Source organism: Perca flavescens, chromosome 8 (genome assembly GCF_004354835.1).
Source record: "Perca flavescens isolate YP-PL-M2 chromosome 8, PFLA_1.0, whole genome shotgun sequence".
Taxonomy (NCBI): Eukaryota; Metazoa; Chordata; class Actinopteri; order Perciformes; family Percidae; genus Perca; species Perca flavescens.
The window spans coordinates 3,598,447-3,670,535 of NC_041338.1; the positions used below are offsets into that span (position 1 = coordinate 3,598,447).

Genomic DNA, 72,089 nt, shown 5'->3' on the forward strand with positions numbered 1-72,089 from the left:
GATTTGGCAAATTTTTCATGGGCGCAACCCACATACTCAGTGCTGCTGCTCATCCCACAAATGCATGTTTCTTACAAATAGGGCACCATTTGAAAAGGAACTAAACGCATTGTTACCACAGAGAAATAATCTACCAAACACAAATATCCTTACTTTTTGTGCTAAGTTTATATACTAGTAGCATAGAAAACATGCACATTGTGGCAGAGTTTCATTTGTGGTTTTGTTGAGTATTTATTAAAACTATTAAACAATTGCGTAAGGGAAATAAGATAAATTGGTAAGGTGGTCAGAGTTGTATTAATATGTTTAGTGTTTTGTTTAAATTTCATATAAATAATTATTTGAGTTCATGTGATAAGCACATTCAGTGAGTAGAGTTATTCAGCGTGCATTGTTTCCTTTAGAAAAAATGGGAGTGTAAATATTGGAAACCTAAGTTAACCTTGTGTTGTTAACACGGACAAGGACAAAACAAAGGTTATGTACTTCCGTTTACTTTGTTGAGAATTGCTCTCTAAACCCTGTCTCTTGTAAAGTAAGTAAGTAAAGTTTATTTCTAGCGCACATTTAAACACAGATTAAGCTGACCAAAATGCTGTACAAACGAGCACTAAGGTGCTGTATTAACCCTTGTTTTGTCCTTCGGGTCAACGGGACCCGAAGGACAAACACAAGGGTTAATCAGACAACCAGTTTGTTTTAAAGTACTAGGTTTGTCACTATTCTCCAAATCCATGATTTGGTTTAACTTACAGATTTAAGGTCACGATTTGATTCAATCAGCAGTGACAGCAATGCCACATCAAAAGCAACTAGATGGCAGCAGGTGCTTTATAACAACAATGTGAGTTTTTCAGAGTTTACAAGGTGCACTTGAATGCACCATGAGTTTAACGAGGTGCATCTGAACACACCATGAAGTCCCTTCAGAGCCCACATGCTTTACCGTTTGTTGTTTGTTAACATAACTCAGGGCTTGGCAAAATGTCACACCGGTTACTTCAGGACACGGGTGGATTTTTTTCCCAAAAAACATTAGGCACCTTACACAGAATCAGCTACTTAGCTTCACTTTAGGTTTTACTGGCAAGGATGGCTTCATTGTAAACAACCTCGCAAAGTGAGAGAATGTTCAGGCACACACCCACGGCATCAGGATTATGTCATATCTTGCAAGTGTGATAAACATGCTCACGAGCAAATTATATCATTTCCCACACGCAGACAGGGCTGGACTGGCCATCTGGCATACCAGGCATTCCCCCTGTGGGCCGACGCACTTTTGGGCCAAATTGCTGATATAAATAGGCCTTTTTTTATTTTTTGGCCAGGCCGGCCCATAAAGAACTCACAGTGGCCCATTGGTTAATTTTCTTTATTGGCACTGGCCTGACCCAATCAAATCCAGGAACCTCCTCCCCACTCCGGGCTGCAAATTTACGAATCCCACTATGGGCACGCCTCCCGGCCCTGAGACATGAGCTGTAATAGTTATGCTGGAAGTTTAGCATCCACGTTAAAATGGAAAAACGACCAACAAAGTGCAAGGGAGGTGCAGAGAAATTACAGGAGAAAAACATTAAGAATCTACAGGCGGATTCCTCAAAATGTGCCAACATTTCTGACATGTTTGGAGCTGTAGTAGGCTAGCTGCTTCAACATCAGCATTACCTGAAGCCGAGGAGGAGAGGTGGTTGGCTATACAGAGAAGCAGACAGAGAGTGAACATGACAGGGCCATGTGAGTGAGGAAACGATGGAAGAGAGAGTAGATGATGATGTTGTAAGGAGTAAGCAAATTAACAGGGACTCTCAGGAAGGAAGGGAGGCTCTGTGTGTGTGTGTGTGTGTGTGTGTGTGTGTGTGTGTGTGTGTGTGTGTGTGTGTGTGTGTCACGTCATAATGATAACAAGCAATTTGGCTGTAACATTAAAGATAGTGGCTGTCAGGTAACCTAACTGCTAAGCTTACATTGAAAATGCTAGCGGTTAGCCTGTTGGGTAGCTGAAAAGTCTGTGTGATCTATAAAATCAGTGGTGATACAAGCATTAGTGTTCCTTGAATGGCTTAATTAGAAAGGAGAGAGAGATGGGATGGAGTAATTAATTAGATTACTCGTTACGGAAAAAAGTAACGCCGTTAGTAATGCCGTTATTACATATTACATTATCATTATTTATAACGCCGTAATTCCCATCACTGATCACAAACGCCGGCGATTCCAAACCAAAACGGGGGTCAGAAGTGTTTTCAAATGTCTCCGGTTTAGGAACTCTGAAACACAAGAGCAGTGTGAATGCAAGGTGTAAACCTAGTAAAAAATAGATTTGTTTTAAAACTGAAAGGTAGCAATGTAAATGTAGCCTTAGAAAGGATTTCACTTAGTAGTCTGAATGGCGTTCTGCTTATTGGCTCACTAGCAGACACAAGAGGATGTAGATATAATCATCGTTCACTAGGGCTGGGCAATATATCGATATTATATTGATATTGTGATATGAGACTAGATATTGTCTTAGATCAGGGATCTTCAACAGGGGGTTCGGGGCCTCTAGGGGGTCCTCAGAGTCAGTGCAGGGGGCCTCCAAATTATTGTTAATTTTTTAAATGTTTTTCAAAAATCGTGTTGTCTTGAAATCACTCATTATTCTGCATTCTTCTCAGAGTTCTGTGTGTGAGTGAGCAGAGCGGGACACAGCAACACAATAAATCTGTATGTGTGTAGGGGAGGGGCGCTGTGACTAGCCTATCACAGAACGCAGACACAGTCAGCTACCCAATGAGGATTTTTATTCAATCCGAGCACAGATATTGACTCGTATTACTCGTATAATACTCGTACTCGGCAAAAGTGCTTTATCCGTACCGCATACTCATTTCAGCTGAGTATCCGGCTCAACTCTAATTTTTACCTTTACCCACTTAGTCATTATATCTACATTACTGAATATTATTTATCTTAAATCTTATTGTGAAGATATTTTGTTAAAGCACCAATTGTCAACCCTATAATATCTCCACAATATCGACATTGAGGTATTAGGGCAAGAATATTGCCATATCAGATTTTCTCCATATCGCCCAGCCCTGTCAATCACACAGTGCCCTGTATGCTCCGGGGGAGTAAATGCATCCGTGATGGCCAGAGAGTTGTGGAGGAGGCTATGAAGCTACAGAGAGACTTCCCAGATGTCATGGCTGGTTTTGACCTGGTGAGAAGCAACAGTTGTTGCTCAAGTTTGTCACTGACTGATTTTTAGTTTCACTTACAATGTGGATGGTTAAAATGCAAGCCTAATTAAGTCGGATACAACCGTTTTGAATCAGTGAAAGCAAACATGACTGAAACATGTCTAATGTAATGGCAAGACTTCTCTATTTGTTGAAACAAAAATATCTACGTGTACAGGTTTTCTCCTCGATTTGATATTTCTGGAACTGGATGATGTGCTGCAGGCTCTCCGGGGGGGCTCTCCTATCACTGTTGGGACAAAGACCGGGCACTGCCACCATGCCCAGGGAGCGTTCCACATCTACACCCTCATGACCAAGCAATAAGGATGATAAAAAAAAGTGTAGTTACTGCACCTCCAATTCAATTTAAATGAAAATATCTCAAACTTTTAAATTGAATATATCAATTAAACAAAAGCTGCTTAGATTTAGCTTAAAACATAATATTAAAATTGAATTATGTCATTCATTTTCTACTAAACCCAGTATAACCAAAGACCAAAATGGAACTCTATTGTATGCTACTGTATACTATTCTGTCCCTCTATGTTCAATTGTATTGTATTAATTCACTGGTGCATTTCTTTATTTTCCCACTAGGGGTCAGTATCTCCTTTAGTGTTTTTTTATTTGGAGTTCTTCTTCTTCTATTATATATTGCGTGCGTGAGACGGTGCTCGGTGGTGATGTGTGGAGGCAGCAGGCAAAAAGTTTGTTACACGCGGTGAGAAAATGTCCAAAGGAGTTGACATTCTACATTCCTCTCAGACCCCTTATATCTTTGGGAAGCTTTGATATGCCATAATCTGTAAGTAATTAGTGGTCAATTTTGTTTTCTAAAGTTCTGATTACTTAAGAGGTTATTTTAACTCTTACAAGCAAAATGTTGTTTGTGTTCTAAGTCAAGCTCATGTCGCTAGCTTCTGTTTAGTATGTGGTTGCACAATATCGTATAAGTCAATGTTAGCACTGTTTTTCTCACAATCCAGGTCGTCAGGTTGTACATACAGGTTGTAAAAGTAAAACGAGAAGTTTTTGTTTTCCAGTGTAGCTTTGACTAAGGCTTGCTGAGTTCACGTTCTACTAAATCTAACTAAAGAGGAAAGAGCTGTTGTACTTTTACAGCTTAGTGAAGAGAGAAACAAATTTGCAACTTTCTTCTACAGTAGCAGTAAATAATGTTGGGATTACAGATATGTTGAACAGTATTTTGAACTGCCCGTAACTCTGTGTACTGAAACTGTAATCAGTTGCAGTATATTCTGCGACCACATACTGGCAAAACTGATACAACCTGAATTATTTAAAAATGTAGTTTGTGATTCTTATATCTTGAATTTCTGACCACTTCCAGCATTTAAATTCACAGCTATGAGTCTTGGTTTGTTAAATAATGTATTTTTAATACAATTTGTTTGTATGTTTCACAGTTTTACAAAATCAGAAAAATGAGGTCTTCAGTAAAGGCACTAAGAAGAAAAAACTGTGTCTTGTCATTCCGGGAACCACCTCTTTTTACTGTATGTTTAGCTCGCTGCATAGGCTGAGTAGCCACACACTCAACCGAGGGCAGATGATATACCATTCAAGGTACATGCATCTAAAATGTATGCATTTAAGTATTGCCAAGCTTTAGCACTCCCTTGGTGCTTTAAGGATTTGTTATTATAAATTATACGTCCATTTTTTCCAAGCAAGTTTAACTACGATTACCAAGGTGACTTACCTTGGCCAGATTGTACTCTTTAGTGGCTAAAGTTGCTGCTTTTCTCCTCTCCGTCTCAGTGCTCTGAAGCTGCAGAGCTTTGTTGTCCATGTCTACTGTGCTTTGGTCATAGCGTTGCTCTAAAGAAAGAGTAGAGAAGATGAAGCAGGGTTATGTTTGTGAACTGATTATCTGTATTCTGTACGGGATCAGACAAACCTACCCTCAATCTTTCGTTGATGCCTTTCTGCTGCCAGCTCACTCTGCTGCTGGATGAGCCACTCTCTGAGCTGCTCCCTCTGCCTCCGTCGCCTGCTCTCACTGTCGGGGTCCTCGCCCAGCAGGCCAGGGGGCATCATCTGTGCATCACCCAGGTCTGTTTTTCTACAGTGGTCTGGGTCAGTCAGGTCATACTCCGGCTGGCACCGAGACTGCTGGTACTGATGCCGGTAGTCAACGATGGCCTTCTCCATCGCACGCTTCTCCTTCGCTTCTCTGGATGGAGAACACATCCCACACACATCCCAATGAATTTCATTAGAAATGATGACTGCCTAAAAATATTATAATAGAAACCATAGTGGCAAAAATATATATGTGGATGTTTATGATTGGATACTGTTTTCTATCAGTGAGTGGTAGGACCATAGGTAGGACATTATAGACCTTTTCAATGGAATTCCATTGCTAGGCAACCAGTGTTGGGAGGAACGCGTTACAAAAGTAATGCAATTACAGTAATGTATTCCTTTTTGCTGTTATGCAGTAATATAACGCCTTACTAATTAAATTTTGGTAATATTATACCCGTTACAATCTCAGTAACGCAAGTTACAACGCAATTTAACGCAACATTTAGTGGTGAAAAAAAGTGTTATTTCCTGTTGCTGTATTTGATGGTTGAGATGACTGCAGAGACAGATACATTTGCGAGATGGACATTATTTTCAAGAGTTATTACGCTGCATTGAAGTGAGCTGTTCAGTCTCTGTTCCCGTGGTCAGAGCCAGAACCAGAGACGTTACGGACAACATCTGTGTCCCAACAGGTGACGGTACATCAGCGCGGACAGCAGTGTGTCCGAGCTGCTGACAGATAGAAACATGTCGGGAATTAATGTATTGGATCTGCCCAGAGCCACTCTGGATCTGCCATAACCAATCGCTAACGTTTGGTCATGACGTATGTCATGCGCAACAAGAGGGTAGACTGACAACAACTATCTGCTTATAGTTAGCATTAGCATCGCTAGCATTAGCCTTAGCCAACTCATAACAGAGCGAGCTGGAAAATCAAACTGTTCCCAAACTCTTTGGGGAGGAGGGCCACAACATCATGGCCACCAACACAACTCAGCAAAGATTGTTCTTGCTCGGGCTTTAACTTCTGGATATTCTGCAGCGTTGCTACCACAATGGACCGAATGGCTTCGCTTGCATCTTCTTAGCGCATGTCCTCAACGTCATCGTTCTCAGCCACTCTCACTGTTCGCTGATTGGACCACCAAATATTTTGCCAGAGAAAACCCAAGACTATACCACAAACCCAGATGGAGTACTGAAGGAAAATGAAAATTGAGCGGAAGTACGTAGGAGAGCAGAGCCATGCTGAATCTTCCATGCATCTCCACAGTCAAGTGAAGATTTCCACTTTAGTGACCTTGTGCATCTTTGTGACACCTGACCTTTCCAATATAGTCATTATCAGGCCAAATTTTTATTTTCAAATTATTTTCTATTTTGTAGATTGTTTAGTTTATTATAGGATCCCCATTAAATATGCCCTTAAACACAGCTAGTATTCCTGGGGTCCACATTTTTACCAGATGTTTGTTGTTACCAGATTTTACCAGGCAGGGTGGGGGAAAAGTAAGTCAACTTTATGCACAAAATATTTCTAATCTAATGTGGTCAAAAAAAATGAATTGCAATTAAGTTTACCACATTCTACTCTCAATGCGTTGAACTCCTTTGAATGGTCCCAGAATAAAAAAGTCTTATATCACATATTTCCTAGGAACAGCCCAAACTTCTAACCAGTGTTGTAATGTTACAAAGTACAAATACTTTTTACTGTACTTAAGTAGAATGTTCACATATCTACATTTTACTTCGTTATTTGTGTTTCTGGAAACTTTCCCTTTTACTCCACTACATATCCTAAATAACCTGTATACTTTTATTCCACTATTTCCCCTAAGTGTCTTCCTTACTAATATATATTAATATAATTAAGTACATTTAATATCAAAATTACTTTTGATACTTAAATACAGTAAATAGCAAATACTTTAAGACTTTTACTCAAGTAATATTCTAAAAACAAACTTCTACCAAAGTCATTTTCTGGTAAGATACTTGTACCTTTACTCAAGTAGTGCTTTCAAGTACTTTATACAAGACTGCTTCTAACAAAAAGGCCTCTCGTTCTTCCACCAGGTCCTCAGCGACACATGGTCATTTTTGCCAGAATGCAAAGGTGGTCAACTGCAGCATGGATCTTATGAAACTATGTTGTTGATATACCATTCAAGGGTTGTCATTTTAAGTATATCTTCTCCAAACTTACAATGAACACATACAACTGAGCTATAGTTGTATAGATATAGTTGTGTAGATATAGTTGTATAGTTGTATAACTGAGCTTCTCAAGAATGACCAGACTTGTACGGTACACACATCTGGCAGCATTCACTTTACCCATTCAGTCGTCAAAGCCAGCTTCTTCACAATACCAAACACACTTCTTACTCAGTGGAGGGCACATTGTGATGTTGAGCACCTGGGCAGCTTTAAAAGATGGTCTACTATAACTAGCGTTTCTTTCGTCAACAAAAATTATGACGAAATACAGTCATCAACGTACCTTTATCACGTGACGAAATCGAGACAAGACGCAATGCTGGTCATGTGACGATGACTATAATTAAATGTATAATGCAATATTGTTGACGAATAAAAATTAGACTATATATATATATATATATATAATATAAACTATGCTAAAAAGGTCCCTTCATTTTTGTTGACGAAAACTAGACGAAATGTTATAACGTTATTTTGTCTCATTATTCTTGCAGCATTTGTTTCCTGTGTATCGCGACGTTACTTCCTCAAGCCCCACTCGCAGCATTATTTAGAAGATGCACCTGCGGTGAATTAACTAGTCACTGTGTCCGTGTTCTGACACCACTCGCTATTGGCCATATTCAGACACTTCCGACCTGACGCTCTTTCCACTTTCTTGACGTCTTTTTGCGACAGGGTTAACCCGTGTTGACTTTGGGTGAAATTGACCAATTTTCAATTTGTTTTATATCAGAAAATATGGGACGTAGAAATAAGCGTTGAAAATGTGTAGAAGAAAAATTTAACAATTTAAAACGTTGGAAAAAGCAAAAACAAACTGAAAAAAAGGTGTCAAAAATGTCAAAACAAATGTTGACGGGAAGACAACACAAGGGTTACATAAAATTGCCTTACTAAAAAGAGACTAAAATACAATTTTCATTGACTAAAAGTAGACAAAAAGTCAGTTTTCGTCGACTAAAACTAGATGAAAATAGTCATGGCTAATTCTGACTAAAATGCTAAGACTTTTAGTCGACTGAAACTTGACTAGACTAGAAAGAGTATGAACGTGACTAAAACTATTAAAAACAAAAATTACAGCTTGACACAAAGACTAGACTAAAATTTAAATTAAAAAACAGGCCACCTATCACGCGGTGCAGGGAATAGTGGACCCAAATGCAGAGATCAGGCAGGCAGGCAGGAGGTTTGAGCTCGGGGGTTTATTTTTTCAAAAAACAAGGACAATGCCAACAAAGAGAGTCCCAACAGTAAAGGGCAAAAACTTCTTTCCGAAAATACAAAACACAAGGACAGGGAAACCAAAAACCAAAAGTAGATTAAAAACCAGGAAACAGAGATAAAAGGAAATCCAGGGAGTACAGACCTTGACGTGACTGACACAGGGAGCAACATGGCATCATGACTTTGCGTAAATATACACGCCACTTTCATAAAATGGCGTATTATTGTACGCATTTTCAGCTATCCACATGTATACAGCTGATGTAAACATACCCACCACGTGGCCTCGCCACGTTACATGTTATCGCGAGAACGTGACGTACTATCGCGAGAACAACGTCACACGCCTGTTAATAAATAATACAAAAAATGGTTGGGTTTAGGAAAAGATCACAGGGAAAGGCTTTAGTAACAAAACAGTGACAAAAACACGGAAAATAACGATAAAAACACGCTTAGGAAAAAAATAAATGGTTGGGTTTAGGAAAGAAACATTGGGTAACGCTTATAAAAAAAAAAAAAAACGGCTGAAAAATCGCCACACGCGGGACGTGAACCCTGCTCTCCCAGATGAAAGTCCTGTGTTTTCCATTACCTGTGTTACCCATCCACCAGCCCAACCTACCTCCTTACTCAATCTCCTGTTCCTTTATACTACAATTGACTCGCAACGTAGGTCAATGGTGGCCGATTTGCGTTAATATACACGCAAAAACGCGATTATGCGTCTTGATAACACGCAAAAACGGAATACAAATTGGCGTGTCATACATACGCCAATTCATGAGATCAGTCTGCAGGGAGACAATACACACCGACACACTGACTGAAACTCCCAGATAGCAACAAACCAGCAGGAACAAAACGATCTGACAAGAAAACGTAAAGAAAAGGGAAAGGAAAATGAGAAAACGAAGAACAGGTGACTCTAGGGCTGGGGAACAGGTGAAACACATTAGGAGTGGGCAGAGTAATCAAGAAGGTGGGAAAACACAGGAAGTAAAACTAGACAAGAGAAGAGGGGAAAAACAGACTATCAAAATAAAACAGGAAACAGAAATATAAACAACCACAACAGAAATATACACAACAGGTAACAGAAATATACACAATCCACAGAATCAATATACAAAACAGGAAACACACAGAAATATGCAAACAGGCAACAGAAATATAAACAACCCCAACAGAAATATCCATAACCACAACAGAAATATCCATAACCACACACCACCAAAAACAACACTAGCTAACTTCACTTAAAAAAACAGAAAAAAACTAAATTCAAACATCAACCAGTTTTATATATACGCTTTATTTTCTAAATGAGGAAAAAAAAAACGATGATCAATATTTGACATTATTTCAAACATAGGCCTTTGTCTCAGTACAAGAAAACAGAACTCTATTGTCCTGGAACAGAGTTTTACAGTATGAATACCGTAAAAATAACGATATACTGCTGGTGTCCCTGCTGCCAGCTCTTTACCAAAGTGATGGTCATCTCTACTGGATCCACAAGAACTAAGGCGTAAAAACACAAGCCTATCTCACAGGACAATTTTAAGAGGTAATCTGATAGCAATATTGGGATTTAGTTATGGATTTGACAGGCCATGGGAGTTGCCACCTTTGTTTTGGACTCTTTTAACACACTCAGCCACACCTCCAATGATTGCATAGTATTTCCATGTGGAATCTCGCCTACCCAGAACGCCCATAATTACATTTCCAACAACATTAGGCCGGTTACACACTGGACGCGTCACGCGAGCGTGTCAGCCGCGTGGCGTGTCCGTTTATATTTCAGCTCCCATGTTAACAGGTTAGAGCTTACACACTGCCTGCGTGAGACGCGTGCCTGCTAGAAATAGAACCAACGCCTATTTTTTACGCGAGACGCGAGTGTGTTGGAAGCGTTTCCAGGCAAAATATAATAGGAAAATATAATATGTTATAAGTAATAGGTTTTGATATAAATGCAGATAGGCCTACATGAATGTAATTTTTTTTAATTGATTTTCTAATATTGCACCTGTCAATACAAAACGAAATATTCTGTAGCCTATTTTGCCGTCAATACTGCCGACGTTGTCTTTGCTGTAATCAAATCAGTATATATTTATGTTTAACATGGTATTTCATTTTATCAATGGGAAACATACATGTGTCCAGACAAGGCTAGCAGCAGCAGCGCCGCGTCAGACATGTTTCTGGTGTGGAAAGACAGACAAAATCCACGCAGCTGACACGCAACAGAAACGCCACGCTCACGCCATGCCTGCAGTGTGTAACCGGCCTTAGACGTCTGAACAAGTGGTACTGTAGCTTTCTAATAATCAGAACTACAAACGTACTAACAACAATACAATAGTTTCAAACTGATTGGGGAAACCAGTCAAACCATAAATGAGTATTTATAGAAGGAGGCTTGGTACTCAAGTTTTGCACAAACCCATAATCCAGTTGTCAGACCTCTGTACTATCGAATATCACTCATCCATGAACCACTTTGTTTTCTGAATCATGCTATTTATACCACCGTTGTCCTTTACTTCTTTACTTTTCTATCCCCTTATGATTTGTTTGCCTTTCTCTACATGGAGGCTATTTCTGTCACAGATGATAATGCACAGAAAAGTAGAAATAGATTACTAAGAAGAACTTTTATATCTTCCAAACCTGAAATGTACCGCAACAGCACCAAATCTATTGCATAAAAATTCTCCAGATGTAGTATTTTATAATAGTTGGTCAATTGTTATAGAACTAAAACCTAAAAGCTACATCTAACTAATAGCATTAATGCTTTTATGACCACTGCTGCCATCAAAGAAATTTAGCTAAGCCAAAACTTTATTTAAATTACATAACAAGGCACATTGTTAACCTCCCATATTATGCTATGCCCCAGGTTTGAATCTGATGAAAACCTAAACATTTGCATTAACGTTTCTGCCTGATAGAATATATTTGTTTTGAGTGTGTTTGAGTGGAAGATTGAAGGGAGGAAAAAGGATCAACATGCATTTATAAATTGCGTAATTTTGGGTATCTCCTTTATAAGCAGTATTTATAAGATGCTGTGTGTCAGTGATCCCAGCAATGCTCTTTTCCACACAATACCTGGAATATAGATATACCTACTGGGATACAGCTTGCATATCTTTCACAGTTCCCTGGTGCAATTAGCAATTAGAACTCTTCAGTTCAAGCAATTTTTACAAATTATTGTTTTAAAAAGAAAAAAAAAATTGAATTGGCAGAATAATAAATTGTACAAATAATTACTTTGTCCATTCATAAACTGTTGAGCAAATGCCCATTTTACACATTCAGGTGATATTATTCACTGACCAATGAACAGAGAAGTGCGCTTCTTGTTGGCCGCACACTTTAAAAGGCTTTGATTATGTTTTGGATTTCCCATCTTTGGCCAGAGCATTCCTGTATTAGAAGCACGCCATTCTTAATCTCCAGACACCTTTTTGTATCTTTGTTCTTCAGTTCTTTGCCCTGGAGAAGAAAAATAAGTGTCAAGAATACAAACGAACAGCCTGTCATTATACAATATTTAGACAATCAGTCAATAGTTTGAGCTATGAGTCACCCTGAACTCATCCACCCTATATTTTATATAAAAGGGTGAGACACACTGACTTTAATTTTTCACTATTATACTGGAATAAAAAAAATCCTTTTGCAACATCTCTTCCCTGACTTTTATATACTTTGCTATATGTTTTAATAATAGTTTAACAATGTGTAATACCTGAGTGAAGTCCCAGTAAATCCCCATTCCTTTCTGCTTAGCCTCTTTGCAGTTATAAAGCCCAGGCTCCGTTTCGTTTTTCCCCGGGTCAGTTAAACACCGGTTATCATGGTACTTGTGGGACTTGATGGCACCGATATAGAGCTCACCGTTTGACCGATAATAACAGATCTAAAAAAAAATAAAAAATTAAAAGTCAAGCAGAAAGCAGATTGGTCAGTTACTGTAAATAAGCCAACAGCAGTAAACAGACAATATTTACACCAAAAGTTTTAACAAATTCCAGTATGTTTTACGTATGGTGGACATCAGACGAACACAGCAACTGTTCGTTCACTATAGAGAACGCTCATAAGGTGTGGCTCTTTCAAAGCAGCGTCTGTTTCACTGGCTGTGCGAAGCTATCACCCAAGCCTATAGCGCAGAGGGAGTGGAACCCCCTCAGGACATTCGGGCACACTCCACGAGTGCTATCAGCGTCCGCGGCCCTCCTCAGAGGCATGACGTGGCCGACATTTGCGGAGCGGCTTCCTGGGTCCGGGTCCTCCATGACTCACTCGGTTTTATCCACACTCAATCATCCAGCACTTGAGTGGCTATGAGTTTTTGCAGTTATTAATTGTGATATTCATTTTTTGTCATTATAAGACATTTTCACAATACACATGACATGGGCCTTACAATCAGTAATAGGCCTATTCATGATGATGACAGGGCTTTTCATCAAAATATGTTGTTTGATTCATTAAACCTTGTTTAATGTAAATAGGAAGAGGAATTAGTCTATGTTCTACTTGTCAACCTTGTGTCGCAGGTGGCTGCGCCCTTAACCCAATAGCAACAGCTCTTAGAGGGTGAAGCCTATACAAAATAGAACGATAGTTACGTATTGTAATTCCAGATTCTCCAGAAAAATGCTGATGTTAGCAGCAGATCTCTGGTCTCGCAGCTGTAATATACTGTACAGTAACTGCGGACGTAAGAGAGGCCTGTGCAGGGCACAAGGGTGCGAAAGAAATCTTCACAACTGCGCATACGTGAGGGATGAACCCAATAGCAACAACTCTTACAAGGCTATGCCTATACTCATAGAATCTGGAGTTACAATACGTAACTATGGTTACTTGCTTTACTTACTTGAGGTTGATAGTAGTAGCAACTGTAGGCAATGGGTATGTGACCTGGCACTGGTCCTTGGTCTAAGCACCTGTCAGCATCAAGATTCCTTATCTATAAATGGGGGAGTTTTTCATTTTATCAAACCCAATGAAAATGCATCCAATACTATGACATGTATCATTAAAATACACAATATAATGTGGCAGTGCATATGTGGTGTGCACACCATGCAGTACTGCCTCTACCACACATACAAAGATACATTAGATACAACTAAACTTACTCCTCCATAGGCAACTAGGTTAGTCAAGGGATCCAACTTGGGATAGACATTTTCCAGGTACCATTTGAAAGGTTTACAGTTCAAACTTTCCCTGAGTTTTTTCCTTTCAGAGACATCCCCAATGTCAATTCCGTGATTCTGCAGAGAATAAGGTATGATTTGTTTGTCACATTCATATTCATATTCATAAGAAAAGCTTTTTATTATGGACCCTTGGATGTTCATTCTACATCATGTGTGTATGAGGCATGCAGTATTCCATAGAAAGGGCATCATCATTTTTGTTGTATTTGACTACATTTGAAGTACCTCAAATGGCAAGTTCCAAGCCAAGTTGACGTTGTGTTTGTATTCATCCATCCAGACTTCTGCTACCCTCAGTGCGTTTCTCCTCATGACTTTGCTCAGGTCAGGCGTGTAGGGCTTGTGGGCCCTTGCAATGTGGCCAATCTTGGAGCATGGAACTACTTCAATACTGCCTCCACATGTCCACACCTATATGAGCAAAAAAGCTTAGCTTTACTTTATGAAATGGAATAATTGCTCAGTTACCAATGGGAATTGTGCAAGTACAAAGCATGAATAAAAACAAAAGTTAAGAGTTATTAAGAGCTACTTAGAAGTTCACAAACTGTGGATAGTACCACCGCTTCTTATATTCCCTTAACAGTTTGTAGGGCTTCATCTCTGGGAGACCCCTGCAGCTGACCCATAAAGTTAATAATTATAACAATAGAACATTTGCCACACAACCAGTGACAACCAAGGAAGTTACCACACCTAGCCAAGACATATTCTCTCTGAGAATTCTTTTTACATTTCATTATATTATCTGATATATGAGTGCCAAAAGGACACAACTGAAATAATGACACATAGAAAACAAGGCATAACAGTGAAATGGCTCAAGTGAGCTTAACGCCGTGCTAAAAGGTAAAAGGTGGGTAGATCATGCTAACAACACTCGGGGCGTGTTATCAGATTTTACAGGTGAACCTAAACTAATTTTGATCAAACTTGAATCAGCAGCTATTGCCATGTACTGAACACAATATTAGATTATTTTGTGTAATCAGATTGAACATTATCATAAACAGACAATATTGCTACAGTTTAGGTTGAAAACTATTTATTGATCTCAAAAATGACAAGAGTGACATTTTCCCAATATAAATCAGAATATGGGCTTATGGAAGTATTGGAAACCATTTGTAAACCACATTAATTTTATTTAAACAAATATCTTCATCTTGAAGTAATGCTCAGCAACTTTCACCAAGGCTTTAACTCTTAAAATTTAAAAAAAAACTTCTACAAACACACACTATTAATATAACTGCATGTGCATTAACCTTGTATATATACATTTACATATTATTATTCTGCATTAGTCTGTCTGGAAAATGTTTGTGCTAAAAAGGCATATCCCACTCTTTTGCCATTTTTAAAATGTTTGATAAGGTCATTTCATGACAATAGCAGCAGACTCAACTCTGGTCAAAATAGTTTTGGCTCTCCTGTAAAATCTGATATAATGCCTTGTACTGTGTTAAATAAGTTAGGTTTAGAGGTGCTAGTTGGTGGATTATGTTACCTTTGGACTGAGACAGGCTAGCTGTTTTCTTCCTGTTTCCAGTCTTAATGCTAAGTAAGCAAAGTGCATGCCAGCTGTAGCTTGTTATTATATATATATATTATATAGATACAAAAGTGGTGTCATTCTAATTTAACAGCGACGGCCATCGGCACAAAAAAAAAGTCTAATAAAGTGATATTAACAGCCAACAGCAGGGGGCGCTGATCACTTATGTGCTATGTGCTCAAAAAACTGAGGAAGAATTAGATTAGATGTGACAGTTGCTAGTAGAAAATGTAAGGAGAAAGGTGGATCGGAAAAAGAGGGCCAAGTCTCTCGAGACTGATACAGAAAAATGCAAAAAGCTCACAGAGCTAGAGGGCCAAGTGGAAGCTGAGCCTGAGCAGCCACAGCCTGGTCGTGATGAGGGACGGACAGTTAATTTCACATCAGCAAGAAGTACTGGTAAGTGCCAGGAGCAGGACACATTATAATAGGCTGCCTTTATCCTTATCTTAGCGAATTGCATAGTCAATTATCAAGATGGGTGTGCATCATGATTATGAAAATGATCGTGTCATTTAGTGCTGTCAAAGTTAACGTGTTTAATAATTTCTATTCATTAGAAATTAATTGGGAAGTCAATGGGTTGACTGCAATTTCACTTTGTTGTAAATGAGAGGTTGTACGTAGTGAGCTCACTTTTGCTGCTAGGATGATATTGAATTGGTATTGAATTAAACAGGAAAACATCAGCCATGCATTGGTACCACTCTAAACATGCTAACAAAAGAAGGGGGCTAAAAAGTTTAACCAAAAAATCCTAACTTGCACTTTTTGTCTGTCTTTCATTAGAGTGCTAGCCTAGAAATCTAGACGCACCCTACTGGCAGCAAATTTATTTTGCAGTTAGGGGGTCTAGGCACTCTCCGTTGGCTTGCTAGCTGGAAAAATCAAACTCTGGTCAGGCCAATCACATTGTGAATAGCATCAGTGGGTGGGCTTATGGCTGCTGCTGCTGGGAACAGCGGTCTCCTTAAGCTTTTCTATGAGAAAAGAACAAAGAACGGCACAGAAATCATTCTTAAAAAAGGAAGATATGGAGTGAAAGAATGTGCGTGAGGCATCAATACTAGAAAATATTAAGAGTAATCTTATTCACATTTACTCTCTGCAGTCTGACTTCAGTTCACCACCTCACCATCTGCGTCGCCAATTCCTATTTTGTCTCCAAAATGTGCGTACGCATGGGTCAGAGTTTGCGTGGAGGACCGCACATTCTCCTGTCATGTTTGTTTTTTATAAATCACAACCTTTGCGTGGGAAGTGGCATATGCACATTTTTAGCCCCGTTCTGTGCGTATGCCACGTTTATAAATGAGATCCCAGGTGGTTGTTTGTGAAAGCTTCACAGACAAAATTGATAGGGCCTAGTCATTTTCATCATTTCACAGCCTTAATATGAATCAAAAGTGTAATATGACATTGACAAAATATTAAATAGGTTTTTAAAAGCAATACATATTATATACATTTACATTATATTTGAATAGTTATATATATATATATATATATATATATATATATATATATATATAGTATATAGTATATAGTAACTAACACTGTCAGTGTAGTTTTAGTATAGGCCTACAATATATCTAATTGTGATGATTGCGTATGTTTGTTTTTGATTGATTCTGATGATGGTTTCTGTTTCTGTTTCCTGTTTAATTTTGGTAGTCAGTTTTCTGTCTTGTTTTACTTCCTGTCTTTTAGTTTTTCCATCCGTGTGATTGTCTAATGTGTTCCACCTGTTCCCTAGCCCTAGTGTCACCTGTCCCGTGTTTGCTCGTTACCTGGTGTATTTAGTCTTTGTGTTTCCCTTGTCTTGTGTCAGATTATTGTCGTCTGTTGCCATGTGTACTGTTTTTTGTGTTCCCCGTGGTCTCTTTGTTCCTGTTTTGTTATCCTGTTCTTTTGGTTTGTTCTACATTCTGGACTGTGTACTGCCTGCTACTCTCAGGACTGCTTGTTTGGTATGAACTTTGTTTAATGTTAATAAATCCTCAACCTCAACCTACGCCTGCCTGCTCTGTGCTTTTGGGTCCTCAAATTCCCTGAGTCAAAACACTAATCCCCATGTTCAGGTACAGCAAGTAGCCTACTTTATCTCTGAAAGTGTTCTCAGCAGAGGTGGCAAAAGTATTCACATTCATTACTCAAGTAGCAGTATAGATACTATGGCTTGAAAAGTATCAACTCAAGCTTCTTACTCAAGTAAAAGTGTAAAAGTACTGGTTTCAAAATTACTTATAGTATAAAAGTAATGTAAGGGGGAAAAAATGCCATTAAGGACAAAAGCTTAGCCCGCCCCACAGGGGCCTATAGTGCACTACCCCACCTCCACAAAAAAACATTTTTCTAAAGGTCATAATGACTATAATGTTATATTAAAATCATACCTGCAAACTGAGAAGGGCTGAAAAAGGTATCATCTCTTCTCTCTATCTCTATTATATATATATATATATATATATATATATATATATATATATATATATATATATATATATATATATATATATATATAGTTTTAAAGGAGCACCTTGTTCAGTTGTATTTGTCTGTTCTATATGTTCAAAAATATAAAACAAAAAGTTGCACAAAAGGGTGACAAAATTAAATGATTTATTAAAAATGTTATAACAATAACTTATTTCACCAGTAAATTCCTGTTAAACTACCAAAACAACCACTGGATGGGAAAAAGGTATTTTACATTAACTTTGAATGCAGTACGAGGCTGGCGAAGCGAGGCTGAGTCTGTGTTTTTCAGACGGCAGCTACAGTCTGGTATTACAATCCTCTCCAGTTTACACCGTTTAGCTGTCAACATTTTAACCATGTTTACTCCAGCGGCTAACAGTAGGCTAACATTACCTGCTGTCAAGTGTAGCGTTAACTAGCGTCCCATGCGGCGATGTTTCAGTTCCCTCTAACGTCCGTTTTTGGAGCATCAGAGAGAAGCGCAGTCATTTAAGTGGCTCCTAATAAGGCAACAAAATCCGTGTTGCTATTCGGTCCGGTCGTTAAGGCACCAGTGCTTTTTAATACCGGGTCTGTGCAGGTGCGATGGATCGCGTACAAACCAATAGGGTGTCGGAATGGTATATGTTTATACTTCTCATCCAACCACAATCAAATTCACTCTATCTGGATGGCGCAATTTATCTGGATAGGTTTTTTTTTTGTGTGTGTTTGAACAATGACAAGCCGGAATGAAAACAAGCCAAACTGAAATAGGAGTAACAAGGCTATTTTTAAAATGTAAGGAGTAGAAAGTACAGATAATTGTGTGAAAATGTAAGGAGTAGAAGTAAAAAGCAATTTAAAAAAAGAAATTTAGCTGCAGTAAATTCAAACACTGACTGCCACTTACAACCAATATTAGCTGAAATCCATGCATGTCATGCATATTTAAATAGGGAGCAGCTGGTTTTCGACATGGAAGTAACTTGGCATCTGTGGGTAGGTCCAGTTAGCAATTGTTTTCATCTGGCCTTTTTCTGATATCTAGTGGACACCAACAGAAGTGATACCAGGGATGGGAAGGTGCGTGTGTGTCTGAAACAAGGGGGTAAGCGAGCATTCGGAAAGCGTACCTCCTATGGAAAAATTCTGAGGCTAACAAGCCATCACCTTCAGCTAGCATTCAATTGACTCCCATTCATTCTGGCGTCACTTTGACAGCAAATAACTTTACATCTGAATGGACTATTTGTCCATTGTTTATTCCTAAAGAAACACGACAATGTATAAAAGGCTCCATTACCTTGTATCTCACGTTATGCCTCCGTAGCAGCCGTTTTTGTTAAAATATGCTAACGATTGTGTCATAACCACGTGACTTTCTGTCGCACAGTCAGAAGAAGCTCGCAGGCAACCCGGGGGGCGTGGAGGCATACAGTCAAGGGAGAAGCCCATAGAGAGTCCATGAAAGCATCGGATCAAAATATTTCAGCAACGTTTTGCTCCTGCTCCTACGCTCGGCTCATGGACGGCTCCTACTCACGCTCTCCGTCTCTGTAAGATTGGGAATGATTGAGATTTCTGTTGGTGCAGCTACCAGAAGACTTCCAACTTTCAGACAGGTTGCTCACGTCACATCTACGTCGTCAAAAATTGGCGGTCGCATCAAGTCTGGTGAAAATTTACGTATTTTAAGGGTTTTGGGAATAGGCGCGCAAAAATGGCTCGCTAGCACCCCCTACAAAGTTAAAAAAATGTAGCCACTTCAGTGCGTTTAAAGTAGACTTGGTAAACATATTTTACCTGTCAAGATGTACAAAAAACGTCATTGGAGCCATACCCTAACCCAACAGGAAGTCCGCGATTTTGATTTAAAAGTTCGAAATTAGTGTGATTTTGGCCATTTCCACATGTCATACTTTAACAAACTCCTCCTATAGATTTCATCCGATCAACTTAAAATTTGGTCTGTGCCATCTTAAGAAATTAAAGATGAAAAGTTGTTAAAAGAAAACCTTTTCGTCATAGGGCGTGAACCATAGACAGTATATAATGGACCAATACACCCCGTTGCTCTGGACGGAGACCAGTGAAGGCTATTAGAAGCACTTTTCCGGTGATGGCCAGCTTTACTGCGCAGCCTCCAACTGAGAGAGACAACGTAAATGTGACGGGAGCAACGTGTCTGAAAGTTGTAAGTCTTCTGGTAGCTGTGCCGAGAGAAATCTCAATCATTCCCAATCTTACAGAGACGGAGAGTGTATGTATATGTAAGGAGATAACATGGGCACAGGCTAATTATAGCTAAATAAAATGCTAGTTAACATTAGTAATTAATCCTAAACAGCTCATGTAAGTCGAAACTGCATGCAAGCTTATCCTGTACTATACGGTAATTCCTCTACAATGTGACACAATCGTTAGCCTATTTTTACAAAAACATCTGCTACGGAGCCATAACATGAGGTACAAGGTAATGGAGCCTTTTATACATTGTTGTTTCTTTAGAAATAAACAATGGACAAATAGAGTCTTTAAACGCTTCAGATGTAAAGTTATTTACTGTCAAAGTGACGTCAAAATGAATGCTAGTCAGTGGAATGCTAACGGGAGGTGATGGCTTTGTAGCAACAAAATGGCGCCATAGGAGGTTCAAGTTTTGAAGCGAAGCTTACCCCCTTGGCGTGAACGTGGTGGGGCAGCCATTTTGTGCGTTTCGCAACCAAAACAGGAAGTGGCTGTAACTTGAGTGTACATTGTCCAACTGGCTCAAAACTTTTCAGGATTCATAAGAGTCCAACCCTGAGGACAAATAAAGGCCGATATTTATTTAAAGTCATAGCGCCCCCTAGTGGCAACAGGAAGTAGGCCTAAAAGTCAAGGTGCTATACTTTAACGAACTCCTCCTAGAGATTTCATCCGATGGACTTCAAACTTCGTCTGTATCATCTCAACATCTTAAAGATGAAAAGTTATTAAAATAAACACTTTTCGTCAGACGGTGTGGGCGTGGCGTGACGGCCATTTTGTGTGTTTAGCGATGAACAAGGAAGTTGTTGTAACTTGAGTGTATGTTGTCATATCTGTCCGAAATATCTCACGATTGACAAGTGTCCAGGCCTGAGGACATCTGTAGGCCAAAATTGACTTTTGGTCACAGCGCCCCCCGCTGGCAACAGGAAATGCGCCTTATTTGACAAACATCATCCGATTTACATGAAACTTATGTGTGGTCTACATGTACCCTATACTTTAACCACACCCACTTACTCAGGCCACGCCCGCTTTCATAACATTTGAACCGTTTAAGGTAGAGTATTGTGTGAGGTATCATTGAACTCAGCAGAGAGTTCCTTCTTCATTGGTGATGGTTTGGCCCGCCCCCTAAGCTTTAGCCACGCCCACTTTTATAACTAATGACCCATTTAAAGGTGCTGACACACGCGGCCGATTATCGGCCGTAGGACAGTCTGGCGAGGTCGGTGACTCAAATCTGTTCAGTGTGTCCTGTGCCGTCGTCAGTCTGGGGGGATGTTGGCGTTCATTTTGGCCGACCTGACATGTTCGGCCATCGGGACTCACCCAGAAATGGCGAGCGAAATGAGGTGAATAGAGTCTCTCAAAATCTTTTAAACTGACCTTTGTTGAGCTGAAATGAAGACAGATTCAGCAACTGCATGGCCTATTTCTTGCTTAAAATGTTTTCAGAAACATGTTTCAGTGAACTATTTTAGTACAATATGAGATCGTATTCTGAACGGCTGCCATGACAGTCTGGCTTTGAATTTCCGGAGAAAACAAACCCATGTCATGCATTCGTCCAATCAGCTGCCAGTTTTCATTTCTTGGGGATAATGCACCATGTCACAAAGCTCGAATGATTTTAAATTGGTTTCTTGAATATGATAATGAGTTCACTGTACTAAAACAGTCACCAGATTTCAACCCAATAGAACTTCTTTCGGATGTGGTGGAACGGGAGATTCGTGCCCTGGATGTGCATCCCACAAATCTCCATCTACTGCAAGATGCTCTCCTATCAATATGGGCCAAGATTTCTAAAGAATGCTTCAAGCACCTTGTTGAATCAATTAAGGCAGTTCTGAAGGCAAAAGGCGGCCAAACATGGTATTACAGGCTTATCTGCTAACATTAGCTACTGGCAGTTACCTCGGAACAATCTAGCAAATAGACGGTACCCTAGGGTGCCGTTACCTGAAACAGATGATTTAACGTCACCACTCATTTTGCACACAGTTTAGCAACAAAACTAAACGCTGAGGGAAGATTACTACATTTGTAATGTTGGTTTGGAGTGCTATGCATCCCCACTAACCTGGAAAGCATTTCAAACAGTAACGGTAATAAAGCATGTCGGAGGAATACAGCGTCTTTTTTCTTTTTTTTAATACAGCGTCTCCTGCAGCGGAGAGCGGGGCGTCAGAGGCAGAGGGACCGCAGCGTTCGCTAACATTAGCTTATTGTCTCACCTGGGGATAAACAGTAAATTCATCAGTCTGTGTGCCCAACACTATTTTCCGATAAACTGTAGCTGTCATATTTCACAGGACCCGCATGAGTGTGGTTTTCATGTTTCATGTTTTTCAGCCTCAGAGGGGAGAGAGCAGTGGTGGAGGAAGTACTGAATCTCAGTACTTAAGTAAAAGTACAAATAACCAGAGACATACTGACAAAAAACAATGCGGTGGCATTTTAATTGAGTTAGTTTTAGGTTAATGTAATTGTGCTTACCATCTATGGCCCAGTTTACATTCTGACTTACAATTCTGGTTATCTATCAGGCTGATCTGCATGAACTCAACTTTGCATTATTTCCCACGGGACAATGCTGCACACATTTATTTAGCGAGAACACACATGCTTGGACAACAAGTACGTGGCTTCACAGCTAAGGAGGACCAGGAGTGTTTTTAAGATAAATAAAATAAAAAAAATTAAATCAATAAATAAAGGGTTGTATATTAATCCTATGTGAACGGATACTTCAAATATGACCGAGCAGAGTATCGGCAGCAGCAGCAGTAACGGGAGCAGCAGTAGTACCAGGAGCGGTACGCGCCTGGCCAATAAATGCTATTGAAGGGCGGGTCTTGGCGTGGCCATAGTGGGATTCGTAATATCGCGAGCGGCACCGGGAGCTGGACGGCTGCTGCTGAAGGCTTCCCTGCGGACTGCAAACATGTGACTGTCTGAAAGACGTTTTGGCAGGGGGAAAAACCGATCAGAAAATCTAACGGAAATCTAACGGAACGTTGTAGAAATGTAGTGGAGTAGAAAGTTGATTAATTGATGCAAAATGTAACGAAGTAAAAGTCAAAGGTATGCACTATTGATTGAACTTAAGTAAAGTACAGATACGTGAAAAATGTACTTAAGTACAATACCACTGGGAGAGAGAGAGAGCGGCTGACTGTGAGATCAGTAGAGCAGACGGCTCTGCAGAGTTGTGTATAATTACGACTTTATGACATTTCATGAACAGCTGATTGAGCGGCAGTGCGCCGCTGCTACATGCATATAGCGGAAACCATGCATGTGCACATGTGGTGCTGATGTTGCGCGATGTAAATCATGTGGCGCCCGAGTGAATTTGACCGGCATAAAATCGGCATATGTCAGACTGACTGGCAGGTCGCCGGTCATGGCCGATGACGTGAAAATCGGCCAATTCCGGTCACCAGCTGGTCAATCAGTGTATCTCTAATTGTTGAACTGTAATACTATCAAAGATGAAAGTTTAAATTAATTACCTGAAAAGGCTGAAAGAAAAAATACTTTGTATTATTATCAGACATATATACTGCATAGAACGAAAAAGCATCAATCTAAACTGAGATTAGATGTGATATATATTGCCTGAAGAAGGGGGCTGAACAATTTTGCATTGAAAACGAAAAATGAGCATAATGACAAGCATGTTCACATAAACATAATATACGATGGTATTAAGGCATCAAAATTGCCTAAATATGGATTGTTAATTATATGTGTTCTGAAGTTGAAACAAATGAAAGTCTGTCTTTTATATTGTGTGTGTGTGTGTATGTGTGTGTCAGTGTGAGTTTGTTTGTGTGTGCGTGTGTGTGTCTGCATATGTGTGTTTGTGTGTGTCTGCATATATGAGTGTGCGTGTGTGTGTGTGTGTGTGCGTGTTTGTGTGTATGTGTGCGTTTATATGTGTGTGCCTGCATATATGTGTGTATGCGTGCGTGTGTGTGTGTGTGTGTGTCTGCACGTGTGTGTGTGTGTGTGTGTGTGTGTGTGTGCGTGCGTGCGTGCGTGCGTGTGTGCGTGCGTGCGTGCATGCGTGTGTGTGTCTGTGTGTGCGTGTATGTGTGTTTGGGTGTGTGTTAGGGGTTGTACGGCTCACAAAACCCATGGTTCGGTTCGTATCACAGTTTTAGGGTCACGGTTTTCGGTTCTGTACGGTTCTTGTTGTTATTTTTTCTTTTAATCTTTAACACTCCAGAAATATACTTATGATATAGTATGATATATAGCTTAATTATCCACAATGTAGGATACAGTATTAAAAAAATATATATCATGTAATCTTGCAAAAACTGAATTTGACTTGACTTCAAGCACATTATTGGGACCATCTCTGAGGAAAGCTAGCTGAGATTTTGATACAGCAAGAGGGAAGACATTGATGATTTCAACAAGCTTTTCATTTATTTGGCAAAAAAAGGAGAATGTGTATTGCCATCTACAGGAACTTATGTGCATTTTTAGCACACGAAGATTGAAATTTTACAGAATATCAATTGAAATAACTTGCATCAAACTGCCAACTTCAGTGTAGCTCTTATAAAAATGGTATCCTTTAAAAGAAAAGAGAGGAACTCTTAAAGCACCGTCTTTGAATAAGTCACAATACGTTATACATAAAAAAAAGTTGAGTTTTTTTTGTATAGTTCTTTAAAAATAAAAATGAAACTTGTTTTGGGGAGAATAAAATTACTCTGGGCTGAGTTTTCTTAGTAACTTTACCAAAACAGCTCAGGATGCTGCAAATGTTGGTATAATATGAAAATGGCTGGTGGATTTAAGACAAAAAATGATAATTTATTGAATGAATCAAATTTGAACATGTCTGTCAGTGGCTTGTTGATCTTTGCATTTTTAGTTAATTTCCTATCCTGGCCTGGGACACACATTCATTTGGTTTGATAAAGTACTTATTGGACTTTAACTTAATCATTGCACTTGAGTGTAGCTGTCCTCAATTTAGGTCATCCTGTAGCCTACGTCTCATCTCCGTTTTTTCCTGCATCCACCGTGTGTGTTTGTGTGTGCGCACACGCGTCAGTCGCGGGGGGAACTGAGCAGCCCCGCCCGCTGCAGAGAGCCGACAGGATTGAAACAGCAGCCGCTTCAAAGGCTTTAGAGTGAAAAAACGTTACAGCGTACATTGGTGTTAAAATGTCTACAGGTTGGTCTGAAATGTTTAGCACCATCTTTCGCTGTACGTTTTGTTGGTAACTTTTATTATTATTATCATTACATGTCATTTAGCTGACGCTTTTAACCAAAGCGACTTACAATTGCTATATATGTCAGAGGTCGCATGCCTCTGGAGCAACTAGGGGTTAAGTGTCTTGCTCAGGGACACATTGGTTGATGTATCACAGTGGGAATTGAACCCAGATCTCCCACATCAAAGGCATGTGTCATATCCACTGCGCCATCACACTTCTCCATACATCTTCTTTTGTGTGAAAGGGAAACACTGTCTGAGGTCACATACGGCACGAGGCTACATTGCGCATGCGTCGAAGCGTGCGGCACACACACGTTCCGAACCGAGACAAGAGAACCGAGACGAGAGAACCGAGACGAGAGAACCGAGACGAGAGAACCGAGCGGTTCAGATGTTTTTTCATGAACCGTTCCACCCCTAGTGTGTGTCTGTGTTTGTGTGTGTGTCTGTGTGTGTCTGCATATATATGTGTGTGTATGTGTGTGTGAGTGTGGGTCTGTGTGTGTGTGTGTGTGTTTGGGTGTGTGTGTGTCTGTGGGTCTGTGTGTGTGTGTGTGTGTCTGCATATATATGTGTGTGTATGTGTGTGTGAGTGTGGGTCTGTGTGTGTGTGTTTGGGTGTGTGTGTGTCTGTGGGTCTGTGGACGTGTGTGTGTGTGACTGTGTGTGTCTGTGTGTGTGTGTGTGGGTCTGTGTGATGTTCTGTTATGTTCATATTATGCCCTGTTTACACTGTACCTGTACATGGTTATTTTGACAAATGGAACAACAAACACTTTTCTGAAAACGGACAGTTGTGCACAATGTTATTTTTGACAATGGAGAGGTTGAAATGTCTGTTTATGAAAAAAGCCAGCCATGTGTAAACGTAGTCTTTAACTGTCTGTAGTTCAGTCTGTCATGGTTATTAATGTCATGGTTACCATGTTTGTAAAAACAGTAGGACACGCTTTGATCTATGTATTGAGATTCCCGTGATCTTTAATCAGCTAACAATCGTAGCACCTGCTGTTAATATGTCACCTGTGGCACGCTGCAGCTATTCAGAGACACTGAGAGCGAGCTATCAAATAAAGGGGCTGCCAAAACAATAAGCGGTATCAGTCAAATGACGTAATCGTGACCACCACAAGGCCTTTGTGAACGTATTGATATAACATTTATGTGGATAAACATAAAAATTTGGGCATATCAGCGATTTAAATAAGTGGTTTGCTCTGCGTTTTGTTGGGAAATGTGGAGGATGTTTAACATGGGAAGCGAATGAAGGAAGATTTTAACTGTTGTCATTTGGAAGCTCACCAAGCCATGTCATATTGCATAAATGAGGACATTGAAGAATAATAATACGAATACCTACATTTTGATGAATAAATTGTGTATGAGAATGAGAGTAAAAATTGTGGGTGTAAAAGCAATTTACAGAGAAGGGACAAAGATAATTTTTTAAGGCTCCGCACTTCAGTTGATGATATCACCCACTGTAAGTCACTGCAATATACACCCATTATAAATGCAAAAAAATCCTGAAATGATCATTAAACTTAAACAGCTTTTTCATAAAAACTGTAAATATATCAAAACACATAGTAGACCTGAATACCTGAAAGGTTTAAAGTTTGAAACACATCTGTAGGTGAAAGAATGTAGGTAAAGCAGAAGAGGATTTGAAGGATTTGAAGCATGCTCTCATTGACTTTAATGTTAAAATGAAATGTTTAAAAGCTTAATATTTAAAAAGTATAAATAGTAGGAAAAAGTTTAAGAAGTCCCATCATCTGCTGAAAGAGCTGAAGATTTTGATAGGTGAATGGTTTTAATAGCTGAACGTATGCAGAAGTTACGGACGGACGACCAAAACACGTACGGAATAATAAAGAACCAAACAACAATAGTTGGAATGCTGCTGAATCAGCATTCCCACTAGGGTCGAGCAGACAGTCCGAAACATTACAAGTTTCTCAAGTGACTCGCACAACCCAGATCAGTTTAGTGAGTGACTCAGAATAACCCGAATCCTTAAAAGGAATCGAGTTTGCCAGGCCTAGTCTCATCTGGAGTTAGACAGGTGAAGCTTACTCACTCGAATTCCCAGCTCAACATTTTCTCCACCGTACACTTGCATTCCTTCATCAAGGAGTCCGATTTCTCCCAGATACTTTCTTTCAGCAACTATGATCCCCATGACAGATGGACTTCTGAAGTGAAAGAAAAGACCTGTTACTACTGTATAATTTAAAAACATGTTGCATCACCATAAGCATAAAAGTAAAGCTTTCAGATCATTAAGAATGCCTCATCTAAGATTTGTATATGTACACGATATGTTTGACACATATGTAAGTTGGAACAAGACTGAGCAATTTCATTTAAAACTTACTTTCCAGGCAACGAGCCGTCATTGAGTTTGTAATACTCGTCCGAAAAACCCTCATACATGCACCATAAAGCCCAGTCGAAGGCTTGTGCAAATGGATCGTATGGAATAACATTGAAGTCATCAAACATTACATTGTCAAACACAGGGGATGTCACCACCGTTCGGTCAGCCTTGATCTGCGTCAGCAGGGGTTCCGCCCTGAATGAGGGGAAGGGAGGAGAGGTGGCTTACCCATCACTTCATTAAACTGTTGTTTCTGGAACAACCAGTGACACTGCTGCTTCATATTTCTTTGGCTCTTTCTATGAAATGACTGTATGTAGCTGGCATGTTATTTGATCAGCAGCTGCTGAGATCAAGCATTCCAAACAGACAGAACACACCCATTTTTTCAAAAGTAATCCAGTGGGATTTTGGATCATGGATTGGATCAAATCTTGGAAATGGGTTTTTCAAAAGCAAAAGAGGGATTCCGAACTAAGATCAGATCATGTAATCCAATCTTACAAAACTTTGAACTCGTTTTGGAACTTATTTGATCAAAAAAACACAGGATTATCCTGATCCCATTAGAAGGGTGTATTCAGTTGTGATTTTTCAAGTTTTTTTTTAGAGTAAATTATCCCAAAATCAATGTTTAGTGATGATATATACATCTCTTCATATGTGTAGCATATGGTATGTGGCAGTGGTGGTCTAAAGGTTAGTTCAATCCCCAGACCGACAGGATAAAATCTGGGTGGGGAAAGTGAAAGAGCAGCGCTTGTCCCTCCCTCATTACCACCACTGAGGTGCTCTTGAGCAAGGCCCTTAACCCCAACTGCTCCAGTGGAGCTGCTCAGTGGCCAGCAGATCAGACTGTGGTTGTACTGGGTGGCTTCCAGGTATGAATGTGGAACTGTGTGTATGTGATCAGGGCGTTCCTGCAAAAGAGAGGCGGCCTCTCAGTGAACCTTCCGTGGATAAAGGTTAAAACAAATTTTAAAAAGCATGTCACATTTAATGAGATATGGTGAACAAAAAAACCAAACATAAAATAAAGAATGTAAAATGTTTCTGTTTATTAAAGTTTTTCTGTTTCTTAAAATTAAAACAAACAATGGCTATTTGTGGCCACAGGTATTTTGCCCACCTGTTGTTCTTTGCTAAGCCAGTAAGCTACACTTTTGGTTCCATTTAAGGCTCTGTTAAACAGGATTTGGTAATCCTGAAATTTGGTATTTGGATCACAGTGATCTGATCCAATGTTCCTTTAAAAAACTGGCATAAAAGTAAGATGGATCAGGTGATCCTGGATAGCAAAACCTGAGATTTCTAAATCCTTATCAATTTGATCCAGATTAAGTTTTTGGGCTGTGGTGGCAAATTTTATTTTAACCATTTGTTTAATGATATTAACCATTTGTTTAAAGATTGTTTTATAACGCCACAAGATTTAGCTTCTTCATGTGTAGATTCAAAAGACTCCAAGTGAAATAGTTGGCAACCGTGAACTATAGCCTAGAGAGTTATTTAGTTTTACTAGCTTGAAGCTCCTCACATTGTTGACTTTTTGCTTAGATAGAAGTGGAGAAGGCCAATGACTGTTTACAACAGTGAGAACTACGTAGTTTTCTGTCTCCTGAGATAAAAGTGTTGTTTAGGCTAATGTTAAGAACAGAGAGCAGAGGGGAAGGTGAGACAATGGTGTGACTGTTAATAAACCAAACTTTGGTTTAATTCTCAAACAGTCGTTACTCGTTTTGATTTTATCATGAATATCACTAACGCTGCTGCTTCAAGGAAAACTTCCTCCACAGGGCCCAGTTTAAAAAAAAAATGTAATCTGGATCAAATTGGTACGGATTTGGAAATCCCATGTTTTGCTATCTAGGATCACCTGAAAAAAAATAAGGAATGTAAAAAGTTTCTGTTTATTACAGTGTTTCCGTTTCTTAAAATTATAACATACAATGGCTATTTGTGGCCACCAGTATTTTGCCTACATGTTGTTCTTTGCTAAGCCAGTAGGCTACACTGTTGGTTACATTTAAGGCTCTGGTAAACAGGATTTGGTAATCCTAAAATTTGGTATTTGAATCACAGTGATCCAATCCAAAATTCCTTTAAAAAACTGGCATAAAAGTAAGATAGATCAGGTGATCCTGGATAGCAAAACATGGGATTTCCAAATCCGGATCAATTTGATCCAGATTAATTTACATATTTTTAAACTGGGCCCTGTGCATTAAGTTTAATGTGTACACAACCAAGGGAACATTGGTGCACCATTTGGAAGGTGGACGGAGCTTCAGACTGAAAAATGTTGAATTTTGATTCAGAAATCTAGTTAATGTTACCCAAATTAGACTGTTTTGTTTTGGCTAATGCACAATTGCAAAGTCAGTTTGCCAAACTTACTATTGCACTACAAATGAGCATGTGACTAAAAGTCTGAGCAGCACCCTCGTTCCCACCACTGTGCAAGGCCTGTAACACCCTCATTGCCTACGTGGGCATGCCAGTACACCCGACTGTGGTTGTACTGGGATAAGTCTGTGCTTGAACTGGACTGTTGCAAATGTGTAAATAGGGCGTTCCTAAAAAGTTATTGTTAGAAAAACATTTTGTGGTTATTCAAGGGCTAAGATGTGAGGCAGGCCATATTAGGCATCAGCTCACCAGAGTCAGTTTGTACTTGGTGGTGATATAGACACTTCCCTGCATAACATTTAATAACTGTAAACATGGTAATGTTGTCAGTACTGGTGGTAATCTTGAGAACTAAGTAAATCTCATTACAATTTTAATTAGAAAAAACGGAGGGTTATTTAGGAAGACACAAGTGAGCACAGCTGCCACCGATATATAATGTTAACGGCTGCTATTTATAGCACCTTTAATGTTGAATCAAAAATGACATACATGCCAGTGAAAATGTTATACATAAACCAGGTATAAAAGATTTATTGTTGCCTCATTCTTACCACAGCTCATGGACTTCGATGTGCGCATCCAGGATGGCCACCACGTCAGCAGTAGCAGCCCTCCAGCCAGACGCCCTGGCGTGAGACAGGCCATATGACTCATTGTGCCTCACCCTTATGATAGCGAGACTTGGGTTCTCCTGCTCGAGCGACTTTACGTACATGTCAAGGTCACCCTTCAGGTTTTCTAAATTGAGAGAAAATGCGGGCATTTTTTTTTTGGGGTGTGACAGATGTTTTTAAAGGAACACGCCGACTTATTGGGAATTTAGCTTATTCACCGTAACCCCCAGAGTTAGACAAGTCGATACACATCCTTCTCATCTCCGTGTGTGCTGTAATGCTGTCTGACGGCTCCAGCAGCATCAGGCCAGCACAGAACATGCAGGTGAATGGTTCCAGTAATCTTACTGCTCCCAATAAGTGACAAAATAACACCAACATGTTCCTATTTACATGTTGTGATTTATAGAGTCACAGCGTGTACAAAAAACAACGTAACATGAGACACAACCGTCTTCTAACTGTAAACAAACCGGGAACTATATTCTCAGGCGGAAGAATATAGTACTTGGGCGGAGTGATATGCTCACAGCAAGCCTGTCTGAGAATATAGTTCCCGGTTTGTTTACTGTTAGAAGATGGCTGTGTCTCATGTTACGTTGTTTTTTGTACACGCCAGACTTACAAATCACAACATGTAAATAGGAACATGTTGGCGTTATTTTGTCACTTTTGTCACAATTTGGAGCAGTAGGCTAGTTGGAACCAGTTACCTGCAGGATCTGTGCTAGGCTAAGCTAATGCTGGAGCCGTCAGACAGGGTTACAGCACGCACGGAGATGAGAAGGGTATGTATCAACTTACTCTGGGGGTTACGGTGAATAAGCTAAATTCCCAATAAGTCGGCGTGTTCCTTTAACATAGAAAGTTTAGCTGGGCAGGGACACAAAGTACAAAGTACACTTACAATTTTGAGAGCAACAGTTGTGATCATAGACGTACCTCACATGCTCACAAAATACAGGATGCAATTGAAATGAAATTTAAACATTAAGTTGATGTTGTGATTGTTTCCAATGAAGTATTTACTGGAATTGTTGGGTCTTTGTAAATTATAGTGTGGTCTAGACCTATTCTATCTGTAAAGTGTCTTGAGATAACTCTTGTTAGGGCCCGAGCACCAACAGCGGCGAAGGCCCTATTGAAACTGAAGGAATTATTATTATTTTCCCGTCAAATGAATTGGCTTTTTGAGGGGCTTAACATATTCAAAAACTCACCAAATTTGGCGGTCGTATCAAGTCTGGTGAAAATGTACGTATTTTAAGGGTTTCGGGAATAGGCGCACAAAAATGGCTCGCTAGCGCCCCCTAGAAAGTTAAGAAAATTGAGCCCCTGCAGTGCGTTGCAGTCTACACTCACGGAACATGGTACACATATGTAACATGTCAAGATGTACAAAAAACTTCATTAGAGCCATACCCTAAACCCAACAGGAAGTCCGCCATTTTGAATTAAATGTTCGAATTTAGTGCGATTTTGGCCAGGGTCCAGGCCTGAGGACACCTACAGGCCAAAATTGACAGACATTGGTCATATCGCCCCCGCTGGCAACATGAAATGTGCCTTATATGACAAACAGCATCCGATTTACATGAAACTCAGAATGTGTGGTCTACGTGTGATACTGAGCCGCCCCCTATAATATGACCATGCCCACTTACTCAGGCCACGCCCCCTTTCATAAAATTTGAACCGTTTAAGGTAGAGTCTTGTGTGAGGTCTCATTGACTCAGAGAGTTCCTTCTTTATTGGTGATGGTTTGGCCCGCCCCCTATGCATAAGACACGCCCCCTTTCATAACATTTGAACCGTTTAAGGTATACCTTTGTGTGAGGTATCATTGAACTCAGCAGAGACTTCCTTCTTCATTGGTGATGGTTTGGCCCGCCCCCTATGCTTAAGCCACGCCCCTTTTCATACATCCTGACCCATTTAAGGAGAGTCTTGTGTGAGGTATCATTCATCTCAGCAGAGGCTTCATTTTTAATTGGTGATGGTTGGACCCGCCCCCTATGCTTTAGCCACGCCCCCTTTCACAGCTAATGAACCGTATGACGTAGAGTCTTGTGTGAGGTATCGTTAAACTCGGCGGTGAGTTCCCTTTTCATCGGTGACGGTTTCCGGCGTCTGAGCAAATGCACGGTCGCAAGGAGCGGCGTCCGCCGGTAACCCCGACGCGCGCAGAGGCTTGAGGGCCCGTCCATCGCTGCTCACAGCTTTAATTAGGGCCCGAGCGCCGACAGCGGCGAAGGCCCTATTGAAACTGAAGGAATTATTATTATTTTCCCATCAAATGAATTGGCTTTTTGAGATGCTTAATATATTCAAAAACTCACCAAATTTGGCTGTCGCATCAAGTCTGGTGAAGATTTACGTATTTTAAGGGATGTGGGAATAGGCGCACAAAAATGGCTTGCTAGCGCCCCCTAGAAAGTTAAGAAAATTGAGCCCCTGCAGTGCGTTTAACGTAGACTCACGAAACTTGGTACACATATGTAACATGTCAAGATGTACAAAAAACTTCATTACAGCCATACCCTAAACCCAACAGGAAGTCCGCCATTTTGAATTAAATGTTCGAAATTAGTGCGATTTTGGCCATTTCCACATGTCGTACTTTAACGAACTCCTCCTAGAGATTTCATCCGATCAACTTCAAACTCGGTCTGTGCCATCTTAAGATGTTAAAGATGAAAAGTTGTTAAAAGAAAAAGTTTTCGTCATAGGGCGTGGCCGTGGCGGGGCGGCCATTTTGTGTTTGCCGCCGAAACAGGAAGTAGGTGTATCTCCAGTGTACGTTGTCCGATTACCTCAAAACATTTCAGGATTCATAAGAGTCCAAACCTGAGGACAAATAAAGGCCGATATTTACTTAAAGTCATAGCGCCCCCTGGTGGCAACAGGAAGTAGGCGTAAAAGTCAAGGTGCTATACTTTAACGAGTCTGGGTCTGCCAAGGTTTTTTCCTAAAAGGGAGTTTTTCCTCGCCACTGTCGCAACAGCCACTGATAATGCTTGCTCTTGGGGGAATTACTGTAATTGTTGGGGTTTTGGAATTTATAGAGTGTGGTCTAGACCGAAAATTTCTCACTATTGACAAGGGTCCAGGCCTGAGGACACGTACAGGCTAAAATTCAATTTTAGCAACTGCTGGCAACATGAAATGCGCCTTATATGACAAACATCATCCGATTTACATGAAATGTGTGGTCTACATGTGATACTGAGCCGCCCCCTATAATATGACCACGCCCACTTACTCAAGCCACACCCCCTTTCATAACATTTGAACCGTTTAAGGTATACCCTTGTGTGAGGTGTCATTGAACTCAGCACAGACTTCCTTTTTAATTGGTGATGGTTTGGCCCGCCCCCTGTGCCTAAGCCACGCCCCCTTTTATAACTAATGACCCAATTGATGTAAACCCTTGTGTGAGGTATCATTGAATTCAGCAGAAACTTCCTTCTTCATTGGTGATGGTTTGGCCCGCCCCTTGTGCTTAAGCCACGCCCCCTTTCATAAATGCTGACCCATCTAAGGTAGAGTCTTGTGTGAGGTATCATTGAACTCAGCAGAGACTTCCTTTTTTATTGGTGATGGTTTGACCCGCCCCCTATGCTTTGGCCACACCCCCTTTCACAGCTAATGAACCGCATGACGTAGAATCTTGTGTGAAGTATCGTTGTACTCGACGGGCATTTGCGCGTCTGAGTGCCGCGCAAATGCGCAGTCGCAAGGAGCGGCGTCCGCCGGTAACCCCGACGCGCGAGGGCCCGTCCATCGCTGATTGCAGCTTTAATTATGATTTGATACTATAAATAAAATTGAATTGAAGTTGTATTTAGTGATGTACTGATTAAAAAGGTGTTTCTTATTAACTTTCAACCATGCATGTATGTAAGGATGGACAAGAATGAGAAACACCATTAGTACAGTATATTGCAATCCAGTGCCATTCCACCACTAATTACAATCTTGAAATGACTAAATGCTGTTACATCGTACAGGGGTTTATGTGCTCTTAAAAAAAAAAGGAGTAAAATGCTTATTTGCCTTTTCTTGTTGAGAATTACACTACCGGTCCAAAGTTTTGGCTCACTTAGAAATTTCCATTCCACTTCATTCCAGACAGAATACCAGCTAAGATCAGTTGCATTGTTTTTTTAATCAGGGCAGCAGTTTTCAGATTACATTACGTGCTCACATAATTGCAAAAGGGTCCTTTACGAAAGGAAAATATATTTACATTGGTAATTATATTTTCCACATTTGCACAATTTACACATTTTCATCCATTTGCATTCAACTTACCTTCAGAGCTATTGTCGTCCACCAATATAATCTCCTTCAGAAGGTGTTTAGGGGTGCGGTCAATGATGCTGCGCATAGCTCTTTTGATAATAGACAGGGCCTCATTCAGGTAGATCAACACTACTCCAATACTTGGTAAGTCTTCTGGGTAACTCTTTTTCAGACACCTATTCAGAAACAAGACAAACCATGAACAGAGAGGATAATCGGCAAACAATGAACTGGATGGGAGGGGCCATTTCTTTAACTTTTATCTGTATGTGAATTGAAATGACAGCTCTGGCCTCATAAGAAATGGTTGTAGCCTACCTTGGATCCCTGGTATCTGGAAGAGCTCGATCTAGAGGAAGGCGATCACTGAGAAAAACGTTGTATCCATACTTTTCAAACAAACCCTGTGCCTCTCTTTGGTCATCCTCCGAGAGATTTTCCCCCCATTTCACGAACAGGGCAGATTTAGGAAACAGTTTCTTAGACTTTTTCTCTTGAGGAGTCTCCTTTTGGTCTGGGATTTTTGTTTCAGGTTTCTCTTTCTGCTCTGGCTGTGTGACAGTTGGCTGTTTGATCTCTGCAGCTTTTCTCCATCTGAGTATGTCCTTTTCTAGAATTTTCTGCATGGTGTCCTGCTTTTTCTCAAAAGCTCTGACTACATTGTTTTGACAAAAGGATGACAGGGAGAAAGTCAAATGAGCAGCATGATTACTGATGATTACATGTTTTCCTACATGCTTTCATAGAGGAGATCATTTTCGGCCAAAATCAGGTCGACAGTATTAGCATTGTCTATCATTGTGTGCAGTTTGCTAGCTGGCTAGTTCACGACTACGACACTAGTCTAGCCTACTGTATGAATGAACGAACGAACGAACGAACGACGATCTAACGAAACAATATTAAACTCAAAGGAGACTACACTTGCAAAATCCGTGATGGGACTGAGCTTGAATAGCTTCGGCGACTTTTTATAGTACAAAACCGCTGTGAATCAAACCAAGTTGCAGTCTTTCTAACCCTAACCTTCCAATCATTACGGAGAAGCCCGTTGTCCAGGCCAGCCCACTCCTCCATTCACCCCCAGAAATGCTGAGCGTCCGTGGGCGGGACATAATCGCAACATTTATCCAATGATCGTCTAGTTTCGAAACACTGAAAAAAACTGCTCAAAGCAGCCCCATTGAAGACCATGGATGCCAGGTTTCAACAGGGAAATGCACTGTGACGCTACGGGAATGTATGAGAAGGAAATCAAGTCAGTCGACCTGCTATATGTAGCTGATTCTGAAGGAACTCGTCTTCAAGATGAATGTGTTCTAATGCATTTTTAGTACACAATAATACATATTTGATCATTAATATGTTGACATTCTAGGGGAAGCTGAGCTTCCCTTGCAGTCTTAAAGGTTCAGTGTGTAATGTGTTTAGTTCAAAATTTGTGTTGCCCGTATAACTTGTCCTTTTTCATGAATATTTACCACCACCATCAATTCCAAGTATTCCTACTGGCTTGAAATTTTACATTTGCATTTGCATGAACTGGTGTAGACGCTCCATATTCATGCGCCATCTTGAAATACGTTAGCCGGTAAGGGACATACAGGACATACTGCTCCGCCTTTCACGTTTTCGCTGTCACATGATAAACTCACAGGTGCTGCTAATGCTGCTAACGGGTATCGGAGCTTTCCGGCCATGGAGGACCACATGTATTCAAAATCCAAATTTTGGGCACAGGAGTCTTCTTTGCCCAGAAAAAGAAAAAGGAGATTGAAAAGAAAAGAGCTTTTTGAAGCGTGAAGGCTACCGTAGCTGTAATACATACTTTGAACTGTGTGGCGCGAGAGAGTTGATTGTGATATATGATCTCAACGCTAGATGGGAGAACTTCCCACACATTGGACTTTAAAGAAATTGCAACTGGATTCTAATAAAATGGTATTGATACCCAGAGGGAAATTGGTCAAAAAAAGCACAGGAGAGACTAAATACAAGGATAAAAGGATAAAAACAAATTGTAACAATAGACAGCAAATATCAAGAAAATGACCATTAAAAGCCATTCATCCAATGTCACTGAAGTTAAATCATACAGAACCCAACTTTCTTTCCATTTCCCCATCTCCATGTGTAGTAAATAACTGATTAAACAAATGAATTTGTGCACATCCACTAGTGGAAAAAGATGAATCATTGATTCAACTCACGGAGATTGCTGATGCTTGTCTCCAGGTCAGAAAAACTGCTGATCATTCGCGGTGTGTCCAGCTGTTTGTCAGTCTCAGCTTCAGGCTTATATCCACCCTTTAGAAAAATGCCCACGTAGACAAAGAGCCCGATCCCTCCCAGTATAACGATTGAACGCTTGAACCACACTAGTCTCATAGTGATAACGCACAGACTGAACCCCCAGCAAGGGAATGGAAAACCTTGAAAGACGCGCGTGAGCAGCAACCCTTAGACCAGGCTACTGGACTGACAGCGTCAACCAGACAAGTGGCATGTGTTTATGAAAGATGATATCTATCTGGATGATACCTTCTTTTCTTTCAAAGAGCGGGGGCAGTGAGCAGCATGCAAAGAGCGGGGGCAGTGAGCAGCATGCAAAGTAAGACCGGTTCATCCTGTATTACTTGCCCATACACTGAGAAAAATGTGGAGTGAAATTTACTTAGAAAAAGCTAGGCAACAATTTCCACACAGAATTTCTTAGTAAATTTGACACAGTAAATTCTCAAGTAAACAATACTTACAATGTAAGAACGGTTTCTATCAAAGGCACTCAAGTAAACTTAACTAGCAAGTAGTAAAATGTACTAAGCAATCATGAATACAATTTAGTGAAAAACTAGTAAAACTTACTAAGGAATAGTGTGTAACATTTAGTGAAAAACTAGTAAAACTTACTAAGGAATAGTGTGTAAAATTTAGTGAAAAACTAGTAAAACTTACTAAGGAATAGTGTGTAAAATTTAGTGAAAAACTAGTAAAACTTACTAAGGAATAGTGTGTAAAATTTAGTGAAAAACTAGTAAAACTTACTAAGGAATAGTAATTAAAATGTCACATATACAGAAAATTGCAAGTAAATTTTGCTTAAGTGCTTTAGATAGAAACTATTCTTAAATTGTAAATACAATTTACTGACAATATACGTGTGGAAATTGTTGCCTAGCTTTTTCTAAGTAAATATTACTCCACATTTGACCCCCTTTGCATCTAATAGCAAAACTAATGTAACAGTTATTAGCTTTTCAGTTTTTTTTATACTTTAGGGATATTTATATAAAATCAACTTAAAAGGTCCTAAGATAAGGCTACAAAACATGAAACATACTTTTTAAATAACAGCACCTTTATTGTGTTTACTACACTGGTGCAAAGATTAAAGCAACAGCTTACAATCACTCCAACACAGTACACTGAGATAAAACATCTAAAATTGGCAGTTAAAAAACATTAAACGCTTGATGAAAATGTGTACAGATCAACTGCAGAGCATCTTTTATAACATGTCCAATCAAATTAGCAAAGTATCACTTCAAATTGCAATAGTTTAGCAAGAGACATAAGTGCACTTATAACTTCCTAATTGTATTGTATGCTTGCACAGGCTAAATACAATTAATTATTTCAACATCAGTATGATAATATGGATATACATTTCCTCTCATGCAGGCGTAGAACGGAAGTGCTAGTTGGGCATTGGCTGTAGTCTTTGTGGTGTCTTAGTTTTAAAATCGCCAAGCGACCCTGCAATGCTTCCTCACCCCAAGTTTGGGAACCATTATAACCACTCCTTCCAGAAAAATGAGTTTTTTTGTGATTGTTGTGGGCAAAAATCCTTGATTATGCGGCACGTTTTCTTAAAAATTGCGATGGAATATGCGGGATATTTATGCAATTTTATGCGATGAAATTGCGGGAACTTGCAAAAATTGCAAGAACTTGCAAAAACTGCGGTTTGATGAAAAAGAGAAAACACCCGTTTTTTGAGGATGTTCACATCGCGTAATTACATCACTTCATAACATTCCCATGGCAACAGGGGGAAATGGCTGCTCTTGTGTGAAATAAACGCAACATTTTTCAACTTTTTGGCTAAGATATTTGTGACTTTTTTGCAACGAAATTGCGGGGATTATGAAATCATGCAAGCCTTCCATATTTTGCACGGAAATCTGCAATTAATGCAGCGTATTTGAAAAAATGCATAAATATGCGGACTTTGACTGATTATGCATTGAATTATGCGATCGCATAATCGCGTTTTGCTGGAGGGACTGTATAACAATATACATACACGGCTCTTGGAAAACATGCTTCAACAGTAATAATGCATATCAATGAATTAACAAGTGGTTAACTTGAGATGGATAGCTGCTTCTAAAACCATTTTGCTCTGCTAAACACCATAATTATGAACTGCAGGTTAAACAATACAGTAAGGTCAGAAACATGCGCAAATTCAGTCATCTTAGAAGTTTGTTGTGTAGAGACTGTACTTTGGGAGAGATCTTCAGGACATCCAGCTCCAGAAAGAGCTTCTGAAACACTTCGAATGTGTATTTCATCTTTGGTGGGTAACTTAAGTTCATTGCATAGACAAAGCCCATGAGCAGAAGGCAAGCCTTTGCCACATATCTGCAATCATCAAGCACCTCAGTTCCCTCGATGATGATGGACACATCTGCAGGGGTGTGGTCCTCACCTGCTGAACTTTCACGGAGGACAAAGATCTTCATGACATGCCCAGCATACTCCTCTTTGATAGCTTCTCTGCTAACATCCTGTCAAAACATGTGAATCTGTGCTTAGATGCAACATACGTATAATATGTTTTTTTTTTAAAGTTCCTGAATATGGTGATGCACAGGGTTAGTAAGTAAGTAAGTGCCAATTTAATGCAGTCTACATATGATGCAACAGAAATAAGCTCGAATTAGGTTAATGTTGAATAATATGGATTATAATGATAATTTCTTTCTACACAGATAGACAAGTTATTATGTAGGGAATTTATTATTTATTGGTTGAAGTATGACTAAGTATAAAGGCAGCTTGGTTAATACAATATCTGCTTTGTTCCAAGCATGAAATAAAAACAAATAAGTATACTGTATTCAGTGTAGCAGAAATAACATCGGCTTTGGGTTTGACAGGCTTAAATCTTCTATTCTAATGAAAAATTAAATTTTTAATGATTTAAAATAATTAAATGCTGAAATAATTGAATGAATGTAATGCCCTAACATTTGTTAGCCTAAACTTTGCTAGTCCTATAAACATATTTGTCCCCCCACATAGTTGCATGAATTAGTTACAAGTAGAGATATTAATTTACAAATGTTAAGATTATATTACTAAACTGAAGAACAAACGCATGTGTGGACACAATCATTTATCAAGTATCAAAAACAAATTGTCAAAATGTATCTGATAGTCTTTGATGAGTTCCTCTCCAGACTCTCCAAGGTACTCCATCAGGCAGCGGATGATGGCATCCCTTCTGCTTTCCACGTGTTGCTGTTTAACACAGAGACATGTGGAATGTTATAAAGAGAACACTACATAACTGTGAACTCACTCATGTATATTAAAGCCAGACTGATTTATCAGTATCCACGCATAAGTTTTCTGATCTATTCCAAAATGAACATTTGATAAGTAAACTTTGACGTCATGTCATTATTAATCCTGTACAACAGAGGGATCTGTGCTGCTGCTCTATGTAAAGTTAACAAAAAAGGACGAATAAAATGCAGCTTGTCAAGAAATGTAACAGCCACCTCACAAATGGTTAAAACTAGAAACCAGCACAAAAATGAAAATTGTTAACATAAGCCATGTATACAGTACAAATAGTCACCAAAGAAAATTTAGAAGGGCGAGGCGCTGCAACTCAGTCAATTTCGGTATGTGTCACATGTTTGTCCACGGCCCCACCTCTTTAAAAGAGCAGCGGCATAATCTGCCAGACCTAAATTCATTCCGCGAGGTTTAAGCATCAAGGACCTTTGAAAAAAGTATTTTAGCATGATTTTTAAACTAAGATGCGTTTAACAAATGGCAAACTCCTTTAAGAAATAACTTAAATTTGTGTACGTAATGTAAGAGCATTACAGACAAAAAAAAAAAAACTATGCTGAGATACATTTCTGGTTTCTGTGGCGGAGTTTCACATACTCAGTCAGTATGTAAAATAAAGCCACACTAGAGCACCGCTTACTGTGCTCCATGGCTGCAACACAACAAGCGCCTGGCCACTTCGAAAAGCAAAACTTGCGCATGTAAAATTTGGAACCCATGATCAGATTTGAAACCAAAACCCAAGTAGGAATTGGTTCTCGATGCCCAGCCCTAGTTGTGAATCTAGCAGCACAGTGTGTGTTACAGTTTGTGTGAGTCCCAAAGCGAACAACAACTTCAAGTTCCCATGGTATGAAAATTTCACTTCATGAGTTTTTTTAACATTAATATGAGTTCCCCCAGCCTGCCTATGGCCCCCCAGTGGCTAGAAATGGTGATAGGTGTAAACCGAGCCCTGGGTATCCTGCTCTGCCTTTGAGAAAATGAAAGCTCAGATGGACCAATCAGGAATCTTCTCCTTATGATATATATTGATCATTAGGAGCAAGGTTACCTCCCCTTTCTCTTTTTATATAGACCACTAAAGGTCTACATAAAAGAGACTTCAGATACAGTATTAGGGGACCTCTAAGGTCTATATAAAAGAGACTTCAGATACAGTATTAGGGGACCACTAAGATCTATATAAAAGAGACTTCAGATACAGTATTAGGGGACCACTAAGGCCTATATAAAAAGACTTCAGACTTCAGGGGATACAGTATATAAAAGGGACCACTAAGATCTATATATATAAAAGAGACTTCAGATACAGTATTAGGGGACCACTAAGGCCTATATAAAAGAGACTTCAGATACAGTATTAGGGGACCACTAAGGTCTATATAAAAGAGACTTCAGATACAGTATTAGGGGACCACTAAGGTCTATATAAAAGAGACTTCAGATACAGTATTAGGGGACCACTAAGATCTATATAAAAGAGACTTCAGATACAGTATTAGGGGACCACTAAGGCCTATATAAAAAGAGACTTCAGATACAGTATTAGGGGACCACTAAGGCCTATATAAAAGAGACTTCAGATACAGTATTAGGGGACCACTAAGGTCTATATAAAAGAGACTTCTGATAAAGTATTAGGGGACCACTAAGGCCTATATAAAAGAGACTTCAGATACAGTATTAGGGGACCACTAAGGTCTATATAAAAGAGACTTCAGATAAAGTATTAGGGGACCACTAAGGTCTATATAAAAGAGACTTTAGATACAGGGGACCCACTAAGGACCACTAAGGCCTATATAAAAGAGACTTCAGATACAGTATTAGGGGACCACTAAGGCCTATATAAAAGAGACTTCAGATACAGTATTAGGGGACCACTAAGGTCTATATAAAAGAGACTTCAGATACAGCATTAGGGGACCACTAAGATCTATATAAAAGAGACTTCAGATACAGTATTAGGGGACCACTAAGGTCTATATAAAAGAGACTTCAGATACAGAATTAGGGGACCACTAAGGCCTATATAAAAGAGACTTCAGATACAGTATTAGGGGACCACTAAGGCCTATATAAAAAGAGACTTCAGATACAGTATTAGGGGACCACTAAGGCCTATATAAAAGAGACTTCAGATACAGTATTAGGGGACCACTAAGGTCTATATAAAAGAGACTTCAGATACAGTATTAGGGGACCACTAAGATCTATATAAAAGAGACTTCAGATACAGTATTAGGGGACCACTAAGGCCTATATAAAAGAGACTTCAGATACAGTATTAGGGGACCACTAAGATCTATATAAAAGAGACTTCAGATACAGTATTAGGGGACCACTAAGGCCTATATAAAAAGAGACTTCAGATACAGTATTAGGGGACCACTAAGGCCTATATAAAAGAGACTTCAGATACAGTATTAGGGGACCACTAAGGTCTATATAAAAGAGACTTCAGATACAGTATTAGGGGACCACTAAGGTCTATATAAAAGAGATGAAACCCACGTTAGAGGCAACATAAACATCGCTGCATGTCACGCTAGTAAACACTAATAACACGTTACACAGCAGGTAGCGTTAGCCTACCGTTAGCTACAGTAAACACTAATAACACGTTACACAGCAGGTAACGTTAGCCTACTGTTAGCCACAGTAGTAACTGGATTAAACACAGCTAAAAAGCTGACAGCCAAACGGTGTAGTGTGAATGTATTTCCAACAACGGGACGTCCAACAGTCTGCTGCTAAAGCTATGAGCTAACAGACACAAACTGGCACTATAGTCACTGCTGTTGTCTGAAAAACAAAACATACGGGACATAATGTTGCGTTTACTGGTAAACTGGTAAACATTGTGACCGGCTTATAATGACCGACTGCTACCTGTTGTGGAATTTTCCTCCCGTTACTCCTCTGTCCTCTGTGACATCCACATCTAGACACTAAGCTCCGCGGTGCAGGGAACAACTCTGATTCTGATTGGCTCACAGAGGCACGTGATCAGAGAGTGGTTTATGGAGCGCTAGAGTGGCTTTGCAAAAACTTTGATAATGAGCGTTGTATGACGCATTTTAAATATCGCTCGAACATGCAAATTTGATCGTGGGAAGCCAAAATCGTGATCGTGATTAAAATTCGATTAATTGTGCAGCCCTATTATTTTGCACATTTTTTGCATAAATGAAAAAAATAAAAACAGCACATAGTCAACATACCTTCAATACTGAGATACACATCAAGTCTGGTACTGTTGATGTCTGTTGAGAAATAAAATATGAATCATGGTTTATTTTATTAGCTAGGCACATCAGCAATCTCAGAAATAATCTAATCAGGCTTATAGATAATTAAAGATTGGGTAATTAATTGAGCAAACTAAACATAGTACTGATACTTCATCTAATATACATAGCCAGACTGAATACAGCATTTTTTATAATTAGTAAGGTAAAATTATTGGTTGATTACTTAGTCAGCTTACGTTAACTGTCATTAATGACCAATAACCACATCCAAGTAGACATTCCCATATGCATCTGTACACCAAATACACCTAGCAGACATACCTCACCACCATTATGTGTGTACTTACTACACGAAAAATTTAAATTAATATGAAGCTGGATAAAAACACTATTACACAGAATATTACAAGTTACTGTAGAAATATTTACAAATATCATATCACAAATAAAATAATTTATATAATGATCCCATTAAATAAGACTGTAAAGTAAGTTATCCACCACTAATATCTCCTCTCGTTGAACCTCCAGTGAAACTCCACGGACCGCATCACTCACACAAACTATAGCTAAGTTTTATAGATAGAGCAGCCAGACAAGACTGTTACATGTGTTGATTTTTTTGTCGAGGTGACATAAATAAAGACACTGACTCTGTCGTGTTTCCACAGATACCAACAAGCGCGCATCTCACACTGCATTAAGAACAATATCCAACAAAAAATAAATAATAAATACACCGAACAAGCTTCGTGACGCACTGCTCATGGAAATATAGCGGTACTGTGGCTCAGTTAAGTAGAAGCATTTCAACAGATTTGAAAAATGATTATACCACTTAGCTAGCTGTGGTTTACCAATCCCCTGCATAAATGCGGGAGTGTGTGATTTGTCCAGCCGGAGCGCGGACTGCTCCCCTCCCCCCCCATCTCCCAAAAGAAAACAACTTAACGGTAGCGTTACATCAGTGCCATATGTTACATTCAAAAAGGCGAATTTGAAGCTCCAATTAAGCAACTTAAAGACATATTGTTTCTGCAACAAAGAGTAGTGATGTGTGCCACGTGCACGAAACCGTGCCAAGTTCGCTAGCATGATAACAAGCTAGCTAACGTTAGCTGGCTAAACTGCTCAACTACGTTTTCGATACCAAAACACTGACTTAAGCTGACAAACAAACGGGGACATGAAATGTTAAACAGTCATATAAACATACTCACGTGGCTCCCGTCCACGAATTCCCACTTCAAAATGGCTTATGAATTCCCAAACTGTCCTTTCTGCTCAAAAGTTGCTGTCCTCGTCCTGACCGGTCCTGACCTGTTGGTGTGTTACGTGAAGTAACGTGCGCAAAATCTTCTCTGACGTCACCAACGGAGCTTTCCAAACTTGCTCCCAGTTGCAAGTAAATTTCAATTGATTTTGGCAGGTAATACATTCAACACAATAGTTAAGTAAATATTACTTGGTGTTTTAATTAAAATTTACATATAAAAATGACGATACAAAATTATATATAAATACCAAGTAACACATTAAATAAAGCTAAACATTTTTAAGTAAAACCACTGAAATGATAATTTCTAGTAGAATTTAATTGTGTAATAAATGTAATATTTACAAGGCCAAACAATCATTTTTTTCAGTGTATCAAGCAAAGGGTTTTGTATTACGATAAGCTCTTACAATACATTGACACGTAAAGAAAACTTTTAGGAGAAACTGTGACAAGGTAGAAACAGCAGGAAAGCTTTTTTTTCAAATTTTTTATATATAGCTTGCTGGATTCCTTTTCTTCATGTGTTGGGTGCAGTCAGAGGAACAATATAGGCTATATATACTCAGCAAAAAAAAGAAACGTCCTGTCACTTTCAACTGCTTTTATATTTTAAGCAAACTTAACATGCAAATATTTGCATGAACATTAAAAGATTTAACAACTAAGACATAAACTGAACAATTTTCACAGACATGTGACTTACAGAATTGGAATGTGTCCCTGAACAAAGGGGGGATAACCGATCTAGTCTAATCTGTGCATCCTGGCTCAGTACGTTTCTCAACGGCCAAGACAGGTGGAGAAGGAGTGACTAGCTCAAGCCAGGGTAAAGTAATTTGGATAGATGCACGTTTACGGCTTTCCTTAACAGACTGTGAGGTCGATTACTGATGCTAACATGGAGAATACGCATTGTGCATACTTACACTTACTTACTACAGAGTTAGAAGCAGTATCTTATGGATGTATGATGAAGTGAAAAACATTATTTGTAAAAAGAAAAAGAGACATGACAATGAAAGAGACTGTAATGAAACAGCAAAAGAAAGTGTGTATCAGACTTATTTCCATCACAGACTTCATTTAAAATACATTTGCAACTTCATCAGCCTTTTCTAATTATCTCAACAACTGCCATATTCACCAAACTTCTAACAACAATATGAACAGCAGTCTTCATAAACGCAATATAACAGCACTAACGACTAATAAACGAATAATTTTTTAAATAATGGTCACAATGTTAAAATAATAACAGTACATAACTGAATAATAATAAGGTAAAACCACTGCTGAGTGAACAGAAAAGGCACCAGGATTAATTCATCCTGGTTGTTAGCCTGGGCAGGAGCAGGCTAGCTGCACAGAATACATTTTAGGCTTAAATCATCCAGGATGACTAGTAAATCCCGGTTTAATCCACTATCTAGGTTTTGTGCTGTGGATTCGCCTGAGGGCTATTTCACGTAGGGAGAGAACCGGGACGATTGAAACGCGGGACGAATGAAACACTCCAGTTTTCTCCTAGTGCAATGATGATAGACAGACTTCCTTAGGTCAAACATAGAGCATGTTAACCTCCTTCTATCAGCCAAACATCTTCCTGTTATTTCCTTTTATCACGGAGTTACAGGCGATAGACGAGTTTTGATGGTCCAAAGTAAACTTCATGTGTGTTTTTCATTTAAAGGTTTGACTACATGCTTATTCAGTAGACCATTTAGTGTTCTCCACAATCCCAGACTTTCATATTGCATGCTTGTTTACATGGAAAGCAAAAAACCTTTGCTGTTTTTGATAACTCTGCAAACCCTTGGTGTTCTCTCAATGAGCTTCATGAGGTAGTCACCTGAAATGGTTTTCACTTCACAGGTGTGCTTTGTCAGGGTTAATTAGTGGAATTTTTTCCCTATTAATATAAAAGCAAAGGGTGGCTACTTTGAAGAATCTAAAATATAAGACATTTTTTCAGTTATTTCACACTTTTTTGTTAAGTACATAATTCCATATGTGTTCATTCATAGTTTTGATGCCTTCAGTGAGAATCTACAATGTAAACAGACATGAAAATAAAAAGGAAACGCATTGAATGAGGTGTGTCCAAACTTTTGGCCTGTACTGTATATATATATATATATATATATATACACACATACATACATACACACACACACACTACCGGTCAAAAGTTTTAGAACACCCCAATTTATTTAGTTTTTTATTGAAATGAAATTTTAGCAATTCAAGTCCAACAAATAGCTTGAAATGGTAAAAAAGGTAAGTGGTGAACTGCTTGAGGTTAAAAAAAAAGGAAGGCTACTCAAAACTGAAAAATAATGTACATTTCAGTATTTTACAAAAAGGCCTTTTTCAGGGAACAAGAAATGAGTAAACAATGTGAAGCTGTTCTGCTGCAATGGAGGTTGATCAAGCTTTGAAAGTTGGTGCTACCAATTCCATTTTATTGGTTTTACGTTTTTTTTGGTGTTCTCCGCGAGGCCAGATGAAAACCCAAAAACAAAGAAATGGCAGAATCTATGTCATTCCTTGCTTTACAACATATATAACGTTGTTAATATTAACAGAATAACCATATAATCACTTAGATAGATGTGTTTTGAAAAGCAAACTATATCATTGCTTAGAGTGTGTGTTTTTGCTTGTATATTAATCTGTCTTTTGCTTACATACTGATCTGTTTTTTCATTTTATGACAGAAAGAGGTCTTATTGAGAAACTGTGAAGAGTGTAGGAAAGCACCTAGACAAATAAGAAGCGCACAGGCAGGAGCTGCGGTCTTGACGGGTGCATGCAGCTGTGTGTGTGTGCGTCTTGAACATGGACACGTGTGGCCATACACAGCACACGAGCTGAGCAGAGTTCATGAAGTTCATTACTGTAACGTTATTTGTGAAGTGTTTCCTACATTACCTTACAAGGATAGGGAAGTACATATAGTACGTCCCTTTTGATAATTTTGGGAGGAGTAAAATGTTTTTCATGTATAAATATGAGTGTTTTTGCCGAGTAGCAGCCCTTCTTTCGGGTCCCTTTTGGGTTCCCTTTGGGCTCTTTTACCCGAATGTTTTACGTGGCATCGGGATGCCATGAAGCCTTCTCCATCTACCCTTGCACTTTCTGTTGCATTGGGAAAGATTCCTTATGCCTCTCTCAGCTGTAGATGGGTTCCCTTGCGCTCTCTGAGTGTAAGGGAAGAAAAGAAAAAGAAAAAAGACTATCTCTGAGAAGCGGCTTCGAATAACTCTGTTAAACAGAGGCCAAAAAGTGCTCTTCTCTCTTAGTTTGCCCAGACGCTCTTTTTGCTGCGTTTTGGGGAAGATTTATTTGCCCTCTTTGACAACGGAGAGGAGATTGCCTGCGCTCATATGAGTGTGGGAGAGATAGGAGGAAAAGAGAAGCAGCTTTAAATACCTTTGTTAGAGCGGAGGCTTTATCTTTAGTTTTAGTTTTAGTTTTATTTTGTAGAGGACCACTTGCTTTTAATTTCTGCTTTTGTCACAAAATAATAAAAATCACCTGAGTCCGACTTTGGACTAGGAGACCCAACTCTTGCCAGTTCCTTATTTTTCTCTGGGATTGTCTTGCCCGCTGTCAAGCGGGGAGGGTTTCCCCCCTTACGGGGGTTAGTGACTCCTCTTTAACCGCCCGTGGAGAGTTGCGTCCCGGCGGGGATCGACTTGGACATGCAGACCTCCTGTTATCTCCTAGTGGGAGTGCATTTCCCTATCCGCGCGGCCTGGTCAGAGCCTCTGAGCATCCCCCTCTCTCAGTCTGGCGACCAAGAAGGGCAAGGCGGGCGTCCTTGAGAAGGAAGTGACCTCAGATGACCCTGGGAGGACGGCTGAGACCGTGAGTACTAAAGAAAAATCATTGGTTTTAAAAATCCCCTCGGGCAGTGCTTGTCATATACAGGGGGATAAGAGCCCGTGTTTCTGGGGACGTCTGGTGTAGTGTGTATCTAACCTCTTGTCTCGCCTTCGGGTTCCCTGATCCGGGCAAGGGCTTCTCTTTAGACGGAGAGCGTGTGTGTCTCTATAAACTAAATTAATCAAGGAAGCGTCAAAAGCAACTCCTTTTTAGTATAGGTCAAAACATGCGCCCCGCTGACGGGCAACTGGCGTACGTCCGTACGGCAGAAGAGGGCACTAGTAGTGCCGGGGGTTTGCTGAGGGGAAGGCAAAAAAAGGGGTTGGCTCAGCCACAGCGAGCGACGCGACGCCTCAGCGAACTGCCACAACGGTCGACATTGGTTAAACCCAAGAGTGCAGCATAGGTAGTCACTGCAGATGCACTGGTTTTCCAGAAAGTATAAGTTCCTCTACATAGAAATGTTAAGAAATAAATGTTGTCGACAGTGGTAAAAGGACCCAAAATGACACCGATCATCTGATCACAGCCATGTCTTCATATTTACAGCATCATGGCCAACATGACACTCTTCACTGATCAGGATCCAGAAACGGTGTACCCCAGTCAGGATGTGATATGGGATATGTTTGAACAGGCCTTCCAGGCAGTGTGGGGCCTGGTCACATACGCTCCAGTGTTCAGAGACTATTACTACCAAGGTCTCACCCAGTTCTACATGGACAACGTCATGTATCTGGAACTGCGAGCTTTACTCCCAAAGGTACACTATTGGCACGCCTAGTGTGTCCTGTGCATTCTGTTGTCTGTTAATTTATTATTAAGTGTTTTGTTTTTTTGTTGCTCAGATATACGAATGGACGGCAGCACATGACACAGCCTGGACTCTGAAGACCTACCAGGAGGTCACCAGACAGTTCACAGCAGACCACCCAGACTTCTTTGGAGCAAGAAGAATCGGTAATCTACACAATCCATAGGTGACTACCCTTAGGCTACATTAACATTGCTACGTTTTTTTTTTTAAGCGGAGTTTTGAACCAAAAGCGACCTTCGTGCACACAAGTGTTTTTAAACACGCCCAAACCTCATATCTCAGGAACACAACCTGAGCAGAGTTATAATCAGATAGAATGACTAAAAAAATTCAAATAATTAGCCAATACTGACCATTACATGAATGCATAAGATAAACAAATTTGATTTGCATATTTAGGGCCCGTGCGCCGACAGCGGCGAAGGCCCTATTGAAACTGAAGGAATTATTTTCTGCAAGTAAATTGCCTTTTTGAGGGGCTTAACATATTCAAAAACTCACCAAATTTGGCGGTCACATCAAGTCTGGTGAAAATTTACATATTTTAAGCGTTTCGGGAATAGGCGCGCAAAAATGGCTCGCTAGCGCCCCCTAGAAAGTTAAGAAATTTGAGCCCCTGCAGGACGTTTAACGTAGACTCACGGAACTTGGTACACATATGTAACATGTCAAGATGTACAAAAAACTTCATTAGAGCCATACCCTAAACCCAACAGGAAGTCCGCCATTTTGAATTAAATGTTCGAAATTAGTGCAATTTTGGCCATTTCCACATGTCGTACGTTAACGAAGTCCTCCTAGAGATTTCATCCGATCAACTTCAAACTCGGTCTGTGCCATCTTAAGATGTTAAAGATGAAAAGTTGTTAAAAGAAAAAGTTTTCGTCATAGGGCGTGGCCGTCGCGGGGTGGCAATTTTGTGCGTTTCGCCGCCGAAACAGGAAGTGGGTGTAACTCGAGCGTACGTTGTCCGATTACCTTGAAACTTTTGAGGATTCAACCCTGAGGACAAATAAAGGCCGATATTTACTTAAAGTCATATCGCCCCCTAGTGGCAACAGGAAGTAGGCCTAAAAGTCAAGGTGCTATACTTTAACAAACTCCTCCTAGAGATTTCATCCGATGGACTTGAAACTTGGTCTGTACCATCCCAACACCTTAACGATGAAAAGTTATTAAAAGAAAAACTTTTCGTCAGACGGTGTGGGCGTGGCGTGGCGGCCATTTTGAGTGTTTAGCGATGAACAAAGAAGTTGTTGTAACTTGAGTGTACGTTGTCGTATCTGCCCAAAATTTCTCACGATTGACAAGGGTCCAGGCCTGAGGACACCTACAGGCCAAAATTGACTTTTGGTCACAGCGCCCCCCGCTGGCAACAGGAAATCTGCCTTACATGACAAACATCATCCGATTTGCATGAAACTCAGAATGTGTGGTCTACGTGTGATACTGAGCCGCCCCCTATAATATGGCCACGCCCCCTTTCATAACATTTGAACCATTTAAGGTAGAGTCTTGTGTGAGGTGTCATTGAACTCAGCAAATACTTCCTTCTTTATCGGTGATGGTTTGGCCCGCCCCCTATGCATAAGCCACGCCCCCTTTCATAACATTTGAACCGTTTAAGGTATACCCTTGTGTGAGGTATCATTGAACTCAGCAGAGACTTCCTTCTTCATTGGTGATGGTTTGGCCCGCCCCCTATGTTTAAGCCACGCCCCCTTTCATACATGCTGACCCATTTAAGGTAGAGTCTTGTGTGAGGTATCATTCATCTCAGCAGAGGCTTCATTTTTAATTGGTGATGGTTGGACCCGCCCCCTATGCTTTAGCCACGCCCCCTTTCACAGCTAATGAACCGTATGACGTAGAGTCTTGTGTGAGCTATAGTTGAACTCGGCAGGGAGTTCCCTTTTCATTGTTGACGATTTGCGGCGTCTGAGTGCCGCGAATGCACGGTCGCAAGGAGCGGCGTCTGCCGGTAACCCCGACGCGCGCAGAGGCGCGAGGGCCCGTCCATCGCTGCTCGCAGCTTTAATTAAACTATGTTGTTGTTGGTGATATACCATTAAGGCTGATCATTTTGAGTATATCTTCTCCAAACTTAGAATGAACACAGACAACTTATTTCCAAATGAGGATAAAAAACAATTATTTCAAACATAGGCCTTTGTCTCAGCAGAAGAAAACAAAACTCTGTTGGCCTGCAATACCAACCCCCATGGCCTGTAAAATCCATAACTCAAAGTCCCAAATATGGCAAATATGGCATCATTTTTCTTGACACTAGAGGTGTCGAGGTTCTCCAGGAGAGATTAAGGCTGTAGACTATTATATAATTCAACAAGCATAGAAAACACCAATATTATGTATACACTCATAATTAAGTAATAATTAGGTAATACACAGTATACTCAACCATACATTCTGCATAAGTGGGACCTTTGTTTTGGACTCTGTTAACACACCCAGCCACACCTCCAACAACTGCATAGTATTTGCATGTGTCATCTTGTTTAGACAGAACGCCCATCATTTCCAACAATAGTAATTAGACGTCTGAACAAGTTGTACGTTTCTAATAATCAGAACTACAAAAGTACTAACAACAATACAATAGTGTAAAACTGATTTGGGAAACCAGTCAAACCAGTCAAACCATAAAGGAGTATTTGTATAAGGAGGCTTGGTTCTCAAGTTTTGCACAAACCCTCTGTACTGTTGAATATATCTCAGCCATGAACCACTTTGTTTTCTGAATCATGCTATTTATACCACCGTTGTCCTTTACTTCTTTACTTTTCTATCCCCTTATGATTTGTTTGCCTTTCTCTACATGGAGGCTATTTCTGTAACAGATGATAATGCACAGAAAAGTAGAAATAGATTACCAAGAAGAATATTTATATTTTTCAAACCTGAAATTGACCTAACAGCACCAAACCTATTGCATAAAAATGCTTCCAGATGTAGTATTTGTAATAGTTGGGCAATTGTTATTGAACTAAAACCTTAAAGCTACATCTAACTAATAGCATTTCTGGTTTTATGACCACTGCTGCCATCAAAGAAATCCAAACCTTTATTTATATTACAAAATAAGGCAAAGCTTAAACTCCCATCTTATGCTATGCCCCATGTTTGAATCTGATGAAAACCCAAACATTTGCATTACCTTTTCTGTTTGATAGAATATATCTCCTTTATAAGCAGTATTTATAAGATGCTGTGTGTAAGTGATCCCAGCAATGCTCTTTCCCACACAATACCTGGAATATAGACACACCTACTGGGAGACAGCTTGCATATCTTTGACAGTCCCGCTGGTCCAATTAGCAATTAGAACTCTTCAGGGTTTTTTTTATTGGCAGAATAATAAATTGTACAAATTATTACTTTTTCCATTCACAAACTATTGAGCAAATGCCCATTTTACACATTCAGGTGATATTATTCACTGACCAATGAGCAGAGATGTGCACTTCTTGTTGGCCGCTCACTTTAAAAGGCTTTGATTATGTTTTGGATTTCCCATCTTTGGCCAGAGCATTCCTGTATTAGAAGCACGCCATTCTTAATCTCCAGACACCTTTTTGTATCTCTGTTCTTCAGTTCTTTCCCCTGGAGAAGAAAAATAAGTATCAAGACAAATTTTCCCTGAGTTTTTCCTTTCAGAGATATCCCCAATGTCAATTCCGTGATTTTGCAGAGAATAAGGCATGATTTGTTTGTCACATTTGTACTCATAAGAAAAGCTTTTCATTATGGTCCCTCGGATGTTCATTCTGCATCATGTGTGTATGAGGCATGCAGTATTCGATAGAAAGGGCATCATCATTTTTGTTGTACTTGACAACATTTGAAGTACCTCAAACGGCAAGTTCCAAGCCAAGTTGACGTTGTGTTTGTATTCATCCATCCAGACTTCTGCTACCCTCAGGGCGTTTCTCCTCATGGCTTTGCTCAGGTCAGGCATGTAGGGCTTGTGGGCCCTCTCAATGTGGGCGATCTTGGAGCATGGAACTACTTCAATACTGCCTCCACATGTCCACACCTATATGAGCAAAAAATAAGCTTAGCTTTATACTACTTGATAAAATGGAATAATTGATCAGTTACCAATGGTAATTGTGCAAGTGAAAAGCATGAATAAAAACAAAAGTTAAGAGTTAATAAGAGCTACTTAGAAGTTCACAAACTGTGGGTAGCACCACCGCTTGTTATATTGGTGGGAATTAGGAAGGTACAGATTCAACTATTGACAATTTATCAAAGATGTTTTATCAATATTAATACAGTTAATAAGTGTATTAATAACTTTACCAAATTGACAAACAATCAAAACGGGGCATCACCAATAGGGACCAATAACTGAACTGTGAAAACAGTCTCATAGGTGGTGTTCTCTTTGATAAATACAGATCTTAATTAATTTGATTAATTTATCTCATATTTATAAAGTGAACGGGAAGGGTGATATTCGAGCACTGACCTGTTCAACCAGCTGTTACTACAACATATACACAAATAATCACAAACAACTGCTCTTTAAAGTATAATAGAATATATTTTACTTCCAAATTATTAATTGTCAATCAATAGTTCTTCAATCAATTAACCTATTTACTTGTTACAACTACAACAAAGGCAAAACAAGCAAACGTGTGTGTGTGTGTATGTGTGTGTGTGTGTGTGTGTGTGTGTGTGTGTGTGTGTGTGTGTGTGTGTGTGTGTGAGTGTGTGCTTGCAGTGGTTAAATTGACTTTTGTAGGGAGGGGGAGCCCTTATTTAAGGGGAATTGTCGTAATTCAAAATCGCGCCGTATAATGATTTAATGTGTTTTTACACCAAAGGGGCTCTTTTTCCAGTATTAATGTGTAAGGTAGGGTTGATTAGTTATTCAAACAAAGAGAAATACTTTACAATTCACTTACTTTATTATTATTTTTTAGCTTTTATAGGCTAATGTTAACAGGCAGGCAACAGATTTCACCATTGGAAAATGTATGAAATTGAACATGTTTGAAAATATTGGTTGGCAAATATATATAATACATATAAAATGATGTTGATTTAAGAGAATCAGAAACCACTATTACAGCCTTTTTAACAGTGATTGGCTTGCCCAGCTTGTTAATAGCCAGTGTATGTTCATTTTAGCTTCCAGTTTGTTAGATGGCACCAACATTTGGTCTAATCATAACTGGCCTGGCAACCCAAAAGCCAAGGTTTTGCTTCCCGATTTGTGTGCTGACTTATGATGTGGGGGTCTGGGGATCCACTCCCAGAATCTTTATAGCATTAAACACTTAATTTCCTGCATTTTGGTGAATTTTTATGCACCTATTTCTACCTTTTTCTGAATAAATATGCCTGAAATATCTTTATGTAAAGGGAAACATTACAATCCAAATATAAAAACATAATGGAAAATATTGCAGTAAGGCTGTCAAGCATTCTGTATTGCTTTCATCTATTTATTCTCCTTTAGATTGACTTTTCTAATTATATTTGAGTCAGCACACATGTAGCCTGTATCATTTACTCTTCCCTCCTCTTTTGCATCTTTTGTTGGGGAAGTAACCTCCGTAAATGTGCATATGACAATTATTCAATATATTATTATTCAATGTATCATGATACATTATTCATTTAATTTATTAATAAACCCCTAGACTTTAATATTTCAGATGTTTGAGCAAGATTGCTCATGTCCAAAACTTTGTACACATTCAAAATATAACTCATCCCATCTATGCTCTCTGAGATTTAGAGTTGTGATATTTTGTGAAAAATGAAGTTATAATAGGCCTACAAGAATAAAGTCACTGTATTTCAGAAAATAATCTACCTGCACCGTAGTCTGCTGACCATTACGTGATTGCTCTGCTGATACGTTAGATCTCAGACCTTCTGACAGACACAGAGCCCCGTTGGAGGTGTTAAGGGAAATGGCTGTACGCTGCTCTACATCGGAGGTGGAAATCCGAAACTTATGGCAGAAATGCACGGAGCACAAACACGAAACATCCGCCGCAGCATGTCGACAGCAGAGCGCATCCATAAACCTGAAGCTGCGGAGCTTTTTACAACGAGAATGGACACAAAGCGACGTCCGGTTTCATATTTGTCAGTCAACTTTTCAAAATACATTCGGGGCTACACTCAAAACATTCGGGGCTGAAGCCCCGGTGTTCTGACGATCTATGCTGCCTTGTCGAAAAATGCTACCGTAGCGTAAATCGATAGTAGAGTCTATCGAGTCGCGCTGCCCTATCGAAATGTGCTTCCTTATGTGATATATTTGCCTGCATATTTTCAAATGTGCAGGCAGGCTGAATCCCATAGAGGTATATAACTCTAACAGTATTGACATCTTATGTTTATTTGAGAATATTTTGATACACCATTATATCTTTATTGAATATTTCAGTGGTAGCATATTCTGATATTGATGATTCAAATATACCCTATCAAATAATGCTCCCCCAACAGAATCATTATATATTGCACCACTACTCACTCCATGTGCACTGTCAGGAGATAAGGAGCATATTTTGATATTCTATTAAATTATATTTATTGAATATTTCAGTGGTAGCGTATTCTGATAGACAAATATACCCTATCAAAAGGTACAATGAATAAATTATTTATTAGATATTACTCTATTAACCACAGTATCGGCCGTATGTCCGACCGCAAGGTTGCATAGATTTATGGGCGGGGAATCAGACCATGCTTGTGGGTCGTGCGCATGCGCAGAACCGCTAAGTAGCACATCTCGATAGGTAGCATAAATCGACAGAACACCGGCAAATGTTTGATGCTGAAGGAGACGGAGCTGAGCTCCGGTGCACTCCGGCCCAATTTAACCTCTATGTGTGTGCGTGTGTGCGTGTGTGTGTGTGTGTGTGTGTGTGTGTGTGTGTGTGTGTGTGTGTGTGTGTTAGGTTAGTGTGTAAAGAGGAAAGCAAAGCACACTTTAGAGAAAGAAAGACACTTGGAATCTTGATTTTCGAGGAAGCGATAATAATCAATCCTCTTGTTCACTCAGGACCCTAACCCAACTTGACATTATGACAGGGGTCTGAGAAGTTGCCTCACGAGGGCAGTGTTTATTACTCAGCCTCTGGTGGGCCAACAGCTGATTTCTTGCGGCGATAATAACCAATCCTTTTGTCCAACACAGGGCCACGAAGTAATCAGTCCCTCCAGAAAAACGCGATTATGTGATCGCATAATTCAATGCATAATCAGCCAAAGTCTGCATATTTATGCGGGGGCCGCAGTTTTTCAAATACGCCGCACTTTCGCCGCATAAATTGCCGATTTCCGCGCAAAATATACGGGACTTGCATGATTTAATAATCCTTGCATTTTCATTGCAAAAAAGTCACATATCTTGAAAAATGTTGTGTTTACTTCACACAAGAGCAGCCATTTTCCCCTGTTGCCATGGGAACGTTAAGAAGTGACGTAATTACGCGACGTGAACATCATCGGAATGCAGTGTGTTGGGGGCAATCACTTTTTTTTTTTCTTTTTCATCAAAACGCAAATAAAATTGCATAAATATCCCATATATTCCATCGCATTTTTTAAGAAAACGTGCCGCATAATCAAGGATTTTTGCCTTGGAAAGGAAGGACTGAATAATGCTCTCGTTACATAGCGGTGCTGTGGTTTGAGTTACGAACGGAAGGTTTATTATCTCACTTGAACAGTAACTAACTTCTCCACGGCGGGAGATAGCAGTGCAGCATTACAGTTTCACTAAGCTATAGTATCAAACACAACATATCAACAAGTACCAGTGATCCAGAACCTTCACAGCAATGAATTGGACTCGGTGATCACAATCATATTAATAGTAAGACATGTGCAACAGTAGCACTTACTAATTAATCACATTCAATCTCGTAACAAGTTGCAGCAATAGCGGTTACTGACATTTATAACACATATATATTATATATACTGTATATATATATATATATATTATACCGTATATTCTGGACTATAAGTCGCTCCGGAGTATAAGTCGCATCAGTCAAAAAATGCGTCATGAAGAGGAAAAAAACATATATAAGTCGCACCGGACTATAAGTCGCATTTATTTAGAATTTTTTTTTCACAAAATCCAAGAAAAACAGACATATCAATCTTGAAAGGAGAGTTATTATAAGTGTATTATAAATTAACACATTAATGGTTATTCAACTATACAATACAACACAGAACTACAGGCTGAATGTGTATGTTAACGACACACATAACAGTTATTCAGCTATACAATAGCAGAAAGAACGGGTACCTGGGAGGCTGAATAGGCTAAATTAACATAACAAGCCAGCGAGTCCAACAAGCAAGTTACCGGTAAGCAAGTTCACCAAGCTCCCGATCTCATTCCACATCACTGAATCCATTGAATTCTTCATCCTTGGTGTCGCTTCTGAATAACTCCGCCAACTCCAGAGGAAGATGAAGCGCTGTCTCCTCTTCTGCAGGGCTGTCGTCAGACTCAGCATCAGTTCCAGTTATTCCAGCCTTTCTGAATCCCGACAGGATGGTTTCGGTTGTCACTGAAGTCCATGCTGTGTCGATCCATCCAAGGACTTGCTGGAAAGTTGCATGGCGCATCCTCCCGGTTGCCGTGAAGCTGTGCTCTCCATCCACCATCCACTCCTCCCACAGGCGACGCAAGACTGCCTTAAAGCTCCGGTTCACTGAGATGTCGAGTGGCTGGAGTACTTTGGTTAAGCCTCCAGGGATGATGACAGGAATGGAGTTGCAAGCTTTTATTTTATCTTTAAACTGTGGCGTTATGTGCGCTCGCATACTGTCCATCACAAGCAGGGCTTTGCGTGTTTTAAAGAAGCCATCAGGACGCTTAGTGTAGCACTTTGTAAGCCAAATGTTCATAATTTCTTGATTCATCCACCCTTTCTCATTCACAGCCACAACAACAGTGGGGGGAGATTCGTCTTTTGGCATGGTTTTCCGTTTTAGATCCATCTCCACAACATGCCAGCACCACTGTGAAGTGTGATTTCTCATGACCAGTTGTCACTATATTCACACTTTTCTGCCCTTTCTCTGCAACACTTCGGCCGATGGGGATGTCAAACGTGAGGGGCACCTCTTCCATGTTGATGATATGATCTGGTGACACGTTGTGTTCAGTTACCTGCTTTTCAACAAACTCACGGAAACTGTCAACCTTGGCTTGGAAGTCTGCAGGCAGTTTCTGACACAACGTTGTCCGTGCTCTGATAGAGAGGTGGTTGCGTTGCATGAAGCGGTAACACCAAGAAGGCCCGCCTGCAAAGTTGTTTATATTCATCTCCTTGGCAACTACCAGGGCGTGGAGACGCAACTGCACCGTTGACAAGCCTCTCCCGGCAGCACGTTGTTCAATCACCCATATGTGGACTCGTTCCTCCAGCTCTGGCCACCTTGCTTTCAGCCCGCGATTAGCTTTCTTTGTTTTCTTCATTAGAGTTAGAGTAACCTCTGCTTTTCGCCAGTCCCTAACAAGTTTCTCACTCACTCCAAACTTTCTTTCTGCTGCTCGATTACCGTTTTCGGCTGCATATTTGACTACCTGCAGTTTGTAATCTGCAGAATAGGATTTTCTTTTTGGGGGCATTTTGTTTGTGTTCAGTTTTTCTCAGTTGTCTTTAAGTTAACGATTTTTTAGTTGTCAGTTGTTTTGATTTAACTTTTTCAGGGGTAGGGTACAGGAGCAGCCTAGTTGTCACAAGCCTAGAGCACCCTCTCGCGGCTGGGGACGGTAATGCTTTCTCTGGGTTCATGTCAGTCAGTAGTTTTGATATATAAGTCGCACCTGACTATAAGTCGCAGGACCAGCCAAACTATGAAAAAAAGTGCGACTTACAGTATAGTCTGGAAAATACGATATATATATATATATATATATATATATATATATATATATATATATATATATATATATATATGTATATATGTATATTTCTCTGCCCAGAAACTTTAGCCTCCTCACTGTGTGTGTTTCCATTTGTTTGGTCCCATAGATGCTCGGATCCAGATGTGTAACTATGGGGTAAGCTGTGCTTATGGGCTCGGACCAATCAGGGGCCCGCATCACTGGAAGATATTGATTGACAGCTGGGACCCCCTTTCGCATTTTCATTACTCGCGACAATCCCAGCAGTCCCACGTGCAGCCACTGACCAAGCAGGAGTGAGAACGGGTCAAATTAATTTCCTTGTTTCTGTTATGAAGACGAGACGTGTGTGACTCGAACATCTCACATTGACCAACAAAACGTACAGCGAAAGACGGTGCAAAACATTTCAGACCTTCCTGCCAACTTGTAGACATTTTAACATCAATGTACACTGTTACGTTTTTTCATTATAAAGTCACTGAAGCGGGTGCTGTTTCAATACTGTCGGCTCTCTGCAGCGGGCATTTCCCCGGCAACTGACGCGCTCGCACGCACACAATCACACACGGTGGATGCAGGAAAAAACGCAGATGAGACGACACAATGACCTAAATTGAGGACAGCTATGCTCGTTATTGTAAGTGCAATGATAAGTTAAAGTCCAATAACTACTTTATCAAACCATATGAATGTGTGTGTGTGTGTGTGTGTGTGTGTGTGTGTGGCCAGGATAGGAAATTAACTAACAATGTAAAGATAAACAAGCCACTGACAGTGACATATACAGTGAGGAAAATAAGTAGTTGAACACCCTGCTATTTTGCAAGTTCTCCACTTAGAAATCATGGAGGGGTCTGAAATTGTCATCGTAGGTGCATGTCCACTGTGAGAGAAAATCAAAAAAAAAAGAATCCAGAAATCACAATGTATGATTTTTTAACTATTTATTTGTATGATACAGCTGCAAATAAGTATTTGAACACCTGAGAAAATCAATGTTAATATTTGGTACAGTAGCCTTTGTTGGGGACCAAGAGTTTGGTTAAATCTGATTTTAACCAAAAGGCCTCAGATTAAACTGACCTCTGGATACAGGACACACATGTGCTCAGAGGCAAAGGAACATGTGACCAAGACAAAGGAATCTTGGCCTCCATGTAAACCCCAAAGCCGGGGTAATTCACACCTCTATGCGAAGTGCCAGCCAGAAGGGAAACGCCTCACAACTGGCAGGAAGTCAAAGAACTACAAGATTGTAGTCTTCACCCTTTCAAGAGTTTTGAGTCTTCCTATTGGTTCAGCGGGACCATAAACACAGCATGGGACCTTAAAGAGCAATGTGCAGGTTGAATTCATAACTGAATTAATACTTAATGTTGTCTGAAGAGGTCTTTTAAAAACACATAAGTAGAAATTGCTATGTTACACAAACCCTAAAGCAGAAATTTCGATGAAAGGGTGCCCATTTTTAAGCTATGCTCTGAAATATCCTTTCCTGCTAGCAACACGTCATATGACGTAGGGAGGTAAACAATAGGTTTCTTCTCACTCTACAGTGGTGAGAGAGAGAGAGCTATAGAGAAAGTTTGTGTAAGTCATAATGGTAAATTATTGTGTTTGTGCTGGTTGCACAAAGTCCAGCCTGTCAGGAAATCATGTACATCATTTTCCTTGTAGGAAAAGCAAGGTTTTTCGTTTTTGGGTGCGTTTTGTGCAGGTGAAGTGAGCAGACTTCACTGCCGCGTCTGTCACCACACACACGGTCGTTTGTGGCGCTCATTTCACTCCGGAGAGTGTCGGATGGGATTTTGGAGTAAGGACCATGCAAAGCTGATTACCGATGCTGTTCCCTCGGTGCACTCGATGGAATCAAGTCCACCACCATCAAGGCTTTCACCTGAATCTGGCGTGGGCAAGATTGGAGGACCAAGTGCTAGCACTTGCAGAAATTCCATGCACCGAAAAAGAGCTCCTAGCAGAGTAAGTCTTACTTTTAATTCTTGTAACTCTTAATTTGGCTGATTTCGTAATGTTTTAGTCTAATAATTTCAGAATAAAGAAGTGATTTGAGTGTGTATGTATTGGGCAATCCACCATCTAACTAGTAACATATATGTTAGCTTGGCTATTGTATTATTTGGTAGCTGATGATTTGATGACAGGAGTAGCTAAAATTGCGTCTGAAATCATTCCCTCATCTGGATAAAAAATGCGCTGACTGCAAATTCCTAGCATCAGGGCTTCAGTATACAGAGAGAGAGAGCTTTAGAACAGGTTTTCGTAATTGTTTGCCTTGAAATCAATGCAGTTTGCATTAAGCTAGCTATGAGCTGTTGGCAGGCAGCTAGCTAGCACAAACACCCCCGTTTCCCCCGTATTTTATTAAGCTAGCTATGAGCTGTTGGCAGGCAGCTAGCTAGCACAAACACCCCCGTTTCCCCCGCATTTTATTAAGCTAGCTATGAGCTGTTGGCAGGCAGCTAGCTATCACAAAACTCCAGTTTCCCCTGCATTTCAATTCAGACCGTTCTCCCGCACAATTTTGTATCCCAGTAGGCTACTCTCTGGTTATTTACAAAGTCCAAATTGATATATTAATCAATATGCTGAAATCTCCTAGATTTTGCCACTAGAGGTTTTGACACGTCAGAGCTGCTTTGGTTTTATTTCTCTTTTTTATTATTACTGATCCAGTTGGTAACTAAGCTTGTATCCTATTTTTGTGAGTGATTTTGAACCTCCGTGTTTTTCAGATTTTGGCAGAGAGTGCAGCCAGTAATGAAGGGATAGATGCACCTGACAGAGGGCTTCTCTCTACAGGATCCTGGGCCATTATTGCTTCGTCGTGGGTCATAGTGCAACATCAGATGTCTGCAAAGCTCATCAGGTAGTGTAACTTGCATCTATCAGTCGCTGTATATGACACATAAACATTTACAAATTACTTCTAATGGTAGGAAGAAGACATTTCATACTGGACTTTATTAGGTTGTTTTAGGTTGTATGTGTTGTGACCACTGACTATGTGCTGTTTTTTTTTTTTTTCGTCTAGCGGTTTTCCTTGGACTTGGGTGGCCCCTAAATCATGGCTGCAGCTGTCGCCATGGTCCTGCTACACCCTGCTATGCCGTGCAGTTCCCTGCTACGTCCTGTAATGCCCTGCTACACCATGAACTACTGCAACTGCTATTTATAGTTATAGTTCAATTAGCTTTATTGTGACTATTATTGCCACTGTTCATCACACCCCCAACTGACACCGCCTACCTGGGTCTGAGCCTGGACCTGTCCCAGGTTTCTTCCTGTGAAGGAAGGTTTTCCTCGCCACTGTCGCACTGAATGCTTGCTCTTGGGGGAATTACTAGAATTGTTGGGTCCCTGTAAATTATAGTGTAACATCTCCAAATTATAGTGTAAATTATACCTACTCTATTTGTAAAGTGTCTTGAGAGAACTCTTGTTATGATGTATTAAAGTTGATAAAGATGAGACTTTATTGATCTGGTGGTGAAATTCACAAGCTACCTGCCAAGTCAAACTAAAGTAATGCAAAAGTAGTGTAAAGCATTACAATTCAGAGACTGTAATATAACTAATTACTCTGAAATGACAATAACTAGTAATCTATAATGAATTACATTTTGGAAGTAACTTGCCCAACACTCCTAGTTACTATCAATGAAAATATGAATACATTTTATACAACAAGACACTTTGTGTTTGTCTTCATTTTGTGAAAACAAAATATATTTATTGATTGCCTCCCTTCCTCTGGAAACTGCCTCCTGATTGCGGCCACAACACAAGCTGGTATCGCCTTCCTGATCTCCCTGCCCAGAAACCCATGTCTATCGGACCACCTGCCTGAAGGCTGTGTATGGGAATTGCCTAGAGAATGATAGGGGTGCAATGTTGATATTGAGTGATAGACTTATTTGATGTAACATTTTCAGTTATTTTATCCATAAAGGTATGTATGCACATCAGAGTTGAAAAATCTGCTAATCCCTCAGCATCAATAATGCACATTAGATTAGATTATATTATACTTTATTGTCACTGTGCAGAGTACAAGTACAAAGACAACAAAATGCAGTTTGTGTCCAACCAGAAGTGAAACAAAATCAAATATGTATAAGTAAGTAAGTAATGAACAACATGTATAGATATGTGCAATGTAGTAGGAGTAACATATTAGTAAGAATATAGATATATATGCAGGGTATTAACAGAATATATTATAAGAAAAACGGAATAAATATGGATATTCAGTATGAACCATATAGACATATGTGCAGTGTGGTAACAGTACCATTGTAGTGCAGAAACGGTAACGTAAGAATAAGTGTACTGTATGTGCAAAAGGAATAGTATAAAGAGCAGTAGAATATGGCTATATATAAGTAGTTACAGTATGTACATTATTTTGATAGTTTGTTATTTGTGTAGAAAACTGACGACTATAATAGAAGTGTATAATATAATAGTGTTATAAATTACTCTCATCTAAACATAGTGTGGTCTGTTGGCTTGGAGAGGACCATACTCCTGCCTGAAGTTGAGGTATGCTACCTGCAGCGAGAACGGGTTGAGACAGCAGGCATCAAAGCCGGGATGGAGCGTCAAGCAGGTAATGTCCGTGGCCGGGACTAAACCCTCAACTAGTGCCCAGTAGGCATCCACCTCTCGACAACACAGGCTGTCCACCGCCGACGCCATAGCCTCACAATGTCCGCACAAGCACCTAGCCAACAAAACGATTCTGTGCTAGTGCTAACCTGCTTCTCTTAATACATCCATGGCTTGGATGGACTCCACAGCTGTCTGAGCGTTAAAATCTTAGGTTGTAGAATATCACAAGACAAAACGTTGCTGGCTTAAATTAAGACAATCTACATGTATGTTTAATCTAAAACAAAGTCGAAAGTATGTTTGCTAAAGCAGATTTATTGTATAACACCAATGTACTAGCCTAGATGAACCAAAGTTAGCCACCATACTACACAGTAACTCACCAAGTCACTTGCCCTATTCGCTACTGGTTTGCAACTCTACTTCTCTTTTCTGCCCATTGTTCCTCCCCCTGATCCCCCCCCTAATCTCCCCCTGACCTCTATCTCGCCTAGGAGGCTCATAATTATAGGCCTGTGGGCCATCATAGGCATGCTCGCCAACTTTGGAGAGCTCGGTTTCTTCATCCACGTCCATTGTAATTTGAGCATGAACTTGACCAGACTCCCTCGCGTTGCGTCACTTCCGGTCAGTAATAGATAGATGCAGAAGTTATTTTATTACAATTTTATCTCAAAATATCATTTATGGTGGTTATATATTCCTGCAGTTTTGAAAATGTAGTTGTTTATCATTAATATACACTATGCTGTATAGGGGTGTCCAACCTGCACATTTCTAAGCCTGATCCTAGGAAAATCCTCGTCTTCACTTGCAACTCCGTTGCTGAAAGGAGGCGCACAAGCACTTGTGCTGAACTTCCATTTTCTGGAGAAAATGGATTTCATTTCGGTGGATCCTTGAAAACGCACCAGTGTTTTCATATCTGCAGTGAGAAGGAAACAACGCTTTTCTTCTCAAAGTCGACTAAACTTGCCCCCTTTCTGCCTTTTTGGAGGGAAGTTTCTCCGTGGCTGCTGACGAGCGCCAGGGACCCGTTCTGTTTCATTTCTGTGGAAATCTATGGACAGAAACAAACGGACTGAACACACCGTAAAAAGGCTTACGTCTGGGCAGAGATAAGTAGTGTGTTTATAAATGAGCAAAGGGTTCGCTACCATTGTTGCCATTAATGTGATCTGATTTAATCATGTACTGGTCCATATGTGATTATTAATCTGTTCTGTGAATGTATAAATTGATCACTATACTCATTGATTTATGTTGGGTTAAGTAGCTGGTTAAAACCATAAGCGCTACCTGCTAAGTCAGTTCTTTCATGGAGTTTAGTTATTGTCTGCGATAGAATCGCGAAAATCAGCTGTTAGCTACTGGAGTGGTTATAGTGACGTTTTCCTCAGCAAAACCAAAAGTCTCAGTCTGTCCTAAACTACACGTTAGCCCAGACCTGAGTGGCTGAGGGGAACTGGGTCATTATCGATAACTAAGATCAGAGTGTCTCTTTTCTTTACTCTTCTTCTCTTTCTCCTCTTACTAACACACACACACACACACACACACACACACACACACACACACACACACACACACACACACACACACACACACACACACACACGACACAGGCTATGTATACAGAGTCCCGAGCTAACGCTGTAGGCTAGCTTCACACGTGGAATCTGCTTACGTTCGTACAGAGCTAACACAACAACTAGCTAACATACCGGCTAAGCGTGCGTGTTGCCTAGCAACCCCCCCGGCTTCTTCAGCCCCCTCTCCGTGCATCCAGCACCACTACCGCCCTCTTGAGGCTAAATAGTTTGTGCAGCTCACAGGAGTAGCCATTTTTGGAGTTGTTTTTGGTGTTAGATCTACACTTCGACACCGCCCCTACCTTTTCACTCGCTCACTCTCTCTCTCTCTCTCTCACACACACACACACACACACACACACACACACACACACACACACACACACACACACACGTGTCCGTCCATGCTGCTTTGTTTTTGCTTTGTTTTGGTTGTGATATTGTAAAAGATATATAAGTTTATTATTGAAGGATTATTGATTAGCTACTGATAATTGTGACATTAATAAATCTTATTATACTTAATTAGCAGTTGCTTGTGATTATTTGTGTACTTGTAATAATTGCTGGTCGATCAGGTCCGTGCTTGGATTCACCCCTTCCTTTATTTCCTTTTTAAAGGATTACCACAGAAATGAGACTGTTCCACAGTTTGATTATTGGTCCCTGACTTGCAGGGTGGTGCCCCGTTTTGATTGTTTGTCGATTTGATAAAGTTATTAATAACCATATTCATAACTTTATTAATATTGATAAAACATCTTTGATAATTTGCCAATCATCAAATCTGTACCCTACGAGAATCCTACACCTTTGTTTGCAAGTACAGAGGTCAAACGTTTAGCTGTAGTTTTTCACCAGGTTTGCACACACTGCAGGAGGGATTTTGGCCCACTCCTCCACACAGATCTTCTCTAGATCAGTCAGGTTTCTGGGCTGTCGCTGAGAAACACGGAGTTCGAGCTCCCTCCAAAGATTCTCTATTGGGTTTAGGTCTGGAGACTGGCTAGGCCACGCCAGAACCTTGATATGCTTCTTACAGAGCCACTCCTTGGTTATCCTGGCTGTGTGCTTCGGGTCATTGTCATGTTGGAAGACCCAGCCTCGACCCATCTTCAATGCTCTAACTGAGGGAAGGAGGTTGTTCCCCAAAATCTCGCAATACATGGCCCCGGTCATCCTCTCCTTAATACAGTGCAGTCCCCCTGTCCCATGTGCAGAAAAACACCCCCAAAGCATGATGCTACCACCCCCATGCTTCACAGTAGGGATGGTGTTCTTGGTATTGTACTCATTATTCTTCTTCCTCCAAACACGGTTAGTGGAATTATGACCAAAAAGTTCTATTTTGGTCTCATCTGACCACATGACTTTCTCCCATGACTCCTCTGGATCATCCAAATGGTCATTGGCAAACTTAAGACGGGCCTTGACATGTGCTGGTTTAAGCAGGGGAACCTTCCGTGCCATGCATGATTTCAAACCATGATGTCTCAGTGTATTACCAACAGTAACCTTGGAAACGGTGGTCCCAGCTCTTTTCAGGTCATTACCAGCTCCTCCCGTGTAGTTCTGGGCTGATTTCTCACCTTTCTTAGGATCATTGAGACACCACGAGGTGAGATCTTGCATGGAGCACCAGTCCAAGGGAGATTGACAGTCATGTTTAGCTTCTTCCATTTTCTAATGATTGCTCCAACAGTGGACCTTTTTTCACCAAGCTGCTTGGCAATTTCCCCGTAGCCCTTTCCAGCCTTGTGGAGGTGTACAATTTTGTCTCTAGTGCCTATGGACAGCTCTTTGGTCTTGGCCATGTTAGTAGTGGATTCTTACTGATTGTATGGGGTGGACAGGTGTCTTAATTTGAGCTGATAGACAGGTGTTCAAATACTTATTTGCAGCTGTATCATACAAATAAATAGTTAAAAAATCATATATTGTGATTTCTGGATTTTTTTTTTTAGATTATGTCTCTCACAGTGGACATGCACCTACGATGACAATTTCAGACCCCTCCAGGATTTCCAAGTGGGAGAACTTGCAAAATAGCAGGGTGTTCAAATAATTATTTTCCTCATATTTGATTCATTCAATAAATTATTATTTTTGTCTTAAATACACCAGCCATTTCGCATGCAGTGAGTGGATGACGATGAAAAGTGGGTGCCCAGAGTATATATCCACAGTCACCTGGGCACGGACCTCTGCTGCGTTCAGGGACCCCGGCAAATAGGGAATCAGAGTTCTTGAAGGTGACATGTAGGTGTGAACTACACTTATGTAGCTCTTTTAGACCTCCGGCCATCTTTTCTAATGGAGGTGTGACTTATAGGCTTTTACAGTTGCATGGAGGATGCATTCTCTTTGTTTGAAAAGGGCGCTCAAGCCGCATGTGGGACATGTGGCTTCCTTTGTCTCAGAGGTCATATGCTTTGAAGTCTTTTTTTTAAAAGATAGTGTTTAACCACACCGCATGTTATATGCACTTAAAGCGGTGATAGAATGATTATATAGGGTATTTCACACTGTTCCTTAAGGTCTCCAAATAGGGTATGTAACATTGGTTGGGCTGAAAATGGCCCTATGTGCCCTAACGCAACCCTGTGAAATAGCCCTAGAACGAAACAAGAGTTTTCTCGAAACAAGTTATACCCTTATATGGTATGCTCATGAATATTTAGATGAGCTGCACGCTGTTTGTTTGGTTGGTTGGTTTACAACGAGCAAAGCACACACACACACACACACACACACACACACACACACACACACACACACACAGCCCTCCCTTCTGTGCACATTGCATCTCCATGGCCTGGAACACAGCATTTACGACCATAGTTAATTTTGAATATCCTTGAAAAAATTCCAAACTTTCTTCTTTCTAAAGTACACAGCGCAGCTTGCAGCTAAACTCATGTGTGCGATCTACGTGACCTACATTCCGAACACCAGCTGGTCTCAGACCAGTCTGTAGTCTGTAGCTATGTAAATTTTGGGGCGTAACAAAGGTACAGACCAGAGTAGACGTATGACGTATTACTATTAGCTTCAGATTCGCCCCTTTTTCAGCAGCAGTTTCAAATTGTAAGATTTGCATAGGAAAGAGCTCTCAATGCATGTAAATACTTAAAGATGCAATATGTAATATTGTATGTAATACTGGCAGCTGGCGGTTAAAATAGTTACTGCACTACCAATTCAAAATACTGGAGAGTCGTCTCCCCCGCCCCCTCCTGCCCAGACTCGAAGTTCACGGGGGTTGCCAGGCCGAGACCGCAGCATTCACAACAATGTTGCTGGACGCTTTTCTCACATAGCCAGACGTTACTCCACAGCACAGCGGAGCAGCTAACGGTAGATGCTGGCTATATTGACAGTCATAAAAGCCCGTGCTCACACAGAGCTCTGTAACCAACTGACAGACACACTTTTTCTCGGCTTAGAATTACAATACGAAACGCTAAAAATACCACTACCTTGCGGACGGAACACACTTCATTGGCTTAGAATTACGGCAACAATCGCTAAACACACTGCAAACTCACAGTCCTCTCTTTCCGATTTACAGCCCCCCTCTCGTGGCTTAAAATAACTCACCGTTGTCGGCTCCAGCCGCTGAACTACACGTCGTAAACAGCCATGGGCTGCATGCCTGGTCCTCCCGGTAACGTTAGCAGTTAACAGGGTTAGCATGGCGGCGTTAGCCAGGACCAGTCGGGATCACTTTACTGGCTGTCTCAATTGTTTTTGCGAGTAACCAACTCGGGTACTCTAGCTATATAATTCTATGTGAGTACACAAATGTTGAAATGACAAAAAATGTCCATCCCTAGTAGCTGTGATAAATTAGCCTGAAGCTAATGCTTACCTGTTCAGGAGAAAATAAGCCAACTCTGCATCCTTTTGGGATCTAAGCTGTCTTCATCTTTCAAATACATCTCCAATATTTACCAGGGGGTTGTTACGTCTCTGGTCACGCAACTGTTAGAAACATGCTGTTTTCTTTTTTTATGTCAGGTAGAATCTATCTCCGTTGATCCTGTTTGTTTGTTTGCTGCTTTCATGGCTGTACTACCGTTACAGTTGTAGCGTGCTGGGTTTACGTTTTTACAGGTATATCTGGCAACCCGGCCTGCCTGTCAAACTGGGCCGATGATAACAACACACAGATCAAAACAGAAACCGAAATTCCGTCACGGAATTTAAATTTCAAAAAGAAAAAATACTGACATTAGCATTGTTGTAAGAAAAGATAGTATTTCAGTTTAACATGTTTCCTTAATATCTGATGAGGCATTGGTGTCATTTTTGGATTTATTACAGTACAAATATTACATATTGGATTAAGTCATGGTGAATTTATTTACTATAAATTGTTTTAATAATGATAATAATAATATATTGAATTTATATAGTTTTAAGACTGAAAAAATTTAAAATGGATTCTTTAACCTCCATGCCGCCAACACACATCCTATACTAATGTTAATGATTGATGTTTTGGGTAGAAATAAATGGGCTTAGGAATGTTGGTATGGAAGTATTGAGAGACAGCTTTGGTCTTTTCATGTCATTTGTTGTCAACAAATGAAAACAAATGTTATAATAAAATATAACTTTGTGCAGAATTTTGTCTGTTTTGTGTTTTTTGGAGGGGGTGCACGCTCGAAGGGGGTCTCGCCCAGGGTGTAATTCGATGTAGAACGGCCACTGGCAGCTGACCCATAAAGTTAATAATTATAATAATAGAAAATTTGCCAGACAACCAGTGGAGACTCAAGCAAGTTACTACTCCTAGCCAAGAAATAGCCCCTCTGGGAATTTTTGTACAGATTGCACTATATTATATATGAGTGCCAAAAGGACAAAAGTGAAATAATGACACAGGTTTTTATTCAAAGAAAACAAGGCATAACAGTGAAATGGCTCAAATGAGCTTATCACCGTGCTAAAAGGTGGGTAGAACATGCTAACAACACTCGGGGCGTGTTATCAGATTTTACAGGAGAACCTAAACTAATTTTGATCAAACTTGAATCAGCAGCTATTGCCATGTACTGAACACAATATTTGATTATTTTGTGTTATCAGATTGAACGTTATCATAAACCGACAATATTGCTACAGTTTAGGTTGAAAACTATTTATTGATCTTAAAAATGACAAGAGTGGGCCTTTTTGACACAAACATTTTCCCAATATATTTCAGAATATGGGCTTATGGAAGTAAGCAATTGTAAACCACATTCATTTTATTTAAAATGCATTAATTGTGATGGTTGGGGCCAGCTGGCTGTGAGTTTCCGTTTATTTTTCTCTGCTGTTAGTATTTTTTTTGTTGCTCTGCCTTTCTCTCCCTGTGTCTTTTTTGCTTTCCCTCCTCCCCTCCTGCCTACTGCTGGCCAGCTGACTACACACACCTGCTTCCAATCACTCATCACTGCTCTCACACCTGCCAGCCATCTACAATCAAACACAGTACTTCAACCCCGGCCCAACAGACCATGTCCGCTGAATTGTTGCCTCATCTTGACTGGTGACACTCAATGCTAGAAATGCTTGTCTTCAACATTTGCCTCTCCTGTGTTATTCCTTACCTGATCCTCCTTTGTGTTTGTCTTTCAGAATCCACTTCCTCATCCTCCTGTTCCAGTCAGCTGGCCTCCCCGTTCAGTCCTCCTCCTGCGGCACCCTACATTACTCTGCCTCCGCTTCCACGCTCCGGCCAGTGCTCCTCGGCTCCCCCGTTCCAGTGCCTCCTCCGCGGCTTCCCAGCCCCGGTTCCCCGCATCTCCCTGAGCTCCCTGGTCATCCTAGGTTTTTTTCCTTTGAGCCCCTGCCC

At 40.1% G+C, this 72,089-nt stretch overlaps 1 protein-coding gene and 1 long non-coding RNA gene across 2 annotated transcripts in view; both read right to left on the reverse strand.

Moving 5' to 3' along the window:
- Positions 1-12,025: 12,025 nt before the first annotated feature.
- On the reverse strand, positions 12,026-37,641 carry LOC114559606 (probable polypeptide N-acetylgalactosaminyltransferase 8). Its single transcript, XM_028584350.1, has 11 exons — positions 37,464-37,641; positions 35,572-35,908; positions 35,263-35,429; positions 30,886-31,072; positions 27,920-28,117; positions 27,623-27,737; positions 14,240-14,425; positions 13,931-14,068; positions 13,666-13,758; positions 12,529-12,699; positions 12,026-12,272 (listed from the first exon to the last, which is right to left on the reverse strand). The coding sequence occupies exons 1-11, from the start codon at positions 37,639-37,641 to the stop codon at positions 12,153-12,155; spliced, it is 1,890 nt and encodes a 629-aa protein (XP_028440151.1). The 3' UTR covers positions 12,026-12,152.
- Positions 37,642-53,523: 15,882 nt separating this feature from the next.
- Positions 53,524-72,089, reverse strand: part of LOC114560647 (uncharacterized) — an 18,644-nt gene continuing 78 nt past the window's right edge. The window contains exons 1-3 of the long non-coding RNA XR_003693213.1: positions 71,845-72,089; positions 53,955-54,140; positions 53,524-53,707 (exon numbers count right to left, since the gene is read on the reverse strand). The exon at positions 71,845-72,089 is cut by the window's right edge and continues 78 nt beyond it. This is a non-coding gene — a long non-coding RNA (uncharacterized LOC114560647). The remainder of the gene's footprint in view (positions 53,708-53,954; positions 54,141-71,844) is intronic.

Excerpts from the sequence above, each read along its gene's own strand:
- LOC114559606 (XM_028584350.1), bottom strand. The coding sequence starts at position 37,641 with ATGAGACTAGTGTGGTTCAAGCGTTCAATCGTTATACTGGGAGGGATC. Across the intron at positions 35,909-37,463 it reads GACAAGCATCAGCAATCTCC|TCAGAGCTTTTGAGAAAAAG; the intron begins GTGAGTTGAATC and ends AAAACAATGTAG. Across the intron at positions 13,759-13,930 it reads ACCTAGTTGCCTATGGAGGA|ATAAGGAATCTTGATGCTGA; the intron begins GTAAGTTTAGTT and ends CCCCATTTATAG.